Source organism: Pistacia vera, unplaced genomic scaffold (assembly GCF_008641045.1).
Source record: "Pistacia vera cultivar Batoury unplaced genomic scaffold, PisVer_v2 Contig51, whole genome shotgun sequence".
In the NCBI taxonomy this organism is placed as follows: Eukaryota; Viridiplantae; Streptophyta; class Magnoliopsida; order Sapindales; family Anacardiaceae; genus Pistacia; species Pistacia vera.
In genome coordinates this window covers 253413-325501 of record NW_022196346.1, presented here as the reverse complement: position 1 = coordinate 325501, position 72089 = coordinate 253413, and the positions used below count along the sequence as shown (strand labels likewise).

At 36.3% G+C, this 72089-nt stretch overlaps 6 protein-coding genes and 1 pseudogene across 6 annotated transcripts in view; 5 read left to right on the top strand and 2 right to left on the bottom strand.

Moving 5' to 3' along the window:
- Window positions 1–3882, top strand: part of LOC116106114 — a 5895-nt gene extending 2013 nt beyond the window's left edge. The window contains exons 3-6 of the mRNA XM_031392468.1: window positions 1–581; window positions 1510–1593; window positions 1699–1888; window positions 2030–3882. The exon at window positions 1–581 is cut by the window's left edge and continues 604 nt beyond it. Coding sequence (XP_031248328.1) covers window positions 1–581; window positions 1510–1593; window positions 1699–1888; window positions 2030–3882 — 2708 coding nt within the window. The remainder of the gene's footprint in view (window positions 582–1509; window positions 1594–1698; window positions 1889–2029) is intronic.
- An 11994-nt stretch (window positions 3883–15876) lies between these two features.
- On the bottom strand, window positions 15877–17476 carry LOC116106113. The gene is made up of 3 exons (XM_031392466.1): window positions 17146–17476; window positions 16352–16417; window positions 15877–16088 (listed from the first exon to the last, which is right to left on the bottom strand). The coding sequence occupies exons 1-3, from the start codon at window positions 17474–17476 to the stop codon at window positions 15877–15879; spliced, it is 609 nt and encodes a 202-aa protein (XP_031248326.1).
- Window positions 17477–29238: 11762 nt separating this feature from the next.
- On the top strand, window positions 29239–32196 carry LOC116106112 (cation/H(+) antiporter 15-like). The gene is made up of 3 exons (XM_031392465.1): window positions 29239–29277; window positions 30560–31549; window positions 31642–32196. The coding sequence occupies exons 1-3, from the start codon at window positions 29239–29241 to the stop codon at window positions 32194–32196; spliced, it is 1584 nt and encodes a 527-aa protein (XP_031248325.1).
- A 17167-nt stretch (window positions 32197–49363) lies between these two features.
- Window positions 49364–50401, top strand: LOC116106242 (annotated as a pseudogene).
- Window positions 50402–53317: 2916 nt separating this feature from the next.
- On the top strand, window positions 53318–53695 carry LOC116106111 (short-chain dehydrogenase reductase 3b-like). The gene has a single exon (XM_031392464.1). The coding sequence runs from the start codon at window positions 53318–53320 to the stop codon at window positions 53693–53695; it is 378 nt and encodes a 125-aa protein (XP_031248324.1).
- Window positions 53696–54487: 792 nt separating this feature from the next.
- LOC116106110 (RNA polymerase II C-terminal domain phosphatase-like 4) lies at window positions 54488–55621 on the bottom strand. Its single transcript, XM_031392463.1, has one exon. The coding sequence runs from the start codon at window positions 55619–55621 to the stop codon at window positions 54488–54490; it is 1134 nt and encodes a 377-aa protein (XP_031248323.1).
- A 9299-nt stretch (window positions 55622–64920) lies between these two features.
- On the top strand, window positions 64921–65307 carry LOC116106109 ((-)-isopiperitenol/(-)-carveol dehydrogenase, mitochondrial-like). Its single transcript, XM_031392462.1, has one exon. The coding sequence runs from the start codon at window positions 64921–64923 to the stop codon at window positions 65305–65307; it is 387 nt and encodes a 128-aa protein (XP_031248322.1).
- Window positions 65308–72089: the final 6782 nt, after the last annotated feature.

Below are 72089 nucleotides of genomic sequence, written 5' to 3'. Positions count from 1 at the left end.
TTTTCGTTGATAGAGGCTTGCCTTTTCAGTTGAACACAACACGGTCGTTTTTCCATGTTGCTTGTTTCTTCTTATGCGGACCAGATGACCGAGAGGCAGTGGCATTAGTTTCACGCATGTCTGACCACCCTTCCGTGAGAATTACGCTGTTTAGGATTATCTTTAAACCAGATCATGAAAAGGCGGAAAATCATAATGAGAGGATGCATGATGATTCTGTCCTGAGTGACTTTTTGTCAAAGAATGCTAACAATAATAGTGTAGTACTGAATAAAGTTTTGGCATACGACACAATGGAAGTAATAGACGCAATTCGTGCTGCAGAATTCGATTATGACCTGGTGGTGGTAGGAAAGCAGCGAGTTATGGGGTCACAATTGGATCAAGAAATGACGCCGTGGGTTGAACACAAGGAGCTTGGTATTATTGGTGATATGCTTGTTTCTAAAGATTTTTGTGGGGGAATGATGTTTGTTTTGGTGATACAACATTCAATTAACGTTATGGATAGGAATAAGAGCAAAATCTCATCTTTTTACTCGGATAAAGATGATAGAGATATTAATGACCAAGGCATTGAGGTACTTCATGATAATGCAAAAATTTCTGATGAAGTATAAATTGAATTTTATTTCGTCTAATTTTGTTTCTTGTAGATGTGTAGTTGAATATCAATTTTGATTTAATTATGTGCTATCCTCTTATTCATTCCTTTGTTCATTCATTCGTTCATTTGTTTGGATGCATCAAGATGGGATAGAAACCATATTTTTGAATTAAATATTAATATATCAGGTAGTTCTTCAGAAAATCAAAGTTATATATATATATTACCGGTGCATAGAAACAAGAAACAATTCAAACAGTGATAATATTTCAAACAAAAAGAGACAATTCAAACAGTGATAATATTTCAAACAAAAAGAGACAATTCAAACAGTGATAATATTTCAAACAAGAAACAATTCAACTTAAATGGACTGCTAATTAACAAGAAACAACTCAAACAATTCAACTGATAATTAACAAGAAACAATTCACACAATGAACAGGTAATCCAGGTTGTACTTAAGCAATCAGTATTATTATATTTCTGTTGAGGGTATCTCTCCTTTGTGTCTTACCCATTAATTAAGTACCAATCTAGTTATAAACGAAAAACAAAAGTGGACTTAACCAATAACCATTTTCCGATTGATTTGTTAATTATAATTACTGTATATATTATCATGATCATTACATACCCATCACCATCACAAATAACAAGCTTAAGAATATAATTGATCGAGTAAATTCTTGAACTTAAATCTTCAATCCATTCTGACCCTTTCTTTTGTATCTAGTGCTGCAATGGCTGTCATTCTCGACTCAGAATTCTTACACGTACATACTTGTGTATTTTATGGCGATAATATTAGTGATTACAACATTTACAACGTGAGAAGATACAACCCTGGTGATGTCACCGCCATTAATTATTTCGTGATCTTTCCTGTCTGCCTGGTGCAGCTCATCTTGTTCTTCTTTCTCTCTCGACTGCTCTACTTTCTTCTCAAACCCTTGCACCAATCTGTTATTGTCTGCAACGCCTTGGTACATTAAATAATTACATACAATATATTAATTTTATTGAAGTGATGTAAAAATAGTTTTACTATACATTTTCATATGTTTGATGATTTTCCTTTCATGCTGCAGGCTGGAATTCTCTTAGGTCCCTCTGCTCTAGGTCACAATAAGGCAATCCTGGAAAAACTATTTCCTGAAAGTGAGATGGGGGTGGTGAATACATTCGGTGTAATTGGTGGATTATATTACATATTCTTGGAGACAGTGAAAATTGATAAGGAAAGAATCATAAGAACGGCTGAATACGCTTGGAATGTTAGTATTTCATGCATGTTATTTGCTTTCATTATCACATTCTCTACCGGTTATCTGCTACTAGATTATATCCCAGGAAATTACAGAGGTTTCTTTCTTTTCAGTATAAGTATTCATTTATCTCTAAGTTGTTTCCCTGTTATAGGTCATGTCATTACTGAATTCAAACTCTTAAACACTGAATTAGGCCAACTTACCATATCTTGTTCCATTCTCAATGAGATTGCTGCATATTTTATTATAGCACTGTCACTGTGTTCAACTGGAACCATAAAGGATAAAATCGAAAGCACGGCTTGCTTTTGTGCAGTGTTATGCATCGCCGTCTTTTCAATACGGCCATTAATACTGTGGATTATCAAGAATGTCCCAGAAGAAAAACCAGTCGATGAAATTGTCATTGTTGGACTATTAATTCTCCCATTTGCCTATGGATTTCTGAGTGACATGCTAGGGATGACCTTTTGGCTGGGAGTTATATTAGTTGGATTAGTGATACCACCTGGGCTTCCTTTAGGTTCAGCTCTAGTAGAGAGATTTGAAAATATCAACTCCAGCATTTTTTTACCTTTCTTATATCTGAGTCTTGGCCAACTTACCAATATATGCTCCATAAGAGATGGCAAAGGATTTAGAGCAATATTTTTTATCTTACTTGCGCCCGTTTTGGGGAAGATGTTGGGAAGTTTGTTCTCCTTGTTTTACTTCAAAACAAGTATCCGAAATGCTGTCTTGCTCAGCCTCCTCTTAAACTTCAGGGGTGTACTCGACTTCACAATGGCCCAGCGTTTTAGAAGAAATGAGCTAATGGATGAAGCCACTTATACCGCATTCATATTGACCAACATTTTTGTGGCCACAACTATAGGGCCTTTGATAAACATTTTTTACAAACCTCAGATGAATCTTGAGGAGCGTGCTTTATGTGAGCCCCGCATGATAACGCTGCAAGCGATGCCGGTAAATGCTGAATTGCGCGTCCTTTGCGGTGTTCATTGCGAAGAAAATGTGCCCGGCATCATCACTTTGCTAAAAGCATTCACTACTCCAACTGAAACAAGCCAAATACGTGCTCACATAGTCCACCTTCAAGAGCTTGTAGGTCGAAGAACACCACTTTTAGCAGCTTACAATCACCGAAAGAGAAGAATATTATTTCCTAATTCCACTGATCGGATTATGCGTAAGGTGTCAAACAACATCGAAACCTGTGCCGTCTCTCTTTTTGCCTACACAATTATTGCTCCATACAAGATCATGCATCAAACCATTTGCAGTCTCGTTCAAGATCAAAGTATTCCTCTCATTCTACTTCCCTTTAGTAAAAATCAGCTACTCCATGGAAGAATGAGGAATTTCAACAATTTAAACAATAATATCCAAGGATATTCACCATCCACAGTTGGGATTTTTGTAGATAGGGGATTGACTGATCATTTGAAATCCAAACAGACACATTACCACGTTGGTGCCTTCTTCTTAGGCGGACCTGACGACCGAGAAGCAATGGCATTGGTTTCACGCATGTCTGAAAAACCTAATTTCAGAATTACATTGCATAGAATCATCTTTAAAATGGATTATGAAAAAGAAGAAAATCAAAGCGAGAAAAATCTTGATGACAGTGTCATTCAGAGATTTTTGTCCAAGAATAAAAATAATGCAGGTGTTAGATTTGATGAGACTGACGTGGATAGCACTGCTCGAGCAATCGATTTAATGAGGTCTATACAGAAAGATTATGACCTTGTAATTGTAGGAAAGAGGCGAATCGAAGGGTCACAGTTGAAGCAAGATATGAAGCCATGGCTTGAATACGAAGAGCTTGGTGAGATGGGTGATTTTCTTGCATCTAAAGATTTTTGTCAAGGCACAATGTTTGTTTTGGTGATACATTGTGTTGGAATTTCACGTACAATTGTTGCTTCTCCTGTTAAAGTAAAGGGTAATACTGATGAAGTTAGAATTGACGTCGGGAGAATTACAACTGTATCATAGAATAATCGACCAATTTCGATATTTATTTGATATTCATTCAAATTTATTAATAATGAAATGATTCAACCCTCTAGCTAATTTAATTAATTTCTTCTGTCATTTTTCTCCATTTTAGATTATGTTTAATATTTATTTTTATTTTTTTCACACAAAATTATCGTATAATTAACCATGGAAGTTCATTAAATGAGTGAAAAACAAGGAATTAATTAATATGTCAAATAATGTATATGTTTAAACAATATAATTAATTTATAGCAGAAATTGGGTCATCTATATGTGGTTTTACTCATAAAAATAACATATACAATGTGTGTATATAATATTTCCATTAACTAAAAACAAGTTTATTCCTAGTTTCTTTTTTAAATTTTTATATATAATCTTTTAACTAAAATTCAATTTTGTACTCTTAAGAATAATTTTGGGAAAAGAGAAACATGCATACGAAAGTGAAAAAAGGAAAAGAATAAGTAACCTACAAAGATTAATCGATTGAGATGCCTACAAGCTTGTCTGGACACCCTGTTTCAAAAAAAAAAAAAAAAAGGGTAAAAAACCATGCATGGATTATATTAACTAATCGTCAATATATTAAACTTAAATACTAATGTTGAATCTTTATTTACTAATTCAAGAGTTTAGATAAGTCGTAATTTGACCTGATATTCAAATTCAAATCTTCAAATCGACATCCTAATATTTCAACCTAACATTTTCTCCACCTCATAATGATATGTTGACAGATAATTAATAATAATAAAAAAAACTTACTTGCAAATATATATATTTGTTGTATTATATAGTATATAATTTTTTCGTATGAAAATATAAAAAATAAAAATAATTGAATTATCATTCAATCATGCTTTGAGAGACTGTCCAAAGTTGGTAGCAAATTAAAGTTATTGTAACAATTAATTTCCTGCTTCCAGTTGCTTGACAAAATATATTAATCATTGAAACTTACGTAACTCATTCTTGCAACAATTTCAAGTACTAACTATATATATTCTGGCAAGTATGGAAACTTCATCGAAAAAGAATATTAACACTTTCATCCCTAAGGTTTAAGTTTTGTTCACTTTGCCCCGGTACTTGGGATATAGACTCTTCGTTCCTATCTAATGACTGACGTTAGTTTTGTTAGCTCACTTTCTTAACATCGTGAGGGTAAATCTAACATATTAATAAAATGTAAACTTAAGAAATCCCTTACAGTGGTAAGAAAGTGAGCCAACAACACTAATGTCAGTCATCTGATAGGATTTGAAGTGTATATATCCCGTAGTATTGGGGCAAAGCAACAAACCCCGAACATCAGGGATGAAAATAAAAATATCCGCATAAAGAAACAAATTCCATGATTCTGTATGCACCGAAATTAATTCATAGATAATTATGACAAGAAACAATTAAAACCGTGAACAGCTCACGAAACTTGTTTTCAATAATCAGTATTTACATATTTCTGTTGAAGGCTATTGATCTGTTCTTCATTAATCTTTTAGTTGATTACCTCAACCATTTTCTCTCATCAATTACTAGAAATCGTTGAAAGATTGTAATTTGATTATGACCATAGCCTAAGAGCTTAACCATTCTCTCGCACTTGAGGGAGCTTAAATTTTGTGAATATCATTGTAATTAAGGGAGCTCAGGGATTACATCCATTCTCATCCTTTCCTTTTTGTATATTCCTCCACTTCTGGTACTGCAATGCATACCTCCCAGCTGATTCCTTCTCCACACTTACACGTGAAATATTGTGTAGCATATGGCCACGGGAAGAACCATAGTCATGACATCATTAGCTTGGGCAGCAACAAGTTTTGTTCCCTGTCTTCATGATGCAACTTGCAAGCCATCTTTTTCTTATTCATCTCTCGATTGATCTACCTTTTTCTCAGACCTTTGAACCAACCAACTATCGTCTGCAATGCCTTGGTATGTTGGATGAGCCAATTGATGTTTAACTTGTTCTTTTATTACGTTAATGATATTACAAATAAGTTCATTTCTATTATTTTTCAATTTTTTTTTCTCCACTCTAATTTTGAAACTGAGATACTAATGCAGCGTAGATAAAAATAGAATAAGGATAAAATCAAAGACCTAGAAACAAATTATTATTTGTCTTGATTTAGTGAATAAACTCATGCAAGAGTTAGAACAATTCTCGGCAATTCTCAATGAATCAGCAAGCTTTGTAACATCAATTTACAGGGTATTCTCATAATCAACAGGGCTTTGATTTTATCCCTATTCCATCCTTATTCAAACTGCAATAGATACTTAATTGAAATTGTTATGCCTGGGAACTTAGGGCTGATGTGGCACCTTGTTAAGTGCGCAAGGTCAGACCTCGGGAAAAGCCTACTGCCATCCTGATGCAGCTGCTTCGTGTAATCACGGTGGCACCCACAACTTACTTTCTTCAGATTAATGGGTGCACGTCAGGTCAGCAAAGAGTTGTGATGATCCCGCGTGTCCAACCCCCACAGCAAATCACATGAATTACTCCAAACGAAGGATTTGCGCGGATCATCCCACCAACTTTCAGATTCAGTGATGATTGCCTCAAGGCATCCCACTATAAAATGGGAGTTCCTCTCTCATTAAGGGGATTCGCACATTTTACTCTTGATAAGAGCTTACTCTCTAGAAAAGACAGTCTTCAATACCTTGTATTGTCGGCGTAAAGTCAGTCGTCTAAAGCGACCTGACCCTCATCATTAATAAAAACATTAGTGGACGTAGGATTTGCTTCCTTAGCATCTGAACCACTTTAAAACTCATTTCTCACTGCATTTACTTCCATTCTTCTAAAAACCTTTCACGTGTGTCTTTTGGGGCCAACTCAACATTTCACATGTGCTTTTAGTTGGTGTCAAAATCGTGCATCAACAGAAATATATAAAATGAAGATTACTAGTACATTCATTGCATGTTCTGATTGATGTTTACTATTCATATGTTTGTTGATTTTTTTTTTCGAGGCTGGAATTTTATTAGGTCCTTCGAGTCTACGTGGCAGGAATTTCAGAAAAAGCTGTTTCCACCCGAGGAGATTCTGGTGGTAAATACATTGGGTATAATTGGTGGATTATATTACATATTCTTAGAAATAGTGAAAATGGATAAGGAAAGGATCAACGGCTAAATATGCTTTAAATGTTAGTATCACAAGCATGGTGATTACATCCCTTCTGGTAATGTCCATCAGGCGTCTGCTGCAAAAATATGTTCCAGTACCTTATACTGAAATCTTTCTTGGCGCCACAACTGTTGTTTTATCTCTAAATTGTTTCCCTGTTATTGGTAATGCCCTTTCTGAACTTAGATTATTAGATACCGAGTTAGGAAACCTTGCGGTATCTTGTTCCATACTCAATGAGATCACTTCATATGGTGTTATGACATTGACAATGGCTTCATCGGGAACCCCAAAGCAGAAAGTGGAAAGCTTGTTTTGTTTGTTTGCAATATTATATCTCACTTTCTTTATTATACACCCAATTGTAGTTTTAAGATTCTAGGGTTTATGATTAAATCTAAATCAGTCTCAAACAGGTCATCAATCAACGATTAAACACAAGACAAATGGAAAAATAAAAGGAACAAACATAAAATAGGACACAACTGTTTATAGTGGTTCGGCTTTACAGCCTACATCTACTCTCCAAGGCTCAGAATAGGGGATTTCATTATCAATCAATAACGTACAACGAGAATGATTTCATCAGAACATAAGGGAAAAACAAACAAGGAAGGAACACACCAATTAGTAAAGCCCTAACTCTCTCAACCCGAAATCTGCTTTTCCTCCAGCACCAGCAGGTGTTAAATCCACATGCTCTAAGCCTGAATCCTCATCTAGTTGTCTCTGATTCTCCATAACTGCAAGATCACAAAATCAATTCTGGAACATTCGGTAGGGTTGTGAGTTGTCGAAGCAAAACAGCAATGAGAGAGGGGAATGAAGTCTGCGCACAAAATGAGATAACCCAAACAGATAACATATTAGGTTTGGCCAAAACGACGTCGTATAGGAGAGTTTGACTTTAACACTTAAGCTGACTTCCACTGTGGCAAATAAGGAGCCACATCACCATAATTCTCCACCTTGGCTTCTTGATTTGTCACCCCCCCATGTGGCCTTGGAAATTTACCAGTTCACTCTTGAACTTGAAGCAAGCTCATACAGAGCCTGTGTTTTTCAAATGGGATAGATTTTGTGAACATGTCGGCAGGATTATAAGATCCATCAATTTTCTCAATCTCGATTTCTCCCCTTTCAATCATTTCCCTAATGAAATGAAGACGGACATCAATGTGTTTGGTTCTTTCATGGTAAACTTGGTTTTTACAAAGGTGAATCGCACTCTGACTGTCACTGTTAATCTTCACTGTCTGTTGCTTAATACCCAGCTCATTGATAAGACCTTTCAACCAGGTGGCCTCCTTTGCTGCCTCAGTCAATGCAACATATTCTGACTCAGTTGAAGACAAGGTAACCATATGCTGCAATTTTGATTTCCAACTGATAGTGTTTCCCCACAAAGTAAAAACAAACCCAGATGTAGACTTCCTTTTGTCTAAATCTCCTGCATAATCTGCATCTTAAAAACAATTCCTGTTGATTTGGTTCCTTGTAAGTATCTCATAATCCATTTAAGAGCCATCCAGTGAGTCCTTCCTGGATTGCTCATAAATCTGCTAACCAAACTTACAGCAAAACCTAAATCTGGTCTGGAACATACCATCAAGTACATTAGGCTTTCAAGTGCACTAGCATAAGGTATCCCTGTCATTTCAAGCTTCTCAGTTTCAGTCTGTGGACTTTGCTCATGTGAAAGTTTCAGGTGAGCATCGAGAGGAGTCTGAACAGATTTAGCATCCAACATGTTGAATTTCTTCAGAATTTTCTCAGTGTAGTCCTATTGGACTAACTTTAGACTTTCATAAGCTCTGTTTCTGACAATGGAAACACCAAGAATTTTTTGAGCTTGACCCAGCTCTTTTATTTCAAACTTGGTGTTCAGTAACCTCTTCAGTCGACACAGCTCAGATTTATCATGTCATGGCATGCCACAAGCATATCATCCACATACAACAATAAAAAAATATGTGTCAGTTCTGAGATCCTTTTATAGTAAAAACAGCTGTCAAAATTACATCTATTAAACCCTATTTCTAGCACTGTCATGGTGACTGTTTCAAACCATATAATGATTTTTTTAATAGACAAACTTTACCTGTAGCACTGTTGTAACCTTCAGGTTGCTCCATTAGAATACTTTCTTCCAAATCCCCATGCAAGAAAGCTGTCTTCACATCAAGTTGTTCTAATTCCAGATTGAATTGAACTATTAGAGAAATCAGGACCCTAATAGGTGTATGCTTGACCCCGAGAGAAAATATTTCATTATAGTCAACCCTCTCTACTTGTGTGAACCCTTTTGCGACTAACCTAGCCTTGTACCTAGGTGCATCCTGAGTTTTTAAACCTGGTTTTCTTTTGAAAATCGATTTACATTTTACCACCCTATAGTCTTCTGGTTTATCAACCAAAACCCAAGTATTATTCTTCATAAGAGAATCAAATTCTTCCTCAATGGCTTTCTTCCATTCCAATTTTTCAAATCCAGAAATTGCTTCTTGGAATGTCTTAGGTTCATCATTCATCTCTCCCTCCACCTGAAGTGCATAAGCCACCAGGTCTGCATATCCTAGTCTACTTGGGGGTTTGATTGTTCTTCTAATTCTATCTCTTGATAATTGATAATCAGTCAAGTTTGAAGTATCTACACCTGGAGTATTCCGCCGTACTTCATGATCACCAGTTGGTTCTTCCTTATGAGTATCTAACTCCTCAACTCCACCTTGATTCAAACTTGGGCCAAAACTGGAGTCTGTCACTTTTAGTTCTAGGTGTCCAGCTTCTAAATAAGAGTTCTCAGATTCATCAGGTTTGTTTAATAAGCCAGGTAGGGTATTTTCTCTGAATATGACATCTCTACTAACAATACATTTCTTAGTTTCTAAATTCCAGAACTTGTAGCCTTTAACCCATCTGAAGATCCTAAGAAAATGCGTTTAATGGCTCTAGGTTTTAACTTTTCATCCTTAGAATGAACATAGGCTAGACATAAAAAAACTCTAAGGTTTTCAAGATTTACAGGATGACTAGTCCACCTTTCAAGTGGAAACCTAAAACCTATAGCTGATGAGGGTGTTCTGTTTATCAAGTAGACTGCAGTATGGGCTGCTTCTGCCCAAAACTTGACTGGAAGTTTAGAATAGGACAGGATGCTTTTTACCTTTTCCAGAATATATTCATCCTTTCACAGAGCCCATTCTATTGTGGAGTATGTCTCACTGTCTTATGTCTAACTACCCCATTAATTCTACAGTAGTTATTGAACTCCTCATTAATGAATTCCAAACCATTATCAGTTCTTAACTTTTTTAGTTTCTTTCTACTTTGCTTTTTCAACCATGGTTTTCCATTCCTTAAATCTAGAAAAGGCTTCATCCTTGGTTTTAAGAAAATAAATCCAAACATGCCTAGAGTAGTCATCTACGAGACTAAAAAAATACCTACACCCTTCAAGTGAATAATGCCTAGATGGTCCTCATAAATCAGAGTGCATATACTCAATTGGTGAACTTGAGTAATGTTGTCCTGTCCCAAACTTTACCCTGCACATTTTCCCAAATACACAGTGTTCACAAAAATTCAGATTCCCTGTTTTATCCCCACCTAGTAGGTTTTGTTTATTGAGTTCACCTAAGCCCTTTTTACTAACATGGGCAAGCCTTCTATGCCACAAGGTAGTCTTATCTAGTTCCTTAGTTGACCCAAAATTAGCCACTCCACTATCAGTCCTACCTTTCAACACATATAGTCCATTCCTTTTTTCAGCCTTCATGACAACTAGAGAACCCTTTAAGACACTAAGGCTTCCATTAGCAGCCTTATAATTCAGACCTATGAAGTCTAAAGTTCTAAGAGAGATAAGATTTTGTTTTAGGTAAGAGATATACCTAACATCAGTAAGTGTCCTAGTTAATCCACTATGGAGATTCCGCTTAACAAATCCTATCTCCTTAATATGACAGACAACATTGTTTCCCATCATTACTTTCCCACCATCTAAAGGTTGAAATGAGCTAAACCACTCCCTATTAGGTGTCATATGATAGGTGCAACCAGTGTCTAAAATCCACTCTTCCCTAGTACTGCCCTCTAGAATAACTAGGACCTTTGAACTTTCATAACCTTCTGATATTACCCCTGCACTACCTCCATCATCCTCTTTCTCATATTTCTTCTTCTTTCTCTCAGGACAGTCTCTCCTAAGGTGACCCTCCTTATGACAGAAGAAACACTTCCATTTCCCAGGTTTGGACTTAGACTTATGTCTATTCTGCCCTCTCCTTTTTCAATTCTTCTTTTCAGATCTTCCTCTTACTACAAGACCCTCACCATCACTCACATTTTTATCCCTAATTCTATTTTTAGTATCCTTAGCTGAGATAGCTTCTACTTCTTCTTCTAATTTCAGAGTCTGCCTACCATATTTCAAAGTCTCTACAAAATTAGAGTAGGATTTGGGTAGTGAATTCAACAAAATCACAGCTTGGTCCTCATCACCAATTTCAATAGAAATACTCTCTAAATCTTGTATAATCTTAAGAAAATCATTTTTATTATCTTTTGGAGATTTTTGTTCATCCATCTTAAACCCAAATAAACTCTGTTTTAGAAATAAACGATTAGGCACAATCTTAGACTGATAATGTGAGTCTAACCTGCTCCATATCTCTGTAGCAGTCTTTTCCTTTTTGACCTCTCGAAGCACTTTGTCACCCAAGCCAAGGATCAGCGAGCTTTTGGCCTTGTTTAGCATGTCTTGTTGTTCATTAGTGGTTAATGTTGCAGGTAACTCATCTTTTCCCTTCAAAGCTAACACCAAGCCCTCTTTAACCAGTACTGCCTCCATCTTTATTTTCCATAGTCCAAAGTCGTTCTCACCTGTAAACTTCTGAAGCTCATATTTAGTCGACATGTTTTCTCACAGATCGAAAAAACATTCAATAACAGAGAAGGAATCAGTTTAAGGAAACTCAGAGAAATGTATTTAGGCAAGATTAAAACAGAGAAACCCTAACTGGACCTTCAATCGAGCTCTGATACCAATTTGTTAAGATTCCAGGGTTTATGATTAAACCTAAATCAGTCTCAAACAGGCCATCAATCAACGACTAAACACAAGACAAATGGAAAAATAAAAGGAACAAACATAAAACAGGACATAACTGTTTATAGTGGTTTGGCTTTGCAGCCTACATCCACTCTCCAAGGCTCACAATAGGGGATTTCATTATCAATCAATAATGTACAATGAGAATGATTTCATCAGAACATAAGGGAAAAACAAACAAGGAAGGAACACACCAATTAGTAAAGCCCTAACTCTCTCAACCCGAAATCTGCTTTTCCTCCAGCACCAGCAGGTGTTAAATACACATGCTCTAAGCCTGAATCCTCATCCAGCTATCTCTGATTCTCCATAATCGCAAGATCACAAAATCAATTCTGGAACATTCAGTAGGGTTGTGAGTTGTCGAAGCAAAACAGAAATGAGAGAGAGGAATGAAGTCTACACACAAAAAGAGATAACCCAAACAGATAGCATATTAGGTTTAGCCAAAACGACGTCGCATAGGAGAGTTTGACTTTAACACTCAAGCTGACTTCCACTGTGGCAAATAAGGAGCCACATCACCACATGTAGTGTGGCTTATCAGGAACACCCCGGAAGAAGGAAAACTAGTGAATGAGATTTTCATTGTAGGATTAGGAATTCTCCCAATGCTCATGGGAATTCTAACTGACATGATAGGCTTAACGTTTTGGGTGGGAGCTGCATTGATTGGGTTTGTGATACCGCCTGGGCCTCCTTTAGGTTCAGCTATAGTAGAGAAATGTGAAGTCATTAACGCTTACATTTTCTTTCCTTTCTTTTATATCAGCATCGGTATTATTGTTAACATATACTCGATACAATATTGGAAAGAAGTTTCATGAATGTTTGTGCTCTTAGTTGCGCCCGTTTTTGGGAAGATGTTTGCAAATTTGATCTCTTTGCTATTCTTCAAAACAAGTGTTCGAAATTTTATCTTACTCACTCTCCTCTTAAACTTTAGGGGGATCAATGACCTCTTACTAGCCATACGATGGAGAAGAAATGAGGTCAGGCTATTGTCCTATTCATTCTTTATTGTTTAGTAAACAATTAATTAGACGAATGATCGAGAGACTAATTTGTAAGTTCAATTGTGTAGATTCTTGATGAAGCCACTTTTACTAAGACATCCCACTTCGCTTGGGAAGGAAAGGCCTAAGCTAGTTAAATACTAGGGAAACCTCCTAATAGTCAAGACACGTTTTGGGCTTGAACAAGAGTTCTTGGCTAGAAAACAAAACCGTGAGGGGTTGGGCTTTAGAGTCGGACCACCCAGGCTGTCAAAGCGGATAATATCTTAACTGTGTTGGGCCGGAAGTGGGTCGGGGTGCTACAATTGGTATCAGAGCCAATCCCAATTGGAAGTGTGTGGATAGTCAAGAGATCTCGCAGTGATCGTAGTGAGGATGCTAGATCCTGAGGGGGGGAGATTGAGACATCCCACATCACTTGGGAAGGAGGGGCCTAAGCTAGTTAAATACCAGGGGAACCCCTAAATAGTCAAGATGCATTTTGGGCTTGAGCAAGGGTTTTTGGGCCTAAAAACAAAACTGTGAGGGGTTAGGCTTCAGAGTTGGACCACCCAGGCTGCCAAAGCGGACAATATCTTGACTGTGTTGGGCCGGTAGTGGGTCGGGGTGCTACAATTGGTATCAGAGCCAATCCCAACTAGAAGTGTGTGGATAGTCAGGAGATCTCGCTTGGCCCAAGAGGGATTGCAGCGAGGACGCTGGATCCTGGAGGGGGGGGGGGGGATTGAGACATTCGACATCACTTGGGAAGGAGGGGCTTGAGCTGATTAAATACCAGGGGAACCCCCTAATAGTTAAGACTCGTTTTGGGGGTTCTTGGGTCTGAAAACAAAATCATAAGGGGTTGGGCTTCGGAGTCGGACGAACGACCTAGGCTACCAAAACAGACAATATCTTAACAGTGTTGGGTCAACCAATTGTAGCACCCCAACCCATTGCCAGCCCAATACAGTTAGGATATTGTCCGCTTTGGCAGCTTGGGTGGTTTGACTCCGAAACCCAGCCTCTCACGGTTTTGTTTTCAGGCCCAAGAACTCTTGCTCTAGCCCAAAATATATCTTGACTATTGGGAGGTTCCCCTGGTATTTAATTAGCTCAAGCCCCTTATTCCCAAGCGATGTGAGATGTCTCAATCTCCCCCCCTCAAGATCCAGCGTCCTCGCTACGATCCCTCTTGGGCCAAGCGAGATCTCTTGACTATCCACACACTTCTGGTTAAGATTGGCTCTGATACCAATTGTAGCACCTCGACCCACTGCCAGCCTAATACAGTCAAGATATTATTCACTTTAACAGCCTAGGTGATCTGACTCTGAAGCCCAGCCCCTTACGATTTTGTTTTCAGGCCCAAAAACCCTTACTTAAGCCCAAAATGCATCTTGACTATTTGGGGGTTCTCCTGGTATTTAACTAGCTCAGGCCCCTACTTTCCAAGCGATGTGGGATATCTCAGTACATATGGTTCTTTGACGCAAGAAAGTGTTCCAAGTCTGTAATCCTATCAATTTTTTTCTTCTTCTACTTTTGATTCTAAGTCTTATGATTTGCTTCCTCAATACCTTTTACATTAACAACCAAACTCGAATTTTTAATGTAAACATAATGTATCACTAAAACAAACATCATCCCTTGACTAAAATCTCTAGATGCAAGAAAATCACCGATCTCTCCAAGCTCTTTGTATTCTACCCAAGGCTTCATTTCTAGCTCCAATTGTGATCCAGAAACTCGACGCTTTCCTACAATTACAAGGTCATAATCCTTCTTTGTAAAACGAATTACATCATCAATTGCTTCCTTAGTATCCGCTGCCTCAAACTCTCTAAATGCCACACGCCAATTATTAATATTCTTTTTCAGAAACTTATCAATTGTATAGTCATCAAAATTCCTCTCAGGTATATTCTCTTCTTTTTCATAATCTTTTTGGTAAAGAGTCCTAACCAAACTGATCTTCACATTAGGTTGTTCTAACATGCGTGAAACCAATGCCATTGCCTCTCGGTCATCAGGTCCGCCAATGAAGAAAACATCAACATGGAAATATAAATTTGTTGAGTACAACTGATGGGGCAAGCTTGTATCTATAAAAATGCCAACCGTGCACGCTGAATATCCTTGGATATTATTGTTTAAACTGTGCAAGTCTACTGCGACCTCATGAACTAGTTAATTTCTATGGAAGGGAAGCACAATAAAAGGAATACTTTTATCTTGAGCTAGACTACAAATGTTTTGGTGCATAGTCTTGTGTGGAACAATCATTGTGTAGGTATGAAGAATGATAGAAAAAGAATAGCTTTCAAAGTTGTTTGTTATCGCATGCATAATGCGATTAGTGGAATTCAGAAATAATCTTTTCCTTTTGTGATTGTAAGGAGCTAAAAGTGGTGTTGTTTGATCGAGCAACAAGCTCTTGAAGGTGGATTATGTAAGCGTTTATCAGGCTTTTTAATTTTCAGTTGGATTTAAGATTTTCAGCAAAGTGATAATGCTATGAACATTCTCTTCACAATGAAAGCCGCAAAAGACACGTAATTCAGTATCTACTGCCATCTCTTGTAGCGTTTTCAAGCGGGATCGATACTCAGAAGATATCTTAAGAGCCGTTTGAGGTTTGTAATAAATATTTATCAGAGTCCCTATAGTTGCAGTCACAAGGATGTTGATCAATACAAACAAAGCACNAATGGTATACCTAAAGATCTTCAATTTAACACGATTTTCCGCTTCGATATATTCTGAAAGTGTTCAATGATATCTTCATTTTCAATTGTAGCAAAAACTTCCTTTTCAATGTAAACCACCAAGCAATTGTTCATCCAGTCGTCTCCCATTCGATTACGCAAACTATTTTTCACAAGATTCATTGCAGAGAACACATTTTCAACTGTTGCAGTGGCCACAGGCGAAACCAATGCTAATTTAATAAGCACAAAAACTTTGTTGTAAGCAACATCCTTCTTAAACTCAACCATTTTTTTAGCAAGGTCGGCAATCCGATCCCTTCGACATGAGTGAAATTGGCATTGGTGCTAACATCCTCATAATAGTTTTCAAGTTGATCATCGAGCAACCAAATATCGTTTTGAGGAAAATCAGCAGGATAGAACTTTGCAAATTCAAGTAATCTATCTTTGTTAAATGCAACAAAAGAGTTACTTGGATCAAGAGATGACATACATTGAAGCAACCTCATATTTACTTCATCAAAACGATTATTGAGTTCTTCTTGAATGTTATCCAAAACTGTATACATCAATTCCACTTTAAAATGATGTTTATTTGTAATTGGTACAATCCCCCGTTTTTTCCTCCCAAAGTTATCTTCCATATTCTCCAAGATTGATCTGTCATTATCTTTGCACATATCAGAAGCTTCTTTTAACAATATGTCAAAGCCAGTGTCTTCATTTCTCATTTTATGCAATCGACGTTTCGAAATTTGTAATGCTTTTCTTTGTAATGCTTGTGACAGTTCATTTGTGATTCCCAATACTCTTTTAATCAAGAATAACAAAAAGACGAATTCAAAATTCTCCTTGATTCGTAATAAACTCCTTGCTTGACTTTTGTTTTGCCAATCGTCTCCTTCAAACTCAATCACCCTAAGCACATCAACAACAAAAGAAAATAAATTTATGACATTATTAATTGTCCCTATGTGTGAACCCCAACGTGTATCTCCTGGTCATTTAATTGTGCATTCTTGATTCAAACCTCGTCCCATATGAAAATCACCATTAGAAATCAAAAATATCACATTTTCATATTGTTTATCAATAGAAGATCTCTGTGCTTACAAGATGTCGCTATAGTGTTTGATAACATAAAAAGAGATTGAAAAAATTCACCCAATGCCGAATGGTTACTTACAACTTTGACTAGTGCCAGTTGGAGTAGATGAGAGAAACAATGAATGTAGAAAGTTGATTTATTTTCTCTCAATATCAAAGTCTTCAAACCATTGAACTCACCTCTCATATTGCTTGCTCCATTATAACCTTTCCCCCGTAAACTTGTCAAACTCAATCCATGCTTTACAAAAAAAGCATCTATTGCAATTTTCAAAGACTTTGCAGAAGTATTCTTAACATGCACAATCCTGATAAAACGTTCAATAACACAACCTATTTTGTCCACATAGCGAAAAACAATAGCCATTTGTTCTTTCACTGCCACATCATAAGATTCATCAACTAGTAAAGAGAATGGTTGTTTATCTCTCACAATTTCTGCAATAATTTTCTTGGTCGTCAAATGAGCACAAACACTAGTTAATTCCCTTTGGATGTTGGGGGCCGTCATTTGATGGTTTTTTGGAGCATTTTCCAGCACAATTTTTTTTATGTCGTCATTATGATTGGATAGAAACTTTAATAGTTCCATAAAGTTACCTTGATTTTCAGATTCAACCGACTCATCATGACCACGAAGTGGCAATCCTTGATGTAAAAGAAATCTAATACAATCAATTGATGCATTTAAGCGGATGCGATAGTCCAATTTGGCTTTTTTTGACACGCAAGCAAGATTTACATTAATGTGTTGCTTTTGGTTTATCAAATCAACACACTTGGCATGACATTGGTTATGAGTACTAGAATTATCTCCAACATGTTTTTTCACTTTCGCTTTATCTTTCCAATTATTAAATCCCTTACTCATAAAAACTTCACCACCTGCTTGGTCACCATAATCAGTTTTGAAAAGATAACAATTTAAACAAAAGATGCAATCTTTTGCCACACTATATTCCATCCAACTTGGACCTTCTTTGTACCACTCTGGTGTAAACCTACGCTTTTTATCTCCGAAAAGAGTGAAAGGAAAGTTATGATCTTTAGGTTGGCAAGGACCTTTCAACAAGTATGCTCTTCAAACTTCCTCTTTTTGCTTGTCAGTGCAACAAATCTCGTTAATTGGTATCCTCAATCTTGGATCAGTTTCAAGCTCATCTAAATTGAACATCCCGACCGAAGGTTGAGCTTCTTTTACTTGGAGTTATTGTTGCCGATGTGGGGCTTCTTCTTCTAATGGGATTTGATTAACCTCAATATTAACAGAGTCTCCATCAACTTTCTGTTGGAATTTTCTTTAATCTCTTGAAATAATTGGATATCATAGCTATCAAATGAAAAAAAGATAATATGATACATGTAAATAAAGACCGATGAAACTTTAATTAATAAAATTACAAGGACTTATTTATCATGTTTTTAGATTTAACAATTAGATCTAATTAAAATATTTTTTTAGCAATTAATTAATCATTTTATTGTGTTAATTTTCTTATATTTAAAATCATTTTAGTGAAATTTAAAAACTTATATAATTTGCTAATCAATTTTTTGACTTATTTAATTTATTTGCATAGATTAACTAGATTTTTTTTAATTACTATTAGAGCATACTTAGTCAACTAATCACATTATAAAATAATAAAAATATCATTATTAATATATTAATGATTGGTGTAAATCAAGTTGTCCTCTAATTATATAAAAAAATAATTTTATAAATGTATTTGTGATATCTAAAGTCACAAATTAATAATAACGTTTTCAACCAATTACAAAATCAAACAAACACAAAATAACCTCATAAGATTTATACTTTTTTTTCATCAGAATAAAAAACCTCCATAAAAATAAATATGATTTAACCCTAAAATAAACTAAATTAAAATAAGTAATATATATATCTAAAACGGATAAAGTAGAAAATAGTCTTCAAAAGTTGTAACTTCAATCGAGCCAGTAAGACAAAGAGAAGGAGAGGTGCACTCACTAAATAAAATTAGGAATACAAAATTGTGGTTTTGCCAAAATTGGCCACATATGGCATATATATATAATATATTTAGACTGATGAAACTAGTAGACCCTGCAATATTTATGATGGGTGAGTCATTAACCTATTATAGCATTTAGTTTGATTGTGGGCCATATGTATTGTACCTTTTTTATATAAAAATCATTAATTGTAAATATTTGCAAAATTTTTTTCAAAATCTGAGGCCTACCCTCAAGGATGCTGGATCCACCCCTGGGCTCTGAGTAGTAATGGAATCTTAACTTTGGGTGGGAAAGTGGTATTTTGAAACTTTTTGGGTTGCGAAAGTGTCATTAATGCAAACCTTGGGTGGGAAAAAATCGTTTACTGTAATAAAATAATGACCTCTATCTTTTTTCTTTTTTTTTAAGATTGCACTGAGTCAATATATACGAATAAAAATTTGCGTCCAAATTTTTGCATCTATAATTTTTTATATTATTATTTTGTTTTGTATAATTCAAATTTTAATTAAATGAAATATAGGTTATCGAAACTATTTAATTGTACAAATTCTTATAGTGTTGTTCTATATTAATCATTAAAAAAACTTAACAAAAATATATATTAATTTATTTATATTAAGAGTATGTTTGGAATTGTTCTAGCTTTGAAAATTAATAAATTATTACCACAATCACAATTCTTTAAAACAAGTAATAGCAATAAATATACAGAAAAATTAAAGAAGTTGAGAGAGAAGAGATGTTCAGTGTTTTATAGTGGTTCGGAGCTTTGATCAAGAGTCTCCTACATTCATTTTTTCAAGTCAATGTCCTTGAAGTTCCACTAGACTCGGATTTCGCCAATTACAATAGTTTGGCATGATTTTGCCTTTGTTTTATAGGATTTCACCAAAGAGATGTATAAAAATGTTATTATGAAAGATTGCCTCTAAGCTAGGCACTACTCATGATAACCAGGATCGGGAGCACTATTTACCTTTCCAGACATTTAAGAAGTTGTGTACAGCGGATGGTTTTCCAGAGGCAACAACAAATATTTTTCCAGCAATTAGATGGAAGTGCTACTAATTTTTTCATGGGAAGTTTGACATGGCTAAGATGAAAGAACTAGCTGCAAGTTGGGTGCTTATACATGAGCATCCATTCACAATTGTGGAGGGGGATGAATATATATAAAGATATGGGATGCCTTAATGGGAAAAGATAAGTTGCAATACGTGCAAAAATGATTGTGTTGCTTTGTATGAAAGTGAGAAAAAAGATTGAAGACTTTGCTAATGAGTGTTGGCAGAGTAAGCTTGATGAAGGATTTATGGAAGTCAAGCAATTAAAAGTTTGAGTACGTACATGGTGCTGAGGGGGTACTTTATAGAGGGTAATTGGAGGTTGTAGAAACGTGTGTTGAACTTTGTGCATATACCACCTCCTCGTACTGATGTTCAGATTGTAGACTTGATTTATAAGTGTTTGAAGGATTGGGGTTTTGAAAACAATGTCTACACGATCTCAGTCGATAATGGCTCAAGTAACAATACGATAATAAGAATATTGAAAGAGAATTTATCCATAAACAATAGGCTCATCTATAGAGGGAAACTATTACACGTTTGGTGTTGTGCACATATCTTGAATTGTCTTTCTAAAATAAAGTATATTATTGAAGATATACATGACAATGTGGCATATGTCAAACAAATGGAGAGCAACCTTATCACTTTTGTAGAGATTGTCCAACTACCCACTCCTAAACACTAGTTTATTGTAAGATACTTAAGGGTGTGAAGTAGGGGATTTTGGTGTAGTAGTTAGGAAGGTTCTTGTGTGTGAGGTGTTAAGGATGGTTTAGGGAGGGACAGATGGCATTAAGGGAGTGGATGATTGAAGAATTCTATTATGAGGAATAGAATAAAAGGGGAGACAGTGGGGTATGGAGGGGCAGAAAAAGAGAAAAGTGGAGCGTGTGAGGTTGTTAGCCCTCGAAGTCCAACACTACCTAAGGTTGTTAGCCCTCGAAGTCCAACACTACCTAGGAGGAGTTGGCCCTCGAAGACCAACATTATTTTGATTTCAAGTTTTGGTTTATGGTTTATTTGATTTCCTATTTTGGCTAGTTTTGTTAAGTTTTTGTTGTTGTGTATTTTGTGTTGTTGGAATATCAATATAAGTGCTAGTATTTCTAGATTTTGGCTATTGATTCTTGTTGCTTTATGGGTTTAATTCGATTGTTTGCTTATTATTTCTATTGTGCTTGGTTGGCCTGGGAGTGGCATCCATCAATTGGTATCAGAGCGGTTTGGTTGTGGGATGGTTGGTACGAGAATGGAAGTTAAAATAGAAAATGTTGAGAGGGAAGTGTCAAAACTTTGAAGAGATATTGATGCTATTTGGGATGATTTGATGGAAATACGAGCTTGGATGAGAAGGAAAGATGAAGAAGAAGTAAGGCGAATAAGTAGAGAGAAATCGCCTGAAGTTCCAGAGTCATTGGGAACTATTCACAATCATAATCTGGGAAATCAAACAGAGGCAGAAGGGAGCAACACTTTGGGGCAGCTAGGCATGGTGGAGGTTAATCAAAGAAAGTTTGAGGTTGTCTCAACCCTGTTAAGTGAAGAGGAAGAACATATTTTGAGGGCTTCTTTTGTAAATGGGCTGAAATATGAAATTAGGGTTAAAGTGAGGTTAGGCCAACCCAACTCATTAGTCCAATTAATTGAATTGGCCCAAAGAATAGAGAAAAAGACTTGGGCTTGGGAGGATTTAAAATTTAGGCTAGACAAACATGGGAAAACAAATATAGCTGGGCATGAGGTTGGACAAACTTAAATTGGGTTGGGACTAATAGGAATTAGACCAGCAGACTTGGAGCTTAGTCAAGGAACCGGGTCAGGGAAATTTGGGTCAAGGGTCCATTTCCCTTATATCAGAAACAAATCGCACGACTCCAAACTTCGTCCTTTCTCCGACCACCCAAAGTACTCCACAAACTCATCAACGGAGCGCCAATCCTAGGAAGAAGCACCGTCCAACACAGCGACGACCGTCGATCACCAGAGTACAAGCTCGGCAACGCTTTGAATGATCGATTCCAACTTCCCTCAACTACGAACAACCCTTTTCTAGCGATGGACAAAAGATGAGGAAAAGTTGGGTAAAGTAGAAAAGGGTAGTGAAGGAGTGGAGGAGTGGATGGTGTAGGGTAAACCATTTTCATTTTCCCACCTTGAGGACAAGGTGGTACTGCTCAGGGGCGTATTGATGAGACCCACTCCTAATACGCTGGTCTATTGTAAGAGACTTAAGGGTATGAAGTTGGGGATTTTGGTGCAATAGCCAGAAAGGTTCTTGTGTGTGAGGTGTTAAGGATGGTTTAGGGAGGGACATATGACATTAAGTGAGTGGATCATTGAAGGAATTATGTTATGAGGAATAGAATAAAAAGGGAGACAGTGGGATATGGAGGGGAAGAAAAAAAGAAAAGTGGAGGGTGGGAGGTTGCTGGCCCTCGAAGTCCAGCACTACCTGGGAGGAGTTAGCCCTCGAAGACTAACATTATTTTAATTTCTTTTTTTGGTTTATGCTTTATTTGATTTCCTGTTTTGGCTAGTTTTGTTAAGTTTTTTTTGCTGTGTATTTTGTGTTGTTGGAATATCAATATAAGTGCTAGTATTTCTAGATTTTGGCTACTGATTCTTGTTACTTTCTAGGTTTAATTCAATTGTTTGCTTGTTATTTCTGTTGTGGTTAGAGGTGGAAAAATAACCCGCCTGGCCCACGACGGGTTACTTCTTTTGGCAGGTTGGTCCTAACCCGCCCGCCAACAAAGGCAGGCCGGGTTCGGCCCGCCATTTTTGGGGTAATGGCTGGCCCAACCCAGCCTGCCAACCCTAACACGCCGGGTTAGGCTGCGGGTCGGGCCGGGTTAACCCTATTTTTTTATTTTTTTGTTTTATTTAGTTAACTTTTCAAATAAATAATTAACGATTTATAAATGAATAAATATAATTGCTTTTAGTTAACTTTTCAAATATCAATAATTCAATTAAATTAAAATTTTTTTATTAACATTTCAAATATTAATTCAATTTTAATACAATAAAATTGTAATATAAGAAAAATTAGATTTATTCATTCAATTGATGAAACTTTAGCATAAGAATGAATTATATTTTATACAAGACATGGAAATTTAAGAATAAGNCAAAGAAACAAATTCCATGATTCTGTATGCACCAAAATTAATTCATAGATAATTATGACAAGAAACAATTAAAACCGTGGACAGCTCACGAAACTTGTTTTCAATAATCAGTATTTACATATTTCTGTTGAAGGCTATTTATCTGTTCTTCGTTAATCTTTTAGTTGATTAACTCAACCATTTTCTCTCATCAATTACTAGAAATCGTTGAAAGATTGTAATTTGATTATGACCGTAGCCCAAGAGCTTAACCATTCTCTCGCACTTGAGGGAGCTTAAATTTTATCCCTATTCCATCCTTATTCAAGCTGCAATAGATACTTAATTGAAATATATATAATGAAGATTACTAGTACATTCATCGCATGTTCTGATTGATGTTTACTGTTCGTATGTTTGTTGATTTTTTTTTTTCAGGTTGGAATTTTATTAGGTCCTTCGGGTTTACGTGGCAATCAGGAATTTCAGAAAAAGCTGTTTCCACCCGAGGAGATTCTGGTGGCAAATACATTGGGTATAATTGGTGGATTATATTACATGTTCTTAAAGACAGTGAAAATGGATAAGGAAAGGATCAACGGCTAAATATTCTTTAAATGTTAGTATCACAAGCATGGTGATTACATCCCTTCTGGTAATGTCCATCAGGCGTCTGCTGCAAAAATATGTTCCAGTACCTTATACTGAAATCTTTCTTGGCGCCACAACTGTTGTTTTATCTCTAATTTGTTTCCCTGTTATTGGTAATGCCCTTTCTGAACTTAGATTATTAGATACCGAGTTAGGAAACCTTGCGGTATCTTGTTCCATACTCAATGAGATCACTTCATATGGTGTTATGTCATTGACAATGGCTTCATCGGGAACCCCAAAGCAGAAAGTGGAAAGCTTGTTTTGTTTGTTTGCAATATTATATCTCACCTTCTTTATTATACACCCAATTGTACTGTGGCTTATCAGGAACATCCCGGAAGAAGGAAAACCAGTGAATGAGATTTTCATTGTAGGATTACGAATTCTCCCAGTGCTCATGGGAGTTCTAACTGACATGATAGGCTTAACGTTTTGGGTGGGAGCTGCATTGATTGGGTTTGTGATACCGCCTGGGCCTCCTTTAGGTTCAGCTATAGTAGAGAAATGTGAAGTCATTAACGCTTACATTTTCTTACCTTTCTTTTGTATTAGCATCGGTATTATTGTCAACATATACTCGATACAATATTGGAAAGCGGTTTCATGAATGTTTGTGCTCTTAGTTGCGCCCCGTTTTTGGGAAGATGTTTGCAAATTTGATCTCTTTGCTATACTTCAAAACAAGTGTTCGAAATTTTATCTTACTCACTCTCCTCTTAAACTTTAGGGGGATCAATGACCTCTTACTAGCCATACGATGGAGAAGAAATGAGGTCAGGCTATTGTCCTATTCATTCTTTATTGTTTAGTAAACAATTAATTAGACGAATGATCGAAAGACTAATTTGTAAGTTCAATTGTGCACATTCTGGATGAAGCCACTTTTACTGAGACATCCCACTTCACTTGGGAAGGAGGGGCCTGAGCTAGTTAAAAACCAGGGAAACCCCCCAATAGTCAAGACACGTTTTAGGCTTGAGCAAGAGTTTTTGGACCTGAAAACAAAATCGTGAGGGGTTGGGCTTTGGAGTCGGACCACCCAGGCTGCCGAAGCAGACAATATCTTGACTGTGTAGGGCCGGAAGTGGGTCAGGGTGCTACAGTTGGTATTAGAGCCAATCCCAACAGGAAGTGTGTGGATAGTCAAGAGATCTCACAGGGATCGTAGCGAGGATGCTGGATCCTGAGGGGGGGAGATGGAGACATCCCACAACACTTGGGAAGGAGGGGCCTGAGCTAGTTAAATACCAGGGGAACCCCCAAATAGTCAAGGATTCTTAGGCCTGAAAACAAAACTGTGAAGGGTTAGGCTTCAGAGTCGAACCACCTAGGCTGCCAAAGTGGACAATATATTAACTGTGTTGGGTCGGTAGTGGGCTGGAGTGCTACAATTGGTATCAGAGCCAATCCCAACTAGAAGTGTGTGGTTAGTCAAGAGATCTCGCTTAGCCCAAGAGGGATCGTAGTGAGGACGACGGATCCTAAGGGGGGAACATTGAGACATCCCACATCGCTTGGGAATGAGGGGCTTGAGCTAGTTAAATACCAGGGGAACCCCCAATAGTTAAGACTTGTTTTGGGGGTTCTTGGGTCTGAAAACAAAATCGTGAGGGGTTGGTCTTGGGAGTCAGACCACCTAGGCTACCAAAACGGACAATATCTTGACTGTGTTGGGTCGACCAATTGTAGCACCCCCAACCCACTGCTGGCCCAACACAGTCAGGATATTGTCCGCTTTGACAGCTTGGGTAGTGTGACTCCGAAGCTCAGCCCCTCACGATTTTGTTTTCAAGCCCAAGAACTCTTGCTCAAGCCCAAAATGAGTCTTGACTATTGGGGGGTTCCCCTAGTATTTAATTAGCTCAGGCCCCTCTTTCCCAAGTGATGTGGGATGTCTCAATCTCCCCCCCTCAGGATCCAGCGTCCTCGTTGCGATCCCTCTTGGGCTAGGCGAGATCTCTTGACTATCCACACATTTCTGGTTGGGATTGGCTCTAATACCAATTGTAGTACCTTGACCCACTACCAGCCCAACACAGTCAAGATATTATTCGCTTTGACAACCTGGGTGGTTCGACTCCGAAGCCCAACCCCTCACGGTTTTGTTTTCAGGCCCAAAAACCCTTGCTCAAGCCCAAAACGCGTCTTGACTATTGGGGGGTTTCCTAGTATTTAATTAGCTCAGGCCCCTCCTTCCCAAGTGATGTGGGATGTCTCAGTACATATGGTTCTTTGACGCAAGAAAGCGTTCCAAGTCTGTAATCCTATTTCAACGCTGTATGGCTAATGGCGCACAAATTTTCTATGTGCCAATGTTGTACTTGTCTGAAATTTATGACTGGGTTTGCATCGGTAGATCATGAATATTCTGATGATTTTTACTGGCATCGAAAATAACGCCATCGCAGAGTATCAATTTTCCGGTGATGAGCTGTGTAACTTCAGCTTCCATCTTTCTTCTTCAACTTCTGATTCTAAGTCTTATGATTAGCTTCCTCAATACCTTTTACAATAGCAACCAAACTCGAATTTTTAATGTAAACATAATGTATCACTGACTAAAATCTCTAGATTCAAGAAAATCACCAATCTCTCCAAGCTCTTTGTATTCTACCCAAGGCTTCATTTCTAGCTTCAATTGTGATCCAGAAACTCGACGCTTTCCTACAATTACAAGGTCATAATCCTTCTTTGTAAAACGAATTACATCATCAATTGCTTCCTTAGTATCCGCTGCCTCAAACTCTCTAAATGCCACACGCCAATTATTAATATTCTTTTTCAGAAACTTATCAATTGTATAGTCATCAAAATTCCTCTCAGGTATATTCTCTTCTTTTTCATAATCTTTTTGGTAAAGAGTCCTAACCAAACTGATCTTCACATTAGGTTGTTCTAACATGCGTGAAACCAATGCCATTGCCTCTCGATCATCAGGTCCGCCAATGAAGAAAACATCAACATGGAATTAATACAAATTTGTTGAGTACAACTGATGGGCCAAGCCTGTATCTATAAAAATGCCAACCATGCACACTGAATATCCTTGGATATTATTGTTTAAACTGTGCAAGTCCACTGCGACCTCATGAACTAGTTAATTTCTATGGAAGGGAAGCACAATAAAAGGAATACTTTTATCTTGAGCTAGACTACAAATGTTTTGGTGCATAGTCTTGTATGGAGCAATCATTGTGTAGGTACGAAGAGTGATAGAAAAAGAATAGCTTTCAAAGTTGTTTGTTATCGCATGCATAATGTGATTAGTGGAATTCGGAAATAATCTTTTCCTTTTGTGATTGTAAGGAGCTAAAAGTGGTGTTGTTCGATCGAGCAACAAGCTCTTGAAGGTGGATTATGTGAGCGTTTATCGGGCTTTTTAATTTTCAGTTGGATTTAAGATTTTCAGCAAAGTGATAATGCTATGAACATTCTCTTCACAATGAACGCCGCAAAGGACACGTAATTCAGTAACTACTGCCATCTCTTGTAGTGTTTTCAAGCGGGACCAATACTCAGAAGATACCTTAAGAGCCATTTGAGGTTTGTAATAAATATTTATCAGAGGCCCTGTAGTTGCAGTCACAAGGATGTTGATCAATACAAACAAAGCAACCCGACCCACTACCAACACAATCAAGATATTGTCCACTTTAGTAGCCTGGGTGGTTCGACTCTAAAGTGCAACCCTCCATAGTTTTGTTTTCAAGCCCAAGAACCCTTGCTCAAGCCCAAAAACGCTTCTTGACTATTGGGGGGTTCCTCTGGTATTTAACTAGCTCAGACCCCTCATTCCCAAGCGATGTGGGATGTCTCATGTACAATAACGATTCTTGTAAGTACAACTTATCCATGGTGGTTGTAGGAGATTTCTGTAATTTCAAGTCAAACAATTGCTTAGCCTCAATTTGATGTTAAGGTGTGCTAGTTAGTGTATTTATATATTGAAAAGATGAGGGAATTCCGGAACAATTTTTTTTTTTGATAATTAAGGTGTCTAAGCCAGTTTGTGCGCACCTTAACTAATCCCCAGAGTCTATTGAACACCTACAAACCCAAAGGACTAGGTAAACTACAATCTTATTGTGGTAAGTGACCTTAAGGTCTGAATTCAAGAACTCAAAGAAGAGAGCAAATCCCCTTGATCACAAGGCGAACCCTCAGGGTTCTGGCACAAAATTCAGTTCAAAGAAGTCCTCTCAATTTATTTATTTTTGCAAAATTGTCCTATAACAATGGAACTCCATTAATTGAATAAAAAAACATGAAATTAATATAAACATTATAATTCTTACCAAAAATTGGGTTAGGATATTATTACTCATGAGATTAATTTTTATTTAAAATGTATCCATTAACGGAATTCTAATTTAGATATATAATTACAATATTATCTCGAAAGAATAATGTTATACATATTGTAATAAATTTTTCTATTACAAATTATCTGTATTCTTATATGATATTGATGTGCAAATAATAACTTAATGTTAAGTGTACAACATATATATAGGATGACACACTAATTACTTATAATAAAGAAAAAAAATTAGAATATCATTAGTGATGTTAAGCAAGCACATTACTAATCTCAAAGTCTTAAATTATCCTTATGGTTTTATATTGGGCAATTATTATAAATAACTCTATTTTTATGGGAGAATCGAAAAATAGTTATTTAAAGAAAATTACACTCTATGAACCTCTTTTTATTCTATTGACTATATTTTACTCGTTATATAAAACCCCACTTTTACACCTCTCATTCATTTGTATTGCATATTTGTGCCATCGTTCATGCAAGTTGAGCAATTTGAGATTGGAGGTTGAAGATGATAGAGCCCAAATACCTATATTTGAGCATTGTCGAACAATGTCGAGCATATTTGTCACTAGCTTCCATATTTAAATTAATCATATGGGCTAATATTAGATATTCTATTTCACTCAAGACAATATTCAACCACCATATTTAATATTTGCTAAAACTAACGTTAATAACTCATTACACCTAGGCTGCATTTGGATCGGGGGTATATAAGATAATAGGAGTAATTTTCATTTATTTTGCAAGATTCTGGTGTTAGGTTTGCAAGTAATCAAATATTAAAGAAATCTTTTATTGCAAATAGTGTTTACTATTGGTAATATAGGGGGTAATCCGATACCCTCTCCCACCCCTGAGATTAAAACATTACTGGGATAATATGATTTTTCTACCTATTTTGCCCTTAATTAAAAACCATTTTAGACACAATTGCCCTCAAATATTTACCAAATAACAATTAGCCCAGTCCTTTACGTTTGAGAAATTAGCTAAAACACTCCAGCTATAAAAAATTTATAAGTAAAAAAAAAAAAAAAATACCTGTAGTCACCCAAGACCACCGCCGATCGTGACTCACCATCATCGGTCGTAGGCATCAGTTGCTATAATGACGCACGACTATTGGGATCTGACCGATCGTGCACCGGTAAGACCTTTTCCGGTCATGGATCACAGATTCATGGCCAAAAAAGGCTAAATTTGGTGTTTCTATGACCGTTTCACGACCAAAGATGTGGTCGTGAAACGGCCACAGATTTGGTAGTGAAAAAGCTAGATCTTTGGCTGTGAAATGGCACGGCCACATTTTTGGTTGTGAAATGGCCATAGATCTAGCCGTTTTTTGGCCACGGAGTTGTGATCTATGGCTAGAAATGGCTTTTTCGGGGCATAGTTGGCAATATACGACTAGTCTTGCGCCATTTCTTCGACTGTCGATAGTGGCTTGGGGTGGGTGGGGGTGATTTTACTACAAATTAAAATTTTATATGACTATGGTGTTTTAGCAAAATTTCAAATGTAAAGGGTTAAAAGAAATGATTCAAAAAACAATAATAATAAATACTATTATATTAATATTTAAAAATAAGTGCAATTTAATATTCTATATAAAATACCCACCAATTTATCCTTCTAACCAAACATATTATTTATCAATTTATTTGAATCAACCATATATATTTTTTAAACATTCTTAATAATCTTCAAAGTGATTTTTTTTCCGTTAATATAATACCCCCTATAATAAAACATTAAATGATTTAAACTCCCTCTATATGTAGACATAGGTAGTTTGCAATTTTCGCCTCTTTATTAATTTGCTATTTTCTTTATTTTCTTAATCAGAATATCCCTTGAGCTTCACATATAATTACTAGAAATTGTTAAAACGGTACTTCAGTGATTATGGCCCAAGCTTAACTTTAACCACAATCGACAGTTTTGCTCTTAAACTTGAGGGAGATTAGTTCATCCTGTTTTGTTATTTGTCATTATTAACTCGGTTAAATACTATGATAGTATGGGAGCTTTAGATATTCCATCCATTCTCTTCCTTTTTCTAAACATATCTTCGTCTTCTATTGGTATTGCTGCAAAATGCATGGCTTTTATTGCAATTCAGAATTCCTAAACATGAAATACTGTATCGTATATGGCAAGAACAGTAGTGATTTCAGCTTTACTTACGGCTTTAGAAAGTTCCATTTTAACGATATGAGTACCCATAACTATTATGTGATCTTCCCTGCCATCTTGATGCAAGCCTGCTTGTTCTTCTTCTCATCCCGATTGGTCTACCTTCTTCTCAGACCTTTGAGACAACCGATTGTCGTCTGCAATGCCTTCGTACGTTGGACATGTCAAATATGATTCTTCTTCGTTTTTTTTTTCTTTTGTTATCGAAAAGTGATGAATTTCCTTTTCTGCAGGTAGGGATTTTATTAGGCCCTTCCGTTCTAGATCGCAACCAGGGAATGTTGCAGAAACTATTTCCAAAGGACGAGATGTTGGTGGTTCATACATTCGCTGTACTTGGAGGAGTATATTTCATATTCCTGGAGGCAGTACAAATAGATAAGGATAGAATCCTAAGAACGGTGAAGTACGGTTGGAAAGTTGGTGTAACCTGTGTCGTCATTACTTTTATTGTTACATTCTCCCTCACTCGTCTGCTACACAGATATTTTCCAGGAACCTTTAGAGAATTCTTTCTTTTTGGTCTAAGTTTTATTTTATCTCTAAATTTTTTCCCAGTTGTATCTAATGCCATTACGGAACTCAAACTATTAAATTCTGAGTTAGGCCATCTTGCCATATCTTGTTCCATGCTCTGCGAGATAGCTACATGGATTGCTACAGCAATACCATTGCGATTGATTGGAACCACAACACAGAAATTGCTTTGCGAGCTTTGCGTGTGTGTAATAATACTGATCGTCATATTTTTTATACGGCCAATAGTCCTGTGGATTATCAAGAATACACCAGAAGGAAAGCCAGTAAAGGAAATATACATTCTGGGATTATTGATTCTTCCTTTGGTCATGGGAACTCTGACTGACAGTTTAGGTATGACTTTTGCGCTGGGAGCTATATTGGTTGGGTTAATGATTCCACCTGGACCTCCTTTAGGTTCAGCTCTAGTAGAGAAATGTCGAACCATCAAATCGAACCTTCTTTTACCTTTCTTATATATGTGGGTTGGTCAACTTACCAATATTTACTCCATAAAAGATTGGAAAGCATTTGCAGCACTTTTTCTTATCATGTTTGGAGCCGTTTTAGGGAAGATGATAGCATGTTTGTTGGCTTCGCTATTCTTCGAAACAAGTGTTCAAAATGCTATCTTACTCAGTCTCTCCTTAAATGTCAGGGGTATAAATGATCTGTTAGTAGCCATCCGATGGAGAAAGAATGAGGTCAGATTTTGATTCTATTTATCCATTCTTTATTATATTCTGCTACATGATTTTAATTTTATAGAACTAACTTTAAAATTTGGATTTTGTAGATAATAGATGAAGCCAAATTTACTGCGTGGATTTTCGGCAACATGATGTTAACTGCAATTGTAACACCTTTAGTAAATATTTACTACAAACCTCATATATCAATTGAGGGATCTACTGAGGATAAGCCCGCTGTAACACTGCGAAAGATACCATTCAATGTTGGATTGCGGATCCTTTGCGGTATTCACTATGAAGAAAATGTCCACAGCATCATCACTCTGCTAAAGGCATTCAATCCAAGTAATACAAGCTCAATTTGCGCTTTCATAATCCACCTTCAAGAGCTTGTTGGTCGAACAACACCACTTTTAGCCCCTTACAATCACAAAAGAAAGAGATTATTTCCGAATTCCACTCATCACATTATGCATGCGGTGACAAAAAACTTGGAAAGTTCTAGTGCTGCCGTCTCTCTTCAGCCCTATACGATGATATCCCCATACAACACCATGCACCAAAGCATTTGCAAGTTTGACGGGACTAAGTTGAGAAGCTATATCCCGCATTTCCATAATATGTTACGCACACCCTTAGAGTTTCAAACTCTCTGCTAGAAAGTTTCTTCATTAAGGTGCTAGTTAATGCCTTATCAGTGTCACAAATTGTGCTTAAGTGTTTTCATGAAATCTGTCACCTTAGTGCACTCAGAAGGAACCCCTAATGAGTTTCTTATGTGGGTCTTTATCTGCATTAAGCTTAAGCGATTTGATCGCTCCCACTTTTCATAGAGGACCTTTTCAGAGGGCGTACTTTCATCCGTAGGGACTGGTGGTTCGTCCATACGAAACCCAAATCAATATCCATACACCCAGACTAACATTATCTTTTCTTTCCAATCAGAAAAGTTCTCACCATTTAACATTGGAACATGAGATGAATTATTAGCAAAAATAGTAGAACACTGCAATAACCAAGAATTAAAATCATGTCATCTATTGTAAGCATACTTTATATTTGAATCACATGTCAAATTCAATTATAAATTCAACCTTCCTTTGGGCAGAGTTGCTAACTTGCATTGAATTTACACTTATTAATAGACTAATGAACATATTCACTCATAAATATATCCATACTTTGGGTCTAGGATTAGTCTAATCATGATGCTAATTCAGTGTCTTGCTCTAATATCATCAAAAACCATACGAATTTAAACAAAATACTTTATATGATTATTATTATGCTTAGGATGCTTTGGCTACTCCTAAACATTACAATTTCACTTCTTCAATAGGCAATAATAATAATATCAACTTAAACTCACGTTGTCATATCAAATATCCATAGAAAATTAATTCAGCATAATATAGTAATATCAGAAACAATTTTAATACAACTAACTGAAAAATTCAAAACAGACTACAAAAATCTTAAAATTCCAGAACCATCACAAGAAGTAATGTAGCCTAGTGGTCAAGACATTTAACTCTCATTTAAGAGTTTTGGGTTCATTCACAGCAACGGAGTTTTAGCTTTAACAATTAACATGACTGAATTAAAACATTCTTTGTAGAATCAATGAATTAATTTAATCAAACAAAATGGCAAGCGCGTAAATCGGCCTGTGTGGTTCAGTGAGTCAAATAAAAACCTCTCAACCACTTGATTCCAGGTTGAGTCCCAGCGTAATTTTTTTTTTTTTTAAATAATTTAAATAACGACATGTCGTTTCCAAAAATGAAAGAAAAACGACTTGTCATATCTTGAGGCCCATTCGTCTCAACCTTCAGCCAGGTCTGCACCGATACCCACCAGAAAACAACCCACTTCGAACCCGAAAATTTAAAATACCATAACTCAGTCAATTTAACTCCGTTTTAGACGATTTAAAAGCCCTTTTTCTCATAATTCACAGGGAATTTAATTTTCTAACCAATTTAACCAAACAAAATTCCCAAACATGAATATGAGAGAATCAAAATAGAATAAAACATAAATAAAATTACAGCATACTTCATCACATCTTAACACTGAACATAACAAGAAGCATCTCTCTGATACCAAAATGTAAAATTACGTATGTAATATAATGCGGAATTTAATCACTTACCTCCACCATATTGTTCAAGTGTATTGAATGATTTGTGATGAATATTTGAGAGATGTCTTTTAGCCTATGCTCCAAATCTTTTTTTCTTTCTTTTTGTATTTTCGTGATATATCTTTATATATGCTAGGCTAGGGACCAGTAACTCCCATCAACTGCCTTTAACCTCCCTCAAGGATCAAAGGAGGCAGTTAATAACTCCTTAAACCACCTTAGACTGCATAATTGTGGCATGTGGCTACATCAAGTCTTACATATATCCTTCTTTGTATTCACATTAGGTTGTTCTAACATGCGTAAAACCAATGCCATTGCCTCTCGATCATCAGGTCCGCCAATGAAGAAAACATCAACATGGAATTAATACAATTTGTTGAGTACAACTGATGGGCCAAGCCTGTATCTATAAAAATGCCAACCACACACTGAATATCCTTGGATATTATTTTTAAACTTGTGCAAGTCCTGCCTGACCCAGAACTAGTTAATTTCTATGGAAGGGAGCACAATAAAAGGAATATTTTATCTTGAGCTAGACTACAAATGTTTTGTGATAGTCTTGTATGGAGCAATCATTGTGTAGGTACGAAAGTGATAGAAAAAGAATAGCTTTCAAAGTTGTTTGTTATCGCATGCATAATGTGATTAGTGGAATTCGGAAATAATCTTTTCCTTTTGTGATTGTAAGGAGCTAAAAGTGGTGTTGTTCGATCGAGCAACAAGCTCTTGAAGGTGGATTATGTGACGTTTTCGGCTTTTATTTTCAGTTGGATTTAGATTTCAGCAAAGTGATAATGCTATGAACATTCTCTTCACAATGAACGCCGCAAAGGACACGTAATTCAGTAACTACTGCCATCTCTTGTAGTGTTTTCAAGCGGGACCATACGAAGATACTTAAGAGCCATTTGAGGTTTGTATAAATATTTATCAGAGGCCCTGAGTGCAGTCACAGAGGTTGATCAATACAACAAAGCAACAACCCGACCCACTACCAACACAATCAAGATATTGTCCATTTAGTAGCCTGGGTGGTTCGACTCTAAGTGCAACCCTCCATATTTTTGTTTTCAAGCCCAGAACCTTTGCTCAAGCCCAAAAACGCTTCTTGACTATTGGGGGGTTCCTCTGGTATTTAACTAGCTCAGACCCCTCATTCCCAAGCGTTGTGGGATGTCTCATGTACAATAACGATTCTTGTAGTCAACTTATCCATGTGGTTGTAGAGATTTCTGTAATTTCAAGTCAAACAATTGCTTAGCCTCATTTATGTTAAGTGTGTCTAGTTAGTGTATTTATTATTGAAAAGATGAGGGAATTCCGGAACAATTTTTTTTTTTGATAATTAAGTGTCTAAGCCATTTTGTGCGCACCTTAACTAATCCCCGAGTCTATTGACACCTACAAACCCAAAGGACTAGGTAACTACAATCTTATTGTGGTAAGTGACCTTAAGTCGAATTCAAGACTCAAAGAAGAGAGCAAATCCTCTTGACCACAAGGCCAACCCTCGGGTTCCGGAACAAAATTCAGTTCAAAGAAGTCCTCTCAATTTATTTTTTTGCAAAATGTCCTATACAATGGAACTTCATGAATTGAAAAAAACATGAAATTAATATAAAATTAATTCTTACCAAAAATTGGGTTAGGATATTATTACTCATGATTAATTTTTATTTAAAATGTATCCATTAACGGAATTCTAATTTAGATATAAATTACAATATTATCTCGAAAGAATAATGTTATACATATTGTAATAAATTTTTCTATTACAAATTATCTGTTTCTTATATGATATGATGTGCAAATAAACTTAATGTTAAGGTACAACATATATATAGGATGACACACTATTACTTATAATAAAAAAAAAAATTAGAATATCATTAGTGATGTAAGCAAGCACATTACTAATCTCAAAGTCTTAAATTATCCTTATGGTTTTATATTGGGCAATTATTATAAATAACTCTATTTTATGGGAGAATCGAAAAATAGTTATTAAAGAAAATTACACTCTATGAACCTCTTTTTATTCTATTGACTATATTTACTCGTTATATAAAACCCCACTTTTACACCTCTCATTCTTTGTATTGCATATTTGTGCCATCGTTCATGCAAGTTGAGCAATTTGAGATTGGAGGTTGAAGATGATAGACGCCAAATACCTATATTTGAGCATTGTCGAACAATGTCGAGCATATTTGTCACTAGCTTCCATATTTAAATTAATCATATGGGCTAATATTAGATATTCTATTTCACTCAAGACAATATCAACCCCCATATTTATATTTTCTAAAACTAACGTTAAACTCATTACACCTAGGCTGCATTTGGATCGGGGGTATATAAGATATGGAGTAATTTTCATTTATTTTGCAAGTTTGGTGTTAGGTTTGCAAGTAATCAAATATAAAGAAATCTTTTATTGCAAATGTGTTTACTATTGGTATATAGGGGGTAATCCGATACCCTCTCCCACCCCTGAGATTAAAACATTACTGGGATAATATGATTTTTCTACCTTTTTGCCCTTAATTAAAACCATTTTAGACACAATTGCCCTCAATATTACCAAATAACAATTAGCCCAGTCCTTTACGTTTGAGAATTAGCTAAAACACTCCAGCTATAAAAAATTTATAAGTAAAAAAAAAAAAAAAATACCTGTAGTCCCCAAGACCACCGCCGATCGTGACTCACCATCATCGGTCGTAGGCATCAGTTGCTATAATCGCACGACTTGGGATCTGACCGATCGTGCACCGGTAAGACCTTTTCCGGTCATGGATCACGATTCATGGCCAAAAAAGCTAATTTGGTGTTTCTATGACCGTTTCACGACCAAAGATGTGGTCGTGAAACGGCCACAGATTTGTTAGTGAAAAAGCTAGATCTTTGGCTTTGAAATGGCACGGCCACATTTTTGGTTGTGAATGCCATAGATCTAGCCGTTTTTTGGCCACGGAGTTGTGATCTATGCTAGAAATGGCTTTTTCGGGGCATAGTTGGCATATACCTAGTCTTGCGCCATTTCTTCGACTGTCGATAGTGGCTTGGGGTGGGTGGGGTGATTTTACTACAAATTAAAATTTTTATAAATGGATCTATTCAACTTGCATACTAGCTTATCCTCATTACAGAAACCTTCTGGCTGTTTCATGTATACCTCCTCATCAAGATCTCCATTTAAGAAGGCTGTTTTCACATCCATTTGATGTAACTCCATGTCAAAATGAGCTACTAATGCCATGATGATTCTTAACGAATCTTTCTTTGAAACTGGAGAAAAGGTTTCATTATAATCAATGCCTTCCTTTTGTGTGAAACCCTTGGCCACCAATCTTGCTTTATATCGTTCTATATTACCATAAGCATCTCTTTTGGTCTTATAGACCCATTTACAACTAATGGTTGTTGCTCCTGGTGGTAATTCGACGAGTGCCCAAACTTGGTTTTTGGCCATTGATTCCATTTCTTCTTTCATGGCATTATACCAAAGGAGGGATTTTTCTCCATCCATGGCTTGTGAAAATGAAGTGGGATCTTCATTTAACTGACCATCAAAATTAGTATCTTGAAGGTATACCATATAATCATTAGAAATCGCTGGTTTCCTTACTCTTGAAGATCTTCTTAATTCAATTGTTTTATCCATATTATCTTGATTTTGGACAACATTATCATTATTAGTTTAATCTTCATGTTGCGACTGTTTAGGAATTTGTTCATCTTGAGTCAATTGATCTTCTAAATTAACTGAATGATCATTTTGAACAATAATCAATTGATTATCTTGAAAAGATGAACTCGGTTCCTTAATTTCCTCAAACTGTACTTTACGAGGAATGTCACTCCCACTGAATTCAAGATCTTCAAGGAATTTTGTGTTTCTAGCTTCGACAATCATAGGTGCGTGAGAAGGACAAAAGAATCTAAACCCTTTAGAATTCATTAGATAACCAATGAAATATCCACTAACAGTTTTCGGGTCCAATTTCTTAACATTTGGATTATAAAACTTTACTTCTGCGGGACAAACCCAAATATGTAAATGCCTTAAATTAGGTTTCCAACCAACCCATAATTCAAAAGGAGTTTTTGGAACTGCCTTTGATGGAACCCGATTTAAGACATATACTACTGTCTTTAACGCCTCACTCCAAAACTTTAATGGAAGATTGGAGGTACTAAGCATACTTCTTACCATGTCCATAAGAGTACGATTCCTTCTTTCTGCTACACCATTTTGTTGTGGTGTTCTTGGCATGGTGTATTGTGCAACAATACCCTCTTCTCGAAGAAATTTTGCAAATGGACCTGACATTTGACCCTTTTCTGTATATCGTCCATAATATTCTTCACCCCTATCTGACCTTACAACCTTTATTTTCTGTTTACTTTGTTTCTCTACCTCTGCTTTGAATACCTTAAAGGCATCTATAGCCTCTGATTTATCAAACAAAAAAGTAAAGATACATGTATCTAGTATGGTCATCTATGAAAGAAATAAAATATCTCTGTCCATTTAGACTAGGTATAGGAGAGGGTCCCCATATATCTGTATGTATGATCTCTAATTTATTAGTACTTCTTTTAGCTCCTTTCGTAGCTCTATTAGTTGTCTTTCCCTTTATACAACCAATACAAGTATCGAAATCAGTGAAGTCAAGAGTTTGTAAAACTCTATCATCCACCAACCTCTTAACTCTCTGTATAGAGATATATCCCAATCTCTTATGCCACAACTTAGAGGAATCCTCTTTAATGATACAACGTTTGCTGCCATTCTCTTCATGCACAGTCATAAGACTATGCTCAAATGCAGGATCTAGATCAAACTTATACAAACCATCAAGTAATTTTCCATATCCAACAGTAACATGGTCTTTTAGAATTTCAAAGATTGAATTACTAAAAGTAAATACATAACCAAGTTTCACAAGTCTGGATACTGAAACTAAATTTCTAGAAAACGATGGAATATAAAAAGTATTATCAAGATCCAATACATAATTAGAATTTAGAACAAGTCTAAAAGTCCCCACAGCTTCCACTTCAGAACGCATCCGATTGCCTGAATAGATGCTTTGTTCATTCCCCACTGGTTTCCTCAGGTTTAGGAAGCCCTGCATGGTAGTGGAAATGTGAATTGTACAACCCGAATCAATCCACCATGTATCATTAGGAGCATCAACAAAATAAGATTCATGACATACATATGAAAGAAATATACCTTTCTTCTCAAGCCAATTCTTGTATTTCAAGCATTCTTTCTTCATGTGTCCCTTTTTCTTGCAGAAGAAGCACGAAATTTTGTAACCACTAGGATTACCATGTGCTTTACCCTTCTTCTTGAATTTTAAGACACCTTTGCCTTTCTTTCCCTTTCCTTTGAAATGTGCTGCTAAATGAGCACTTTCCAAATTCTCATTCTTCAACCTTTCTTCCTCTTGTACACACATTACTAAGAGTTCATTAATAGACCAATCTTCTTTATGTGTGTTATATGAGATTTTGAAAGGTCCATACTCATTAGGAAGAGAGTTGAGAATGAAAGTGACAAGAAATGCCTCAGAAAATTCAATCTTAAGGGACTTAAGTTGAGAAGCTATATCCCGCATTTCCATAATATGTTCACGCACACCCTTAGAGTTATCAAACTTCATGCTAGAAAGTTTCTTCATTAAGGTGCTAGCTAATGCCTTATCAGATGTCACAAATTGTGCTTCAAGTGCTTTCATGAAATCTGTCACCTTAGTGCACTCAGGAATGGAACCCCTAATGAGTTTACTTATGTGGGTCTTTATCTGCATTAAGCTTAAGCGATTTGATCGCTCCCACTTTTCATAGAGGACCTTTTCAGAGGGCGTACTTTCATCCGTAGGGACTGGTGGTTCGTCCATACGAAACGCCAAATCAATATCCATACACCCAAGTACTAACATTATCTTTTCTTTCCAATCAGAAAAGTTCTCACCATTTAACATTGGAACATGAGATGAATTATTAGCAAAAATAGTAGAAACAGCTGCAATAACCAAGAATTAAAATCATGTCATGCTATTGTAAACATACTTTATATTTGAATCAACCAATGTCAAATTCAAAATTATAAATTCAAACCTTCCTTTGGGCAGAGGTTGCTAACTTGCATTGAATTTACACTTATTAATAAGACTAACGAACATATATCACTCATAAAATAATTCATACCTTTGGGTCTAGGATTAGTCTAATCATGATGCTAATTCAGTGTCTTGCTCTAATTATTGTACTAAGGTAATTACCCCCCTTTGAGGCGGGGCAATTATCTCTAAAATTTACATGCCATAAAGCCTTACGAATTTTAAACAAAAATTACTTTATGTGATTATTAACATGCCTTAGGATGCTTTGGCTACTCCTAAAACATTACAATATTCACTTCTTCAATATGTCAATAATAATAATATCAACTTAAACTCACGTTGATCATATCAAATATGCACAGAAAATTTAATTCAGCACATATATAGTAATATCAGAAACAGTTTTAATGCAACTAACTGAAAAATTCAAAACAGACTACAAAAATCTTAAAATTCCAGAACACATCACAAGAAGTAATGTAGCCCAGTGGTCAAGACATTTAACTCTCATTTAGGAGATCTGGGTTCAATTCACGGCAACGGAGTATTAGCTTTTAACAATTAACAAATTAAAAGCATTCTTTGCGGAATACAATAAATTAAATTTAATCAAACAAAAATGGCAAGCGCGCAAATCGACATGTGTGGTTCAGTGAGTCAAATAAAAAACTCTTAACCACTTGATTCCAGGTTCGAGTCCCAGGCGTAAAATTTTTTTCCTTTTAAAATAATTTAAATAACGACATGTCGTTTCCAAAAATTAAAGAAAACGACTTGTCATATCTTGAGGCCTAGTCGTCTTCAACCTTCAGCCGAGTCTGCAACCGGATACCCGATCAGAAAACAACCCACTTCGAACCCGAAAATTTAAAATACCATAACTCAGTCAATTTAACTCCGTTTTAGACGATTCAGAAGCCCTTTTTCTCATAATTTCACAGGGAATTTAATTTTCTAACCAATTTAACCAAACAAAATTCCCAAACATGAATATGAGAGAATCAAAATAGAATAAAAAACATAAATAAAATTACAGCATACTTCATCACATCTTAACACTGAACAATAAGCAAGAAGCATAGCTCTGATACCAAAATGTAGAATATTACGTATGTAATATAATGCGGAATTTAATCACTTACCTCCAGCCATATTGTTCAAGTGTATTGAATGATTTGTGAGTGAATATTTGAGAGATGTCTTCTAGCCTATGCCTCCAAATCTTTATTCTTTCTTTTGTATTTTCGTGATATATCTTTGATGGAGAAGATATATCTTTATATATGGCTAGGCTAGGGACCAAGTAACTCCCATCAACTGCCTTTTAACCTCCCATCAAGGATCAAATGAGGCAGTTAATAACTCTTTTAAACCACCTTGAACTGCATAATTTATGGCATGTGGCCACATCAAGTCTTACAGAGCCAACTTAGAATAAAGAACGCTAAGCAGTTGGCTTCCCGGTCAAAGAAGTTTACTCAATTCTTTGAGTTTCTGAATTTAAACCAATATTTTAAAAACTGACTCGAGATAAAACCCAACAAAGTGATCGGGTCCTGGTTTAACTGGTTTAACTAGTTGGTTTAACTGCTGATGTCATCATGCTGACATCAACATGCTGACCTCCAAAAAAAAAAAATTCTCAAAAAACTCAAAGACAAAAAAAGACTAACTTTCTCTACACATTTCCACATGTCAGCATGATAACACCCAAAAAAAAATTTTCCTGACAAATCACAGAAAAAAAAAGTAAAAGGAAAAAAAATCCTAAGCTTTCTCTACACACTTCCACAACACCCCAAGAATCAAAGACAGAGAGACAAAGAGATGACAAGACTCTCACAGTAACGCCATTTCCACCTCCCTCCACTTTGCATCTACCTACCCCCCTTCCCTTCTCTCTCTCTTCATCGCCCAAGTAAGTCTTTTTCTTCTCCTTTTTCATGCTTTCTTATTTGGGTATTTGCTCTTTTTCTTGTTCTTGTTCTTGTGTTTTTTATTTTGATGTGTGTTGTTTGTTTGACTTGAACAATTATCTTCTATGGGAGAGAGAATCACTCCTGAAAGTAATTGCTGTCGAAGATGAGATGAAATGAAGATAACGAAGATGAAACAAAGTTGCCACTAAAGTGGAAATGAAAAAATTAAGAGATGAAACGAAAAAATCGATGAAGAAATTAAGAAATAGACTAATCACTAATGGTAGAGGGCAAATATGGGTTAGGGCTTGAAAGAATGAAAAATTGAGGAAAAATGTAAAAAAAAATCACATTTAGGAGGGGGTTAGAGTTCACCCGGTTTTTTCCCAAAACTGATTGGACCGACGGGTTGCTATAGTATCTCCGATCCAACCGTGGGTTATACCGGGTGAATTCAATTATCTGGGTTTTATGCCAATCCGGCTCGGCTCAGTGGCCGGGTCCCGGTTCAATCGGTCGGGCCGGGTTTTAAAACATTGGTTTAAACTTTAGGATCACCTACCATAATAATAATGTGATTTACTTGATCATTTAGACTTGTAGGATGTTCAATGGATACCGAGGATTAATTGAAATGTGCATGTGCAAGCTGACTTGGATACACCGATTACTCAAAAAAATAAAAACTCATAGAATAATATTATTTTAAAGATAAAATTAACAAAATTTAATAGCTACTTTTAATATATGTATATTGTTATGATTCTTTAATATGAAAACCTACTTGAAATCTAATCAATCAAAGCAATCAACACAAAACAAGCAACCACAAATCAGACACACGATATACATACCGTGGTTCACCTATTCAAGAATGAATAGGTTTCTTCCACGTTAAGCTCCACAATTGATGGGGTTCTCTGCACTAATTGATTCCACATATCCAGTTACAAACACAATCAAGATTCACTCACTCCTCGCTTCACTCACTCCTCGCTTCACTCAAACCTCCCTCAAAAACCTATATAGAACTGTAATCATAACCCTAGGAGAAACTCTACCTTGGTAACCCTAGCCCAAGAGCACACAAACCCTTTATGAGTGATTTCACAAAGAAATCACTTGATTATAACAGATTTTACAGAGGAATACACAAAGAACCCTAACTCTAACAATGGAAAAATCATATATAGGAGAGAGAAACTGTTTTTCGATCTGTTGACCAAAATCAAATTTTGGATTGCTTTTATATTGTTGGATTCGTGGCTTAATGACGATCGTTAGATCAATTTGAGAAACAATGGCTTAGATCTTGAATGGTTGAACCAATACGACATCGTTTGGATAAGTGAATTAGCTGAAGTAAATATGTCACCGTTTCTGGCTTCGCCTTCAACACACACACACACACACACACACACACACACACATTTGTGAGTGGGCATGACCTATGCTGTAATTTTTTTACCTACCTACCAAAATAAGGCTTAAACCTAAGGCCATATAGAGAAATTAATGTTTGTTGAGTTGGAACCAGATGTAATTGGTAATATATATATTTTGTATTGATTCCCGGGTTATAAGGTTCCTAAACAAGACGAGCATCGTTCTGACTGTTTAGAACGCTTGATCAGCTCAATTAATTGGTTTGTTAGATGCAATTTCTCTAATTCATACATCGTTATCTACAAAACTTTCGATAACATTGAATGATGTGGGAAAAAAATTGGTTTGGCGAGAGAGAGCTGCGCTTTACGGCAATATGTATGAAGATTGTTTAAGCAATCCAATTATATTGAATCATGTTGGAAAAAATTGAATTGTACGAATATCAGTAATTTCAACAGACTGAATACTTGAATTATTACTATTGAAACCAAAAGACAATTACAATCAAAGGAAAAACTGTTCCACTGCAACACATTCTAAACTGGAAGATACAGATATTCAGGTTGTTTGTGCCATAGATAATAAGCAGCATAAATCCACCGAGGATGGACCAAATATTTGATCTCTAGTTCTGCCTATTCATAATCCTCAATCTTATTGTTTTTGCTGAACCACATGTGTAACCGAAGAGTCAATCCTGGTTTTGCAAGTTGCTCCCATCTCCTCTGCTCTGCTCCAAACTATAGCTGCATCAGCTCCAACATCCTTAAAGAATAGAGTAAACCCTATCAAATCTTTCCACGAATTTTCCTAACAGTGTCTAACATCTTGGCCACCAAGATTTGTTGGATCTTCAAAGAATAATCCGTGATTTGTTTTAGAACTCCAAGAACGTTTGCAAGTGCCCCGTTAGTTTCATTTTCATCGGTCCCTATCACTGAGAAAGATTTATGATCAAACCTTTGATCTCTATAATAATTATATCTTCCCATAACTATCAAGTTCTCTTTATGCTCACTCCGTACACTCTCGGTATCACAAGAATAACTATACCTCTCTCCTGTCCCAACACTAACCAGGCTCTTTTTTCCTTTTTGTTTCAATCATCCCGCGAAATTACTTGACTTGATGAAGTATTCGCATTTAGATCAAGCAACATAGCCACTCCCTCTGCATAGTATCGATAACCCATAGTATATATGTAAAGTTCGAACATGCTACTGACTTCTTTTAAAAACGTTCGAAGATAGGGTCTCAGTTTGACAATGAATTTGTCATCTATCTTAAACAGTCGCCGCTGATGTATTTTCCAAGAATCTGCACGCCTCTTCAAATATTTCTCCTCATGGGTTAATTTATGGATGCGTTGTGAATGAACAATGTATGATCTAAATCAAGAACTAACTGAAGCTTTCTTTGGCTAAACAAATTCAAAGAGTTTAATTCTTTCGACTGACAAATTTCAGGGTTGCTAAACCTAAAACCACCGAGCACAAGATCAGATCCTACACCAAACCCTTCCTCAATTTTTCCCACAACTGACGCACCATCCTCTCAGAACCACAGAATGTAAACATGTATTGTTTGAAGGAGATAGATTTAGAAACTACCTGATAATTGCTCATGAGTATTCCATTGTGAAAAGAAAGAAAGTGTTTCTGATTAATGAATACAGAGCAAAACACGCTTTCCAGTTTTCATTTAATAGGTGAATTTATAATCCTAATTGGTTTCGGATTAGGATTAGGAAAGATTGGCTCCGTTTAGTTCACATTTTGTGTTTTTGGGAAAAGTTTTTTGAAAAAAATTAAAAAAAAAAAGTTGAATTGGGCGGGTATTACGATGTAGGATTTACAAATTCTAAAATACCCCCTATGTTTGTTTTTTTACAAAACACCCCTTATAATAAAACATTAAAAGTTAACAAAAACACCCCCAATCCACCCTCAAATACGGATAGCCGGCCACCACCGCCGGAGGGTGGCCGAAGTCGCCGTAACAAAAACATTAAAAATATTTAGGGGTATTTAATTGAATTAATAAATTTAGGGGGTTTAAAAAATGTTGAATAAAGTTGAATAATATTATGACTTTTTTGGTATTTTACTGTTTAACTTTTTTGGGAATACTAAAAGTAGTATTCCCAAAATCCAACCAAACGAAGCCTTGGAGTTTAGCTACATGAGTACTTCCTGGAAATTCATCACGTCTAAAACACCTCCTTCCATTAAACAAAAAAACTGAAAATTTAAATACAATTATCAATTGCCAAAGGAGATGAAACATTCTATTTATTTATTTAAGTTTGTATATGCTAAGACAAATTGCATTTAACAAACCAATTTATATAGCTTAGTCAGATCAATCTTGTCTTGTTTACGAACCTTATAATATATTAATATGTAAATATTTTTCTGTACAATACTTTGATTAAAAGGGTTTCTTTTGTTTAACCATCTTATTTCTCTATGAAAATTGTAATTATAATTCAGAAATAATTCTAATAAAGGTGAGTTTGTAATCCTAATTGGTTTGGGATTAGAATTAGAGTTTAATTGAATTTGATAAAAGGGTTTTTTAAAGGTTTATATATCACTAATTCTAATTGGCTTCTATTAGCTAGGATTTATTTTGTGTAGCATTCATTACTTGCCACGTCTACGTCATCTTTAATTACGTTTTGGGGCCTATTGTCACCCGAGTATTAAATGTCAATAGCGGTGTTACGTATAACATTAATTTCTTATCTTATAATTTTGTTGGTGATTTTACTGTTTATATATCTACACAGATACAATGATCATATCTTATAATTTTTTTACAAGCATTTATTTGATTATAACTTTAGTTTTATAGGCAGTACTCCTTTTATATAGCCGTCGTTGTCTGTCAATGATGGCCAAAATTTGGCCTTCGTTGACCGTCAAAGACGGCCATTTCTTTGGCCGTCAGATCTGACATTTTCCGGCCAAATCCACCATAGATCTGGCCGAAAAATGTTATATCAGTAAATTACCGACCATTTCCAGTGGTGATGTAGACCGTTGTGATAGATTCCAGTTGGCAAGTATTGGTAGATGGGGGTATTTTTGTTAATTTTTAAACTTTTTTTGGGGGTATTTAATGAACTTAATAAACTTAATGGGTCTGAAAGTAATTAAAAAAATAGACTAATATTTCTCAAATAATGTGCCAAACAATATTTGGGGAATAAGATTGGGAATATGGGTAGTAATAATAAGCCAAACGGAGCCCCTTTTTCACGAGTTTCTTCATTTTTTATATAAAAAAATTATTAAGTAGTTGGTTGGGACGTAGGGTTGGCAATTTATGTGGTGTGGATGGCCATCGGTATGGGTTTTTATATAGTAGACCTTCAACATCGACCACCTCCAACCCAAGAGTTGATTCAAGATTTCTTATTCGACAAGGTCGGATGCTTGACACTAGACCTGGCAATCCTTGACCTGTACCCGCAGATCCACGGGTATTCAGGTAAAACGAGCAGACACGGGTGTCTATAATATTTACCCGTTCCAAAATTACCCGTATCCGGACCGCCCCCAAAAATTACGAGTGGGTCGGGTGATGCCCGCGGGTACCGAACAAAAAAAATAAATAAATAAATTAAAACAACAAGCCTACCCTCTCCTTTCAATTCCGCATCACTTTCCCTAGGGGTGTTATCGAGCCGAGCCGAGCTGAGTTTTCGGCTTAACGAGCTCGGCTCGTGAAAGAGAAAAATTTGACGAGTAGAGTACGAGCTGAGCCGAGTCATAAATTATAAGACTCGGCTCAGCTCGGTAATGGTTTAATATATTTTGAGCCGACTCGCGAGCTAACTCCAAATAATTCTCTTTTTTTTTTTTTTTTTAAATCTGCTTGGCAGAACTGCGCATTGATTGTTGAACTGCCATAAAACCCAAATAAATGCCCTGACAACTTGCCCAATGCTCAAAGACTTTGGAATTCCTTTTACAGCTTGTACTTCTCCACTGCACAGAAATGGGAGGCTTAATTTTAGGTTTCAACATTTGAATATAAACTCTCTTTAACTAATCATAGCAATAGAATAAACAAAACAAAGATGTAGACCTGTCAATGTTGATTAAGAAAAGAGAAGGCTGCCTCTTTCCCGCATAGGTCTCTGCCCAATCCTCCTCCCAATCACCTTGACCCTTCCACGTACCACAATCCTTTCCCTCTACTCACAGATTAAAATCCCACGAAAATTCGACGAAGATGATTCAAATCCGACGAAGATGATTCAGATCTGACGAAGATGATGAAGCTCAGACGAAGATGACAGAGATCCGACGAAGATCAAACGACAATGACGAAGATCCCGCGAAGCTGATGAAGATCCGATGAAGATGATGAAGATCCCATGAAAATGCGACGGAAATTTGTGTTGATGATGGAGAATAAAATCGTTAGTTTGGGAGAACAAATTTGATTCAAACTTTTACAACAAGGGTTTTACTGGCCAAGGATTTTGACGATTTGGGGATTTTAATAACGGGGGCCTTTCTGTTATTTTTTTAAACTTGTATTGCATTATTTTCAATTAAATCCCAGTAGTTCAGAAATTCTCAAAAAAGCACCGCGGTATTTCGAGCCAAGCTCGGCTGGCAAGCCTAACGAGCCGAGTCGAGTATGGCTCGAACTCAGCTCATTCTGTCTCACAAGCCGAGTCGAGCCAGCTCGTTATCAGATGAACCAAGCTGTTAACTAGCCAGACTCGAGCCAAGCAGAGCCGGCTCGCAAGCGGCTCGGTTCGTTAAGCAACCCTAACTCTCTCTACCAAACAAACATGTATTTTTATTCTCTTTTCTCGAGATTCATTTCAAAGTTTGGAATGGCGATTTTAGTTTCGGCTTCAACAATTCCTTCCTTGAGCAAGCTTCTTCTAGAAACCTCTCCAAATTCTCATCGCTATCTTCTATGCAGTTCCCTGACAGTTCCGTCAGATTCAAATTATTAACAACAGTCGGATTTCATCTCCTTCCCGGCCTTATCCTCTGGTACTTATTTGATTTGTGTTCTGTTCAGCTAAAAAAGAAGGGGCTTGTGACGTTTGTCTAAAGAAGAAAGAAGAGAAATTGAGTTTGTATAAAGAAGAAGGAAGAGAACGGTTGTTGGGATTATAAAGAAACAAGATCTGTGACTGTGAGCTAAGGAAGAGAAAAGTTGTTGGGATTGTTGAACTTTCTCTCTCTCACTAGCTTTTACTTTGTGGATTGTTTTTGCAGGCGGCAGAATTTTCAGGCTTTAACAAAGAGAGGCGGTGGGCTAAGCTTAGTCTCCGATGGGAAATAACAAAAAATCAGAAAAAAAAAATGTAGAAAAGTCTATTTTATGCGGGTAACCCGGTCGGGTATGGGTCGTGCATTGCCTGACCCCTGAAATTTTTTACTTGTGCCTGTTTTACCTGTTGCCTGCAGTTACCTAGCCCATACCCCCCCGTTTGTCAAGTCTACCTGACACCGTCATGTATTATTGTGACAGTTAATATGGTAGACTGTTGAGTCTTTGATTTGATAATATATATATAAAAGAGTAAATAATCTTAAAATTGAAAATTAAAACTATGCTGTAATTAAAAGATAATAAATTATTAAAAAAAAAAAAGATTAATAAGAGTTTAAGTGAATCTAAATAAAACTACTCAATTAAAAGACCTAATAGAATTGAACACTATTATTATTATTTTTTATCGCGGAGTGTCGGCTTAGCTTACACACACTTGAACTAATTCCCTGAGGTTTGAGAACTATTGATCAGCTAAGAACTCTAGTAGTCATCCCTATTAGTGCTTGAAGAAACTCAAACTCAATATCTTATGAAACTTTCTTTTACTCTTTTACCATCGGACTATCCGTGGTTGGATTGAACATTATTACTCATCATTAATCTTGTATCTTTGCCGTCCCAACTTTTGCAAACTGTACATGTAAATATAAACATAACTATTATTTGGGTCAATATTTACAATTGTTTTTCACAATATAATATGTGGACAATACTACAAGATAGCTCTGGTAACATAAAGTCATAAACACATCAAATCATCGATTCGCCCTTGAATCTTAAATCAAAGATTAAAAGTTTTTATAGAGAAAAAATAAATAGACACTGTATTTGTAAACTGAGAGAGAGTCCAATATATTGCATATATTTAAAATATCAAAATGACAGATAGCAACGGATAGAGACCAAACCTGGTGTATTAAAGTCTTCTGCTGATTTCAATTTCCTTTCTACATATGCATATATAGTAGAGTAACAAAAACTAAACACTCAAAACAATAATGTCAGAATCCATGCTGTCCCCAAAGAAATTGGAAGGCAAAGTTGCCATAATTACCGGTGGTGCCAGTGGAATTGGGGAGGCTACAGCACGTCTTTTTGCCAAACACGGTGCTCGTATGATCGTGATCGCTGATGTCCAAGATGATCTTGGCCAACAACTAGCCACTTCAATTGGCACCGACAATTGCATTTACGTGCACTGCGATGTCACAAACGAGGATCAAGTCAAAGCATTGGTTGACTCAACCCTCCAAAACTATGGCCAACTAGACATCATGTTCAGTAATGCCGGGATTCTAAACAGTAAGCCTCCTCAGACAGTTCTCGATCTCGACTTATCAGCTTTCGACCACCTCTTTGCCATCAACGTCCGTGGCATGGCTGCATGCGTTAAAACATGCGGCGCGCGCAATGGTTGAGAGGAGATTGAAGGGGAGCATTGTGTGCACGGCGAGTGTGACAGGGAGCCGCGGCGGTTATTGGATGACTGACTATTACATGTCAAAGCTTGCTGTGATAGGATTGGTTAGATCGGCAAGCACGCAGCTAGGAGCTCATGGAATTAGAGTGAACTGCGTCTCACCATGTGGCGTGGCGACGCTGGGTTTGTGCAGGTGGCTTAGTATGGAAGCTGAGGAAGTCGAGAGGATGTATGAGCCAAATCCATGCTTGAAAGGGATTGTGATTAAGACGAAGCATATTGCAGATGCTGTGTCGTTTCTTGCATCTGATGATTCAGAATTTGTGAGTGGGCATGACTTGGTGGTAGATGGTGGCTTTCTATCTAAATTAAATTGATCTTGTTTCTTAATTCATTTGATTAGTCTCTAAAATTAGGCTTAATTAGTTCAAGAGAAGATGAAAATGTTTAGTACGTACTATGGAATTGATTAATAAATTATGAAGTTCTACATCTATATATGGCAGAACAAGGATATATAAATTATATCGTGTAAACCATTTAAGTTTGCTGCATTTTAAAATAGTGTCTTTGTTAAATTGCGAATTTCTTTTAATGAATATTCAATTTCTGTATCATTTCTAAATTCTAAGCTCAGTGTAGTCGGTTGCTCAAGTATCATGTGGGTCCATTTATATTTAATAACAGACCTAATATTGTCTCCCACTATCAATAATGTGTGAACCTAACACCAATTAAATTTAATGTGTTGACAGAGATAGTAATTTCCAGGAAATCCCATTATTTTCTAACATTAAATCTCCTGACAGTGGCTTTGGATATGTTATTTTATAAATTATGTGTGTTGATGCAGAAATCCGCACCAACTATAGAATTCCAATTGACCTTGCCGGAATCGAAATGGATGTGCGTGTGATTTAATAAAAATCAACAATGAAGGAATAATGAATGCAGTAAAGTAAATGACAAAAAGGATTTTAAAGTGGTTCGGTGAGATGAATTATTGAGAGCCTACGTCCATTGTTATTTGTATTTGTTGTGAGAGCTTATAATAGTAATTCTAAAAATATTTTCCAACCCCTTCCTCATCTTTTGAGGGGGTTTATATACAAAGTTTGTACAAAGAAAAGAGCGAAATTAAAGGGATTACAATTAAATTAAACTGCAACTCCGATATTCTCGCGATTGGGCGTGGTGATTGCTACTAATCTGATCATTCCCAAGATATCTAGGATCTGAAGTTATCTGGAAATTGGTCAAATGATCATTTGGATTGTTCGCAACTAGCTTGTGCTGGGTCAAACTTTATCTTGATGAGCTTATGCTAAGTCTAACATTCAGTGGAGTCGAGCTGATTCTAGAATCTAGATCGAACTATATTCTCACGATTCTCCGAGCTTGGTGGAAAAATCAGAAACAACATTGTGTTTTTTATTTTTATTTTTTTATTGAAAATATGAAAAATGATTAGAAAATATGAAAAATAAAAACTGTTATATGTAATTTTCCCATTAAGCTCGGAGAAGTCAGAATCATGCGAGGATATAGTTTGACCCAGAACCATTTCGACTCAACACTTTTCCGACCTAGCATAAGCTAGTCATGACCAACTCTGACAATTGTTCGACAAATCAGAGAATAGCTCGAATCTCGGATATTTCAGAAGAGATCAAATCAACAACAATGATGGTGTCATCTTGGCACGCAGTATATAAACCCCCTCCAACGATAAGAGAGGGGTTAACAATTTGTTCTAGGCATTTAATATTATTCTTGTAAGCTCTATAAAGCAAATAAGAAAAACAATGGACATAGGCTTAAGCTCTAATCTGCTGAACCACTTTAAAAATTATTTGTTGTTCTTACTGTAACGCATTTATATTCATTACATTGCTGATTTTAATTAATCACGTAAATATCGGTTTCAATTCCATCACCGTCAATCGAATCACTCTGCTTGGTATAAATTTTGCATCAATAAAAACATATTTATTATATTTGTCTAAAACCAGTGTTTGAAAATGCAATAAATGAAACCGCATTTAATATGTTTGTCTAAATTATACTAAATAAATAGTGACATTATATTCGTAAAAACAAGTATTTTAAAATTCAAAATATAAACAAGAATAGAGCTTAAATTGATGTTGTAACGAGTTGAAATAAGAATTAACGTCAATAAACATGGAAATTTAATGGGTGATCTATATTTTTATTTTTGGTACAGTTTTTGTTAGAATGAGAATATAAGCATATTATTAGTTGGGCCGAACGATATGTACCCACTCATAGTTTTCCGTAAATACAATTTCGTACCCAAAAAGTTTGAAAATGACAAACAACTACTTTCCGTCAAAATTTGTTAGTGGATTCCGTTTGAAGAAGGATAATGTGGTAATTTTGCATTCAACCGAAAAATAAGGCCACTTTCCTCTAATTTCGTCTTTCTTTTTCTTTTCTTCAAATTTTTCTCACTGTTGTGCCTCCTCCAAATACACCAAGGAGTTCACCTCCACCACCACCCGTATTTACTCCACCAACGAATTCCCCTCCTCCACCACCACCAGTGGCCAATCCACCAACAAATCCTCCTCCACTATCAGATTCATCTCCATCACCACCATCTGATAACTCATTATAAGTTAGTTTTACTACAAGATCAGAACCCTCTCTCCACCGTCTTCAAAACTTTGTTCACTTGCCTCTTTCTATTTCTTACTACACTTAAATGCCTGTACATGTCTACACCATCATTTCAATCGTGTATTCAAAACCACAGATTGCATCTTTTTATATCTCTCTTCAATACACGATTTGCTTAACGGTTTCTTGCTTATGTTTGGGAGTGAAAAGCTTTTTGGATTTGTTGTGAATAAGGATGCTAAGAATGACTGTTATGCATACAAAGCTTTTGCGACCTTTTGAATTATCTAGAAAGAGTTTTGACCTTGAGATGTATTCTGACAATCTGATATGAAAGAGAGGTTAATTAAAAAATTAAGAGTAAATACTTGGGCAACTCAGTTGTAGTTTTTCATATTCAACGGCGAAAAGAAATGGCCGAACGACTGGCTAAATCCGCAAAAGAAGAAAAAGGAGAAGTGGCAGGCCAGATCTGCAAAAGAGAAGAAAAAATTGGAGAGGAAGAGAAGAAGAAAGAAAAAAGAACAGAGAAAAGAGGAGTGAAAATTCTGCTGCTTTCTTTGGAGGCAGCACAGCAGTGAAGAGAAAAATGTGAAGAAAATAAAAAGAAAGAAGAGAAGAGAGGCAAGTGGCCCAAAATTACCACACTTTCCTTCTTCAAACGGAATTCACTAATAGATTCTAGCGGAGAGTGGCTGTTTGTCATTTCTAAACTTTTTAGGTATCAATTGTCTTTATAGCAAACTATAGGTGGGTGCATGTCTTTCGGCCTATTAGTTGGAGTTTGCAAAACATGGAAATTTAATGGGTGTGAGGGGAAGCATTGTGGGCACGGCGAGTGTAGTGGCCAGTCGTGGTTACACAAGAAGCATTGGGTATTGTATGTCAAAACATGTTGTTTTAGGGTTGGTTAGATCAGCAAGCGCGCAGCTTGGAGTACATGGGATTAGGGTGAACAGCGTTTCACCGTATGCGGTGGCGACACCGGGTGTGTGCAGTTCACTTGGTAGAGAAGTTGAAGAAGTAAAGAAGATTTATGAAGCATATACAAGCCTGAAAGGGATAGTGCTAAAAGGGAAACATATAGGAGATGCGGTGCTGTTTCTTGCATCTGAGGATTCTGAGTTCGTGACTGGCCACGACTTAATGGTGGATGGTGGCTTCTTTACTAGAATGAGTTAGATCCAGTTCACCACTCGATTACCCCAGAAAAAAGGTTTAACCCCATATGGTTCAGTTTATCTTTTCATGTTCATTACTACAAGCTTCTGTTTCGGCCCTGTATTTGGGTAATGATGCAATTTCATGTCAGGTTGCCCAATTTTATATATTATCATCGGGAATTGGGATGTTGACTTCCCCTGTTTTAATCAAACTCATCCTTGAATTTTTTAAAAAAAAAAAAAATCCATTACATATATACCTCTGTTACTTGAATTTTTAAAAATCCGTTACATACATACCTCTGTTACACACCTTCCTGCTGCAAGAGATGATTGGAAACCAAATTGATGTTAGGGAATACATTTAGGATTTGAATGGCTGGAATTAAGGAGTGCATTTAGGCTCTGTTCTTGTATTTAAGAGAGTTTAAGAAAGTTCGATTGGTAACAATGGTCATCTATCTAGCTACTGTAATATTCTTGTTCTCAGAAATAAAGATCTCTGAATTTCCCTTTTTATATCATCATTTGGTATAAGAGCGGTGATCCTGCTCCAGTCCAAATGGTAGAGGGATCTAGAGGGCAAGAAATCAAACGAATTGAAGAGTCGTTGAAGCAGTTGCTTGAAAATTCAGATTCACATTCAGAAACTATCAAACAATCTTGTATTGGTATTATAATTTTTGGAATTAAAAAAAAAAAAAAAAAGAAAGGAAATGAATTTGAATCACTTTTGAAGCCAAAAGACGAACATCTAAGAACTAAATATCTCAATTACAATCAAAGGAAAACCGTTCCACAGCAACACATTCTAAACTGGAAAATACAGATATTCAGGTTGTTTGTACCATAGATAATAAGCAGCATAAATCCACCGAGGATGGACCAAATATCTGGTCTCTACTTCTGCCCATTTATAACCCTCAATCGTATTTTTTGATGACACCAAATGTGAAACCGAAGAGTCAAGTATGGTTTTGCATGTTGCTCCCATCGCCTCTGCCCTGCTCCGAAGTATAGTTAGTTCATCTTCAACATCCTTAAAGAATAAAGTACACCCCATCAGAATCCTTCCGCGAATTTTTCTTAACAACGCTCTAGCATCTTGGCCACCAAGATTTGTTGGATCTTCAAAGAAAAATCCATGGACTTGTCTCAGAACTCCAAGAACGTTTGCAAGTACACCGTTAGTTTCACTCTCATCGGTCTTCTTCTCTGAGAAAGATCTCTTAATAATCTCTCCATCTCTAAAATAGTTATATTTTCCCATTACTATTAAGTTTTCTTTATGCTCATTCCACACGCTTTCAGTATCATCAAGAATAACAATGCCTCGCTCCTGTCCCAACACCAAATCCAGGCTCTTTTTTTGTGTTTGTTTAGAATCATCGCGTGAAATTATTCTAGATTTAACAAAGTATTGGCACTTAGGATCAAGCAACATAGCCACCTCCTCTGCGTAACATCGAGAACCCATAGTATATATGTAAAGTTCGAACATACTGCTGACTTCTTTTAAAAAAGTTCTAATACATGGTCTCAATTTGACTATGAAATCATTGTCCAGATTAAATAGGTCACCGTCTGACATATTTTCAGAAGAATCTGCCCGCCTCTTCAAATATTCCTCCGCACGAGTTAATTTATGGATGTCTTTTGAATGAAGCAACGTATGGTCTAAATCAAGAACTAACTGAAGCTTTCTTTGGCTAAACAAATTCTTAGAGTTTATTTCTTTCCAGCAAGCAAGATCATGGTTGCTAAACCTTAAACCATCGAGCAAGAAATCAAATCCCACACCGAACCCATTATTCATATTTTTCCCACAGTAAACGCACAAGCCTCTGAGAACCATAGAGTGTGAACATGTCTTCTTTGAAGGAGAAAGCGATTTACAGACTATTTGGGATCTCAAAGTGTCATAACCACTCAAAATCGCGTCCATTGTCAAAAGAAACACACCCTTTTTTTTATTAATGAACTACGGAGCAAAACAGCGGTTTCCAAGGTTTTATATAGGTGAATTTATAATCCTGATTTGTTTCGGATTACGATTAGAAGTAGAATTAGTATTGCGTTGAATTTGGTAAAAGGGTTTTTCAACGGTTTGTATATATATCGTAGTTGTGTTTTATTTTAATACTTCTCTTCGTATTATGATTTCTTTTGTTTAGCATTGATTAAATACCAAGTGTTTGGGTTAATTGCGTGGTATTTACGGTTTCCGTCTTCTCCTAAGACTGCTTTTCAAAAAACAAGAGTTTGCTTTCAAAGTTAATATAAACTTTCTTGTATACTTGCTCAGGGAGGCTCCAGCCTTCGTGAAATTTTTAGAAACTTATGTACGTTTTCTATTATTTCACGGTGTTATACGGTAAGTTCATAGGCCATGAATTTCCGTCACGTGTCCTGTGACTATGCAAATGGGGCATGAGCTCTTGCCACGTATTCTGTGATCATGCATTTATCAAGGCCGTGTGTCACACCAAAAAGGGGTTATTTCATTTGTAAAGTTGTCATAGGTTGCTTCAACATTAATGTTTAGACTTTAGAGTTGAGCTATCATTCAGGTCACATAACACTTCATGAGAGGACTACTTTACTAGTAAGCAATGTTTTAAAACCCGACTCGGGGAGTGACTCAATCAGGTCACCAGGTTGGTCGGTCAAACTAGTTCAATTGTCGGGTCGAACTGTGATGTCAACGTGATAATGTCATTCTAACGTCAGCGTGACATATAAAAAATAATAAAATAATAAAAATACGGTCCAACTGCAAAGTCAAACCAGTTGGACCGACGGTTGGACCGACGGTTCATAACAAAAAAGTCGGTCCAACCGTGATTCAAGCTGGGTCATTCAACATTTCCGATTTTTTAGTCAAATCGACCCGGCTCGATCACCAGTTCTCGGTTCAACCGGCCGATCCAAGCCAAATTTTAAAACCTTGTTAATAAGTCTTCAATAAAGGCGATTTGTCAGGCCACGTGTCATGTCATGAGAAGGTTATTTTATGAGTAAGACCACCTATGCAACAGTATAAATAGGGGTCTCTCACCCCAAAGAAGGGATCCAGATTTTCATTTTCTCAATAGCTAAGAGTAATTGTCTCTCTTAAGAGCAAATAGCTTTTGTAACCACGTCAAAAACACATTAGAAAAACAAGAAGATAATAATGGACATAGGATTTACGTTTGCATCCGAACCATTTTAGTCTTTTTATTTCTCACATGATCGTTATTTTGCTCATTGGTTCAGTATCATAGTCACGGTCATCTCACATATGACATATGATTCATTTATATTGTGTCTCTTAAGGAAAACACATGAAAAAATAAATTAAAGCATTCATCATTTTAATTTTTTGAAAAACCAATAGTAGGCTATGTTTGTTTCCTTTTTTTAAAAATACTCTATTCCTATCCTTAAAAAAATGGATGTTGTTTCCCTATCCTTAAAATCATATCCTATAATATTCAACTATTTAAACCTCCATAGGTTTGTTAATTTAACTAAATACCCCCAACAAAAAAGTTTTATAAATTGACAAAAACACCCCCACCCACCCACATTTGTCAAATTTCGGCAACCACCACCGGAAGGTGGTCAGAATCAGGCGTAATGGCGCAATGCTGGCTGGATCTGGCCAGTATCTAGTCGAAAAAAACCAGATCCATGACCAAAGATCTAATCGTTGACGGCCAAATCTTTGACCACATCTGGCTGTCAATGACGGCTAATATATGGCCGTTATTGACCATCAACGACGACCATATCTTTGGCCGTCGTTGACATCCACATCTGGCCACATCTAGCTGTCAACAACCAGATTTGTGGTGGATCTAGCTAGAAAAGGCCATAGTGGAGCACAACCAATCGGATCTGGCTGGTCGTGCGCAATGACATCAGATTTCGACGGTGGTGACCGAAATCTAGCAACTGTGGGTTGGTAGAGATGTTTTTATCAAGTTATAAACTTTTTATTATTGGGGGTGTTTAGCTAAATTAATAAATTTAGGGTTTTTTTTCTTAATTTGCAAATTCTTTAATAATAACCCAACTCAACTTAACTTAACAATAATATTATAAAAATACTACTCGAAATAATAAAATAAACACACCCAAATTAATTTATGTCATAAAGTTACATTTTCTTTTAAAATAATGCAAAAGGAATATCTCAATTGGTTGGCTGAATTTTTTATTTTTTATTTTAAGTTGATCATGAAGAGCTTTTTACAAATAAAGTGGAACTGGGCACTGTTGAAGATATTTTTAATGCATGTAAATATATACCAAAAGAGCAGGTTGTTTTGATCTTTTGCATTGAAGATATTTTGAATGCAAAAGATCAAAATGTTAAATAATAATTCAGAAAAAGATTTTGTCATTTCTGAATTTTATGTTTGGTCAAGCTTCATCCAATTGTATGGTCATGTGGACATGAAATAAGCTTAGTTTTAACTATAAGGTGGTCATGTGGACATGAAATAAGCTCAGTTTTAACTATAAGATTGAGACAAAAATTTCACTTTCTATGTTTAAAGAGTAAAGATTGAATCCATATTACACTATAAGAGCAACGCTTGGATTATGCTCCAGTGGCCATTTTTCTGTAGAAAAATTTGAGCCTGTTTCCTCGTTAGTTGATCCAATTTCAACTTTAATTACCACTGCAATCCGTTACCAAAAAAGAACAAAGGATGACAGAAACTCTGCCGCAAACAAAGAAATTGGAAGGCAAAGTAGCCATCATCACAGGTGGTGCTAGTGGTATCGGAGTGTAGAAATTCAGTATTGAGATGAAGAATCAAGAAAATTAAAGAAACCAAGAGAAACGAAAAACAGAGCTGAGAAGAAAGATGAATATTTTGGAATTCATTGACTTTTATTAACCGAGTCTTCAACAGATTTACAGTTTGTTACACCGTATAAAACGACAGTGTATTACATTTTGCTTAATTGAAATTCAAGCCATCTGACTTCTAATCTTTGCAAAATAACCCAGCATGCTTTCTTCTTAATATTCCCCCGTAAACAGAACACTCCTACTATTCTTTATCATTCTTCCTTCACAATATTTCCCCGTAAACTACACTATCTTCCTCTCTAAACTTATCTTCACTTTTACCATGCTTCAACATTCTACCTACTCAACATTTCCCCGTAAACTACACTATCTTCCTCTGAAAACACAACTTTCTGCAACTTCAATTTGCATCTGAAAACACAACTGTCTGCAACTTCAGTTTGCTACACTATCTTCCTCTAAAAACAAAACTTTCTGTCTGCATCAAAAAAAAAAAAAAAAAAAAAAAACACAACTTTCTGCAACATATTGACTTTAGTTTGCATAAGACTTAATTAGTCTTTGATTGTAGCAACTAACGCTGGCAAAGAAGACATAACAGTAAGCTTTTCTTTAAGAACTTGAAACCTGTGAGCAAGAAGTGCCTTTGTTAACAAATCTGCAGTTTGAAACTTAGAGGAAACATATTGAACAACAAGTTTCTTATCAATAACCAGTTCTCTCACATAATGGACATCAATCTCAATATGTTTTGTCCTAGCATGGAAAACAGGGTTAGAAGATAGTGCTCCTGCACTCATATTATCACACCACAAAATTGGAATACTCTTGATTAGGATGCCAAGTTCTTGAAACAGATTTTGGATCCAAACAAGTTCAGTGGCTGCTTGACTAAGAGCCCGATATTCAGCCTCTGTTGGAGAGAGAGACACCACTTTCTGTTTTCTAGACACCCATTGTACTAAGTTGCCACCAAGAAATATGCTATTCCCTGTTGTGGATTGCCTATCACCAACATCACCTGCCCAGTCAGCATCAACATAGCCTTCCAAGGCAAAATTCTAATGTTTTTGGAAGAGTAAACCATGTTGTAGGGTGCCTTTAATGTATCGAAGTACTCGCTTGCACGCAGTCCAGTGATTTGTAGTAGGAGACTGTAACAATTGACTCAATCTATTCACTGCAAAAGACATATCAGGTCTAGACAAAGTCAAGTATTGAAGACCTCCCATAAGACTCCAATAAAGAGAGGGCTGATCAAAAGCTTCACTGTCTTCTTTCATCAGTTTTGTACAAGTGGCCATAGGTGTATTGCAGGGCTTACATTCTGCCATTCCAGCTTTGTTCAATAGATCAACAGCATATTTTGATTGAGAAAGCAGCAAATCTGACTTGTCTCTTTGTACTTCAAAGCCAAGAAAATAGTTAATAGACCCTAAAGTCTTCAAAGCAAACTTGTTATTTAAATCTGTAACTATTTGAGTAATCAATGCAGAATCATTCCCAGTAATGAGAATATCATTCACATACACTAGTAAATACACTATGTGAGACTCCTTTTTAAAGAAAAATAGGCTGGTGTCAAAAACTAAACCAAGAAAACCCCAATCAGTAAGAGCCGCCTTTAACTTGTCAAACCAGGCTCTTGGCGCCTGTTTTAGGCCATAGAGGGCCTTGTTGAGTTTACAAACATGTTTGGGGTGTTGAAGATCAGTAAAACCTTTAGGTTGAAACATGAACACAGTCTCTATAAGATCTCCATTCAAAAATGCATTGTTAATGTCAATTTGTTGGATATCCCAACCATTATGAACAGCAAGTGAGAATATGATCCTTATAGTGGCAGGTTTAATAACTGGAGAAAATGTATCGAAATAATCCAAACCTGGGGTTTGTTGAAAGCCTTTAGCCACTAATCGTGCCTTGTATTTTTTAAGAGTGCCATCAGATTTCAGCTTGGTTTTAAATACCCATTTGCATCCTACAACATGCATATTGGAAGAGAAAGGAACTAATTCCTAGGTTTGGTTTCGCACCAGAGCTGAAAACTCATCATTCATTGCTACCTTCCATTCTGTAATTCGCAGAGCTTCTGAGACAATTTTTGGTTCAGCTAGAACACACAAAGTAGAGAGATATGCACATCCAGAACAGCCTTGAGATTGTGACTTAGCAGGCTTCGAAAAGGTATGGGTTTTTGATCGAGTAAGCATTGGATGTGCATTATAATGCTGATTGAAAAAAGGTTCCAGTTGATTTGGATGTGCATTATAATGCTGATTGAAAGAAGGTTCCAGTTGATCAATGAAAACAGATGGTTCTTCTAATGGAGAGATAGTAGCAGAATCCAGAATTACTGACCCTAGAGTAATCTGAGCTGCATCAGTAGCTTCATATACATTTGTTTGAACTGCATCAGTAGCTGTATCATTAGATGAGCTGAAAAACAGTAATGAATTACCATAAACATCTGCTGTAGAACTAACAGGAGAAATAGGCTGAACTGCATCAGTATCATGAACATCTGCTGTAGAATTAAAAAGAGGAATAGGCTGAACTGCATCAGTAGTATGAATAGGCTGAACTGTATCAATAGCATGAACATCTGCTGTAGAATTAAAAAGAGGAGTAGGCTTAACTATATCAGTAGTATGAACATCTGTTGTAGAACTAAAAGGAGGAGCAGTTTGGACTACAGCAGTAGTGTCAGACGATGCTACCATAGTAACAGAAGAAACATTACTTTTGTTCAAGCAATGACCAAGATTCCATGAGGACAAAAAACTATCTGTATTAGTCTAAGAATTGAGCCCCCCTGCAGTTTCATCCTTAATGAGATAACATTTGAAACCAAGCTTAAGTGGAAAAACAGTCTGATCAAACTTTGCTTGTTTCACTATGTAAACCTTTCCTGTGGAGGAAAGGCACTTATACCCTTTATGTGCAAGACTATAACCTATAAAGACACATTTTTCAATGTGATAGGAGAATTTCTGCTTCTAATATGGTCTCATGTAAGGGTAACATGAACAACCAAATACCTTTAGCTCACCGTACTTTGGTTCTTGCTGAAACAATTGTTGGTAAGGAGAGAGATCCTGAAGAACAGATGAAGGAAGTTTGTTAACAATGTATACGGCTATACAGAAGGCCCCACCAGAAACACAAAGGCATACTAGCATGTGCTAGCAATGTTAATCCAAATTCGGTGATTGTTCTATGTCGGCTTTCAACTCTACTATTTTGCTGATGTAGATAAGGGCATGGATGTCTAAAACCAATGCCATGCTCTTTTAAATATTCAGTAAAAGACCTGAATTCACCTCCCCAGTCAGTTTGCAGAGTCTTGAGTTTAACATCCAGCTGATTGTCAACAAACTTATGAAAATGTGTAAAAACTTTGAATGTCTCAGATTTAAGCTTAAGTGGATATATCCACATGTATCTACTATAGTCATCCACAAATAATATATAATATTTAAAACCTTCGAAAGAGCAAATTGGAGCAGGGCCCCATAAATCTGAATACACCAACTCAAGAGGTCTTATGGATTTGGATGCAGAAATGGGAAAAGAAGTCTGTGACATTTTGCCGAATTGACATGCTTCACAAAACATTTTATTATCAAAACAACCATGTACATAAATTTTATTCATAATATCCTTGAGAGTTTTAACTTGTGGATGCCTCAACCGAGCATGCCACAATGATGTCAACAGTACATCAGACTTGCTTATTTGAGATACACTCTCTTTATTTGAGTTACTAACAATTGGTGTAAGACTGAAACAATCTGGAACATGACGTGTCTTATCATCACTGCTACTAATACTAGTACTTGTATTGGTGACAGTAGCAACATGACAAAAAGCTTTAGAACCAAAAGCACCTCCAATAGAAGAGGCCACAGATGAGCAAGAACATTTCAGCTGATACAGACCATCCTTCAAGAAGCCTTGCAACAGTACCTCTTGAGTGCACTTATCCTTTACAAGACAACGGTCAGAGTGAAATTCAACAATAACTCCATTGTCTTTAGTAATTTGTGATATACTTAACAAATTTTTTGCTATATGTGGTACACACAACACATTCTTGAGATGCAAGATCCTAGGAGAATTTTGTGAGTTGAGAAAGGACACACCTGTTTGGGAGACTGGAATTGTTTGTCCATTGCCCACTTGAACTATGGAGCCACCTTGATAATTGTCCTTGATAACCAGGTTACTCATATCTGCTGTCATGTGGTTAGTTGCTCCAAAATCAACATACCAGATTTGATCCATAACTGTATGAGGATTGGCAATGGGTATACTATGAGAATTATGTGCAGAGGACAAATAAGACTAACTTCCTTCAGGTAAAGTAGTAACACTAGAGGATCCAACTGTGGGTGAAAACACTTGAGAGGTCAAATTTTGTGGAGGAGGGTAACTGTTATTCTAGTGATAAACTCCAGAAAATCCAGAACCATTGTAAGAAGTAGAGGCTGACTTGTTGTATAACTGATCTACCATAGTAGTCTTTGTCATTAGAAGTGCTTGTGCTGAGTTGTTTGATTGAGGAATCTGAGCTAGGCTTTGGGAGGCATTGAAGTGGGAAGATCTTTGAGAACCAGATTCAACATTATAGCCAAGAGAATTAGTAGATGAATCGACTCCAGCAACTCCAAAACTTTGGTATTGGTAAGTATGATCAAATCTGTGGTAACACTGCAGGGCAGAATGTCCACCTTTACCACAGACTTGACAGATCAGTTTGGGTCTAAAATAACCCCTTCCTCGTCCCTTATTACACACTAGTTGTGAGTTGTAAACCTGGTACTAATTAAAAGGATTAAAGCCTTCACTTGTCACTGGAAACTGAGAGAGTGATTGTTGATGTGGCAGACCAAAGCCTGATCTGGAAAAGCCTTGAATCATATTGTTTCCAGTAAACTAACAAGTATTAGGATTGAATTGTGAGAGAGATGATTGAGGCTGGGAGTGTATTTGAGGCTGAGAGTTTGGAGTTAAGGTAGGATTGACATGATGAGGACCTGAAAAAGGATCAGCTTGACTATGCTGTTTGGACACCAGAAGAGCTTCATGAAAGTTAGAGAACACATTATGTTGCCTTTCAAGCCTAATTTCATGTTTATGCAATAAAAATTGAGCCTCTTGTAGTGTCGTTTGACTACTAGTGGAGGTCAAATTGGCCACTACTGCGTCATATTCTGGCCCTAAGCCATCCAGTATATAAAGTAACAACTCCTTATCAGTTATATTCACACCATTAGCTATCAGTTCATCTCCCAACTCCTTCTTTTTCAACACATATTCACTAACAGTACAATTTTCTTTCTTAGTGCATTGCAACAAATTTCTAAGATGCAGAGTCCTAGCTCTAGAAACAGATTGAAAATGAAGCTCTAAAGTACTCCAAATCTCATAAGCAGTGCTACATTTAGCAACATGACGAAACATTGATTCTGAAAGTGTAGAATACAACCAACTCACCAGGAATTGATCGATCTTTTTCCAAGAGGAATAGTTAGGGTTTGACTTCTTGATAGTTTGCCCAGATTCATCAGCTTTATCGAACACAAATGGAGGAGGACAAATTCTTTCTCCGGTAACAAAATCATCGATTCCATGAGAGACCAGAGCTGGTAGGATCTGCGAATGCCAAAATGAGTAGTTTTTCTCCAACAATTTCACCGAAATTGTTGGTAAAGAGGGTGTAGTGTTTGAGGTAGTAAAGTTGGTGTTAACATTATCCATATCGGTTGATTGTGAATTCAAACTTGAAGAGTCAAAGTTAAGATTAACCATAGACGCTTGTCTAGGGCTCTGATACCATGTAGAAATTCAGTATTGAGATGAAGAATCAAGAAAATTAAAGAAACCAAGAGAAACGAAAAACAGAGCTGAGAAGAAAGATGAATATTCTGGAATTCATTGATTTTTATTAACTGAATCTTTAACAGAAAACAAACATATTTATAGTTTGTTACATTGTATAAAACGACAGTGTATTACATTTTGCTTAATTGAAATTCAAGCCATCTGACTTCTAATCTTTGCAAAATAACCCAGCATACTTTCTTCTTAATACGAAGAGGCCACAGCTCGTGTTTTCGCCCACCACGGTGCTCGTGCGATCGTGATCGCCGACATCCAAGATGATCTTGGCCAACAACTAGCCACTTCAATTGGCACCGACAATTGCATTTACGTGCACTGCGATGTCACAAACGAGGATCAAGTCAAAGCATTGGTTGACTCAACCCTCCAAAACTATGGCCAACTAGACATCATGTTCAGTAATGCCCGGATTCTAAACAGTAAGCCTCCTCAGACAGTTCTCGATCTCGACTTATCAGCTTTCGACCACCTCTTTGCCATCAACGTCCGTGGCATGGCTGCATGCGTTAAAACATGCGGCGCGCGCAATGGTTGAGAGGAGAATGAAGGGGAGCATTGTGTGCACGGCGAGTGTGACAGGGAGCCGTGGCGGTTATTGGATGACTGACTATTACATGTCAAAGCATGCTGTGATAGGATTGGTTAGATCGGCAAGCACGCAGCTAGGAGCTCATGGAATTAGAGTGAACTGCGTCTCACCGTGTGGCGTGGCGACGCCGGGTTTGTGCAGGTGGCTTAGTATGGAAGCTGAGGAAGTCGAGAGGATGTATGAGCCAAATCCATGCTTGAAAGGGATTGTGATTAAGACGAAGCATATTGCAGATGCTGTGTCGTTTCTTGCATCTGACGATTCAGAATTTGTGAGTGGGCATGAGTTGGTGGTAGATGGTGGCTTTCTATCAAAATTAAATTGATCTTGTTTCTTCATTCATTTGATTAGTCTGCAAAATAAGGCTTAGTTAGTTCAAGAGAAGATGAAAATGTTTAGTACGTACTATGGAATTGATTAATAAATTATGAAGTTCTACATCTATATATGACAGAACAAGGCTATATAAATTATATCGTGTAAACCATTTAAGTTTGCTGCATTTTAAAATAGGTGCTTTGTTAAATTGCGAATTTCTTTTAATGAATGTTCAATTTCTGTATCATTTCTAAGAGAATCCATGCACACCTGTAGTATGTGAGCAAGTGCCATCTGGAACTTCTCAAATGGAAGGTCAACAAGGCGAGGGAAAATAGGTAGCACCTGAGATCATAAAATTATTAGACCTGTGATAGTATTATTGAATTTGACACCCGTAAATTAGAAACGAAACAATATTCAGTAACGCTACTTTATGTAATTAACATAAGTTATTCCATTGCAAATACAATCAAATTAGTAACATGGAAATCAGATCATATTAGAGACAACTAACAGATCTCATTCCATATTTCTCACTAAATGTCCTAGTGTTTTTTACTGCCAAACTTCATAAATTACTACCAAATATATCAATTTTAGTTTTAAGTTGACTATCACATTTAATCCAAGCTTAATATTTCAAAAATATTTTTTCTTATAGTACACCAAATAGTCAACAGAACATATACTTTTCTTGTAGGAATTACCATGAAATATGGAAGAAAAGTCAACAGAACATGGTATAACCATACCATCCGATGTGTGATCTTCCACATAATCAAACAAACCAATAACAACTGCCACCAAATAAGTAGACATTATTGGTGATTCTTGATATGAAACTGTTTTTTGATGTCCATCCACTTTCTCCTAAATTCAATATTATCAGTTTAGGTTATTAGACTACATTAAGATGAAAACGTGAAAACAGGAGAGGAGAAGTACCTCAAAGAATATTTTATGGAAAGAACCAGAGAAATGAGTTTGATAAGCATATCTAAACCCCTCTGCACCACCAGTATTATAGTCTACATTCTCCGAGCCTCTACTTCACCCTTCCATTAATCATAAGGATAAAAAAAAAAAATGATTCAGTTAATTTGAAAACCTTTAGTGTGACACAAGAATCAAAATGCATACATTTTGAAATCTTTAATATGTAAAAGTTAAGTGCCTCCTGTAAAAACACCGAACAATATTAAAGACAGACCAAAGATACCTAATGACTATAGAATCACAAACTAGAAGTGAAAGAATACATAAGTAAATGAAAAGAAAGAGAGGGAGAAAGAAGAAAAAGAGTAGTTACCATGTCATACTGAGCCCTCTTCTTAGAATCTCGCAGAGTCTGCAATATACCAGAATGAGCAAATCATCATAAAGAGAATTGGGGCTCGTTGGACCATGTCAGAACAAGATCAGTTATATTTTTAGTAGGAAGAACAAAAGTTAACAATCATGATGCTAATGGACAGAGAAAGTACAACTATCAGACTAAATCGCATCAGAAAATAAAAATAATTATTATTATTATTATACTTCACAATCCAACCAAAGCTACAAACCTCACAAGCATCTCTTTTCTCTTGAAATCTACTCTTTTCAAAAGGATTATTCTCATTTGCATCTGGATGATACTTCTTGGCAAGCTGCACAATTTTGTGGATTCCAACATCTTAGACAATAACCATAAAAATAAAAGGTCTGTTAGATGATGGATAATCACATTAAACCAATTGCAGACATGATTTCCCAATGGCATAAGTGGTAGAAAAATATCTGGCAACGCTGCCAACCTCAAATATCCCTAGATTCATAGTACTAGTAAAATTAGATGCATCTCCGGTGTAACTTTCCAAGTTCCATTAAGGATCCCACAAGCAAAACTATTCCTAAGGGGGCGTTTGGTTCAGAAATGTTAGATTACTGGGAATGTTGGATTACTAGAAAGATAGATTACCTTGGAAGATTACTGGAAATCTTTAAGAAAATGTGTTTGGTTAGTTGGTGGGTATGTTATATTAATATGGTTGGTTATGGGGAATAAATTGTTGGATATGTTATTTAAATTACTAAATTGTCCCCTTTACAAATATTAATATAATATTATTTTTATTATTAATTTTTGAATAATTTCTTTTAACCTCCAATATTTCAGATTTAGTTAAAACACCCCTGCTTATATAAAACTTTAATTTATTATGAAATCACCCCCACCTCCTGCCGCCACCATAGACCACCGCCGGAGGTCTCCGAAAGTCCCCATCAGCAACTCACCGTGACCAAGAGGCTTCGATATGGCCGTTTTCAGCCATATTGATGGCCAAAAACGGCCATAGCGAATCCTCCCGGAGCCTCTCACCGAAACTCGTTCTTTTATAGGGACTCCGACGAGTTTTCAATGGCGGTCCGTGGTGGTTGGCCACTATCGGCGGTGGTAGCTGGGCGGCAGTGGTGGTGGTGGCTGAGTGGCAGTGGTGGTTTGTAAATTGTTTTAAATATAAGGACATTATTGTCCAAAATTTTAGTTAAACAATGGGTAAAATTGAAATAGGATATTAATGTAAATTTATTTTAAAATGAGGGCATTATTGTCCAAAATTTTTATTAATAAGGGATAAAATTGTAACAAAAAAAGATAACCCTGGTAATCTCAGAATACCTAAGAAAATGGAGGTAATCAGATTACCTCCAATATTACCAATAGTAACTACTATTGGTATTTGAAGAATACCGGAATCTTATATTACTTGACAACCAAACGTGGTAATCAAGTAACATAAGATAACATTACCCCAATAATCTGACATTACCGCCAACCAAACGCCCCCTAAAAGTAAAAATAGCCCACATAGTTTTCACCCAAACACTAAGGCCACCTATTTTAAAAAGCTAAGGAAAAATTAAGCCATTGACCCCATAAAGAACAGCTAATAGTGATTGCAAGATGCCAGAAAAGAAAGAACAATCCATCAGAAGATGTTTTACACTACACTAGGGGTTTCCTATGATCATGATTAAAATGTAATTCCCTAACTTAAAAGCATATTAAGTGCTCAAATACTCACGGCATGAAACGCCTTTTTTATCTCATCCTGGCTCGCATTTTTAGGAACACCAAGAACTTCGTAGTTAGGGATGGGCGCGGGCTGGGGATCCCATGGCCCGGCCCCGACCCCGTTACCCCCTCCCATGACCATCCCCGGCTCGTGGGGACAAAATCCCTTCCATCCCCGTCTCCGCCCGGCTCGATGAACGGGGCTTCACGGGGAATTTCTCCCTGCGGGGATTTTTGCCTCGTGTAAATCAAAACTTTCCGTAACAATAATATTTAATTATTTTAATTGTGAAAAACTAGCACGTTGATATGTATTATATTTGACTATTTAATTTTAGTAGTTAATTCATTAAAAATGCAAAATTTAAAGTAAGAAAATATGAATTCTAACAATTTCTTGTAAAATTTAAATTAAGATTTAAAAAGCAATACATAACTACTACCATAAACTAAATTAATTGTTACTAAGTTAGTAACACATTTTCTATATAGTATTAAATAGAGGAATTCAGATTCTACATTCTGATGTTTTATGTTGCTGAGGCATTGCCGCATTGTAATGTTCCACTAAAATAGTCTCATATCCTAAAATTCATAAAATAAATACCTGAAAGAAAATTTCGCTGAAAATTGATATGAATAATTGAATATGGTGAATAACAAAAATTTCTTGGCAAAAATTGGAACATATTCATGGATTTCAAAGCAATAAAATATAAACATCCTTCAGGTTACATTGTAATAATACATCTTTCATGTTGCCTTGTAATAATATAAACATCCTTCAGGCTGAATTTTAAATTTATTTTTGGGCCATGTCCTATGTATTATTATTTTGTGAAATTCACAAAGTAATAATACATATATTTAATTATTAGACTCTCTTATTTAAATTATTTTTCTATAAATTTAATACAAACATTAGAAAATATTATAAAAGTAAATATCATAAGTTTTTGATACATTACTTAAAATCATGATTTAAACTTTAACTTTATATACAATCTCGTAAAGGAAACTAAAAAAATAAAAATAAAAATAAAATTCTCAAAAAAGCCGGGCGGGTGGGCTCCATGGGTCCGGGGTGGGCCGGGCCGGGGATTGCACTATCCCCTTCCTCGGCCCGTCCCCAGATGCGGGGATCTTACTAAGGACCATCCCCGGCCCTATCCCCGTTTTTTTCGGGGATTCCCCGGCCCATTCGAGCCGGGTCGAGACGGATCCCCGCGAGGCTGGGGCAAACGCCCATCTCTATTCGTAGCAGTCTCACTGATTGGAGTAGCAAGTTCCTTGAAAATACATTACAATAGAACAATAAGAACCAAACAAATATAGAATGCTCACCAAGAAAAAATGGTTAAGAAATACAATAAAAACCTGTAGCATGAATACAGCGCTTGGCTAATAACATTCCTGTGGTTGCAAAATCAGCATGTTTCTAAACAACAAAGGGAACAGAAATCATCCTCATCTTTAATAGCATTTTAAGAAATTCTTCTACGAGTGCTATGTGTATTAACCAAATTGTACTCATCCAAGTACTAACAATTGAAATTTTGAAAAAAAAAATTTTTAGTTTTTGGGGGACTGACGTGGCAATAAAAGAGATTTGTCACGTCAGTTAGTACTTAGGTTCTATGGTTTTTTGTTAGTGCACATAGTATTATTCAAAGTTAAAACCCTAAATTGAAAATATTATTGACAACAATAATCACCTTGAGCTGTGAAGTTGGATTTAGAATGAATCAACGTTACAGAGAGATTCTGCGATTCAGTGGAAGAGCGAGAAAAAGAGATTTTGGGCGGAAGAGAAGGAAATTTTTCTGGTTTTTGGGCAGAAGATATTTTAATATTTTATAACCTTCAACCTTTCACTTCATGAAAAAAATAGTGAAATGGGTGGGAAATTTTGCATTAGTGAAACTTTTGACTCTTGAGAGGTGGGAAACTTTTGCCTTAGTAATTTTTTTTCTTGTTTTTTTAACCTTAATCCTTAACAATTAAAAACTGAAAAGGAATGAGACTACAACTACCAAGAAAAAAATTGTACAATTTATTTTTGATCAAATCCTTGACAGTTAATAATTGTCAAGAATTATCCAAAACCGTTAAGAATCTATCAAGAATTACAATTCTTGACCCTTTTTTAATCGGTCAAGAAAAACTGTCAACTCATTCTGTCAAGAAAGGGAATTTTTCTAGTAGTGATTCATCCTCCCAGTCAATGTCAAACTTGGAATTCAAATGAGAATATACAATGTGTTCAGCAAAGGCCTAATAAAACAATCTCATGAAATCAAACACGTAAAGATTTTACTTCTAAACAATGGACCAGAGCATCCGAGGAAATTTAACTAGCCAAAGCTCCCAAGTTTGCATTTAAAAAAATGACCTTGAAAATATTTTGCAATTTTTTTAATTTAGAAAAATTGATGTGGCACACTTAGGATTCATTAAACATGTAAAACGAGTTAAACTGAAAAGATTTAACATATGTAGGTAACATTATAATTAACGGAAGTTTGTTCAAATTTTAAAAATTAAAAACGACCCCCACCCTTCAAAATCGCTTAATCAAGCCAAATACCTAAAAAACGACCAACAAATATTTTTGATTTCTCAGCGATTTCTAGCGACGAAAGTGCCCTATTTTCAAAAAATATTTGATCATAAAGCTTCCTTACACAAAATAATAGCTGATATTCACAAAAATGAGGAAAACTCAACCCCACTCCAAATCCTAGTCAAAGGTTGTCGAAGAAGATGCTCTGGTGGATCATCCAATGAGTCAAGGTGGTCCAAAGGCAGAGGAGACAACGACGGCACAAGAATAGAGAGAAGAATCAGAAAATGGTTCTGAAGAGGAGGACGCCGGTGAATAAATGGTACGTTTCTTACTTGTTGTTTTGAATTTGAAGAGAAATTTGATTGATTTGTACAAATTTGGAGGCTATGTAGTTGGTTTTATTGTTATGGTTGTTGTTGCGTTTTGTCGAGCAATTGGCGGGCATGGGGGAGTGGCTTTGTTTGGATTCCAAAGGATGGGGGAAGGCAAGGGAGGCTGTAGGGAGGTTGGAGGGATGGGGATGGTAGGAGGTGGCGAAATAGAGGGGCTGGAGGGTTGTCTTGCATATTGCAGGGCAGCCCTCTAGCCCCCCTATTCTGCGACTTCCTGTCATCCTCAGCCTTCCAGCCTCATGGAACCTACCACAATAGCCTCTGTAGAGCTTGCATTGGCTTCCCCGATGCCCTCGAAGCCCATATCCCCCAAATTGGCAATCTATTAGTTGTTTTTTTTTTTTTTTTTTTTTGAATAAGATAGAGGTATAATATTGAAACAAAGGGCCTTAATGTCCACTGTTGTCCTTCCTAGTACATAATTCTTATTTATTACATTACATGGGTTGTTTTTGTCATTTTCTTATTACAAAGTGTAAAAATCAGTAATCAAAAGTAGTTGCAGCGTCTCTATCGTATCCTTACAGAAACCTGATTGAATCAGCCTGTTCCTATAAATTCCAAGAACATCATTCACATTATACAGCCTGGTTCATTAAATCCCTTAGGAGTCCCTTAGGAGTTTGATGATAGCGTTTATGAGATTAAACTATTGTAGTAATTTTGAGGGTAAATTATTGTAATAGTTTTAAGAAATTTTTAGTAATAGTTTTTAAAACATCCAATCTGTATTTGAAAGTTTAATTTCTAGTGGTTTTAATAATTTTTTA

Coding starts and splice junctions, on each gene's coding strand:
- LOC116106113 (XM_031392466.1), bottom strand. CDS start 17,476: ATGACGGCCCCCAACATCCAAAGGGAATTAACTAGTGTTTGTGCTCAT. Junction 16,418..17,145: donor TGGAGCAAGCAATATGAGAG/GTGAGTTCAATG, acceptor TGATGTATACAG/TTTTGGATAACATTCAAGAA. Junction 16,089..16,351: donor AAATATGAGGTTGCTTCAAT/GTATGTCATCTC, acceptor TTATTAAATTAG/CATTGGTTTCGCCTGTGGCC.
- LOC116106112 (XM_031392465.1), top strand. CDS start 29,239: ATGACGCACGACTATTGGGATCTGACCGATCGTGCACCG. Junction 29,278..30,559: donor ATCTGACCGATCGTGCACCG/GTAAGACCTTTT, acceptor CCTTTTCTGCAG/GTAGGGATTTTATTAGGCCC. Junction 31,550..31,641: donor TCCGATGGAGAAAGAATGAG/GTCAGATTTTGA, acceptor TGGATTTTGTAG/ATAATAGATGAAGCCAAATT.
- LOC116106111 (XM_031392464.1), top strand. CDS start 53,318: ATGGGTGTGAGGGGAAGCATTGTGGGCACGGCGAGTGTAGTGGCCAGT.
- LOC116106110 (XM_031392463.1), bottom strand. CDS start 55,621: ATGGACGCGATTTTGAGTGGTTATGACACTTTGAGATCCCAAATAGTC.
- LOC116106109 (XM_031392462.1), top strand. CDS start 64,921: ATGGTTGAGAGGAGAATGAAGGGGAGCATTGTGTGCACGGCGAGTGTG.